Below are 72,089 nucleotides of genomic sequence, written 5' to 3'. Positions count from 1 at the left end.
ACATAATATAGAATTATTATTAAGCATTGCTGAAGCCTGTTTCTTATATTTTATTCAATATTTTGCATTGATATTTAGAAGGAACATTGATCTATATATTTTTTTCTGCTTTGACTCTCCTTGACTTAGGTATCAAAACTATATTTGAATTTTAGAAGGAATTTACTAAGATCCTTTATTTTTCTACTTTTATAAGTAGTTTATATAATTGTGGAATTTATTATTCTTAGAAAATTTGTTAGAATTAATTTATAAGTATGTCTGGACTTGACTTTTTTTTCCTTTGGAAGTTCACTTGGGTTTACACAAATTTCTGTCCCTGAGATTTGACTCTTTAAGTGTTCTAAACTTAATTCTCTTTATCTAGTTATTTTATATTTTTGCAAATATTCATCCATTTCACTTGCTACTAGCTTTATTGACATATAATTAAGCAAAATAATTACTAATAATGCTCCTTTTTCATTTCTTCTTAATTTCTTTTCATTTTTACATTTCTATTTTCTTTCCTCTCTTTGTAAATATCAGGTTAAATTTTAATAGCTTTTTTCCTAATTTTACTGGTTGATTGAATGGATTTTTGCTTCCAAATTTGCTAATCATTGCCTTTTATAATTTTGCATATAATTTGTAAATAATTTCAGTTTTATGTCTAATTTGTTAATCAATTCTCTCTCTTTTGTTTGGAGTTAAAAATTTCTCCTGGATGACTACTTGAGCTTCATTCCATAAATATTGGCATATTGTCTCATTATTGTCATTTTCTTTGAAAAATTTATCTATTCTTTCTGTGCTTTGTTCACTGTCCAACTAGGTCTATAGAATTAACTTAGTTTTCTCTTAATTTCGAAAAATTTCATCAAATATCCTTTATGGTTTAGAGTTTTTATTTCATTTTGACAAGTAAAATATATGTTTAAGGTTTCTTTTCAGCATTTATTTTTTAAGGTTTTTATGCCGAGCACATAATTAATTTCTGTAAACATTCCAAGCACAGCTAAGAAATATATCTATGCCTTTCTATTGCCATTCCATAATCAACGTAAAAATCATTTCTAAAATTTCTAAAACTCCATCTAAGTTCTAAATTTCTTTTTCTTTCTTTTTGTTAGAATTACCTGGATTTGAAGGAGGGGTAAGTTGATATTCCCAACCATTATAGTTTGGTATATTACAGTGAATATGCCTTTCATGTGTAGGTTTGACTATAAGTTGACTAGATGACTATTGAGGCCCTTTCTATCTCTCAAATTCTGTGCTTCTATGATTCTAGAGTGTTTGCATAATGTCCTCAAAGTTAACTAGCAGGGGTGTAGTTGCTTAATGTGGCCTAGGAACTGGACACTTTCTTCATCAGTATTGGTATCAGTATTAGACCAAGAATGCTATTTTGTTACATTCATTGAGAATATTCATCCACATAGAGATTCAGCTGAGAAGAGAACCTAAAGATGTCATTGGAACAGATGGAAAAGATCTCATGGACTCTCAGTGAGCTGATAAATACTCTCTCTCCCCAAAATGTCCAGCTGGGCTTATAACTAGGCCTTCTCTCTGACTGTGGTGCCCCCAAAGGTCACATTTTCATTTATTACTTACCCCAGCTCCTACTTAAGCAGGCTTGGGTTTGACAGTGAGTGTTAACCAAGAGGTTAGATCTCCTGTCACTAGAGCTAAGGGAGTTACTTGGAACACTGTAAGGCAGCATTTTTTCTTTGGGTGATGGGGCCTGGGTTGAGACCAGCTATAGGCTAGAATTGAGGGTCTTAGCCAAAACTGGGAAAGAAAGGATGAAGTAAGAAGCTTCCTGAATGAGAAGGGAATCGAAGCTTTGGACTGGTTATGTGGACCTGGAGTAGGTTGCATGGAAAATTCAGTACAGATCCAAGCTCATAGGGGGAGAAGGGATTTCTGAATCAGAACCCAACCATTAAAATCTGGGGAGCTCATGGGTTCAATACTAGGATAAGAGAAAGAATCTCATTTTCAATTTGAGGTCACAAATTGTGTAGCTCTCAGTTTCTTTGAGTGTATTGAATATTTTTATTCTTGGTCACATGAGGATAGCTCTGATGTCCAGCTTCCTCAAAATTAGCTACAGCTGGTAAGGAAATGGACATCTCTAAACCACATCAGAGAAAAGAGACTGGCAAAGTTTACTAGATAGAATCTAAAGTCACTTCCAAGTTTAAGATTCTATGATCCTAAATTGTGCAATAAAGCTACTATTTAGGCCTTTTATACTGGCTAACTTAGTCACAGGTAGTGAAATATCAGTAATATTTCCAGCTGATTTTGGCAATTGGCTTTTGTTTTTAGACTCAACTTGTGATAGTACAGCAAAGCTCTGGTTTTCTGGGCCTAGCTTTTCTTGCAGATGTCTGTCTCTGCTGGAAATATGTCACCCTATCCTTGCCTGGTAGCCTACTTCTGAATTTTTCTGGCAGTTTCCCATTCCTGAAATACTCAACCTCCTCAATTCTACCTACTGACCTCCCTGCCTTCCTTTACGTTCCAGCTAAAATCCCACCTTCTACAGAAAGCTTTTCCCAATACCCCTTAATTCTGGTGCCTTCCCTCTTAATTATTTTCTACTTATCTTGTATATATCTTGTTTGGATATATTTGTTTGCCTGTGGTCTCCCCCATTAGCCTATGCATTCTTGAGGGTAGAGACTGTCTTTTGCATTCTTTCGGCTCCTCAGAGCTTAGTGCAGTGCTGTCTTTTATTGTACTGTATCGTATTATAAATGTATTGTCTTACATTTTACTGATTGATTGATTTCTTCCTCTGTTCTCCAGAACAAATCACCTTACCACCCATTTCAATTCTGGAATCTTCCTTGCTGAAAAATTCCAGCTTCTTGGTTTATTAGTGATTGTCTGTAATTTTCTGCAGCATAAGAAATGGGAAAACATTCAGATATACCTGAAGGAGACTTTGCCCCTCACTATAAAGTATCTTTTACTCTTTTACATGGATAATAACTTGCTTTTATTGGGCATATCAGCCCACACTGAACTGTGAGGAGAGGCCGACAGTAGTCTCCCTTACCTAAATGCTAGGTTAACAGGGTTGCCTTCCTCTTCCTGCCATGATTTGAAGATAGTCTCCTGTCAGTCCTGAATTCTTCCTATATCTTGAAATGTCTTCCCCTCCACTTCCACACTCATCCTCAAATCATGAGGTTATATATGTGCCTAGCCCTCTGGATCACCAGTGCGACTGGAATCATAACATTTCCTTTCTGTCCCTCTTCCTTTGCCCTTGTCTTCATCAGTTTCCCAAGTGAAGTGCTTTTCCTTCTTTGAAGTGCCTAAGAAAGAAACTAGCTCTAGTAGATCATTGTACCAGAAAGTACAACTATAGGACCATTGTTTTAAAGCTGTAAAGGATATTTCAGATCATCTTGTCCAATCTCCTCATTTTACAGATGAGAAAATGAAGACCAAAGGAGGGGGAGATACTTTCTCAAACTTACAGGGTAGGATTTGGAGGAGCCAGGATTCCAAATCCAGTTCTCTTCCTATTGTCCCCTATTTCCTCAGTTCTACTGGTATAATAACAAGCACTTACATAGTACCTTAAAGCTTATAAAGTGCTTTACATATGTAATTTCACTTAATTGCCAAGAATGCTATCAAATTTTGCTGATAAATATCCATATGACAACTTCGTCATAGAGAAGTTTCTATCATGGGTAGATGGAATTCACTGAAATAAGAGTCTCCCCACACCAATGAAATCGCACATCTTTTCTTACCTTCCAAATCAATGGCCATCACTTAAATAAATAGCTAGATGACAGAAATATTATAAATAAAATATACACTAAACAATTTTGACTTGTCCTGAAGATGATGATAACGATAGTAAACATTCCTTGTCAAGAATTTTATGTCATTAAAGCCAGAAAATGAAGGAAGAATGGCAAAGAATATAGAAAAACTAGAATCTCTATAGATCCTCTTTGTCTGGGGGGGAAAAGGAGTTAGAGCAATAATGCTTTGTAAAAGGGTCATGGGGTACTGGCAAAGAATTTGTGGGACACCGCAGTAAGCTTTTATTTTACTAACTGGATCAGTCTAATATTCTTTGAATTTATTAAGCCTACTGAAGTTTGCATTAAGTAATGTCTTCATGGTGGTTTGAATGGAAGGATAGTTGCTAGGCATTCAACTTTTCTTGGGTCAGTATGGTATGACTCTTTCCACTTTTCAGGGAGCTAATATCACAACCATCTCTTAGTGAAAATGATCAAAAAGAGGTTTGTCTTGTGACTCTTTGACTCCTCCTTATATTCTCCCACCCTTTCCCTCCTGCCAGATTCTGAGACTGGGTTATTTAATTGCATACTGTTGTCTGCAGAGTAATTATAGCCTAATTTGACTTGTTGGACAGCAGGATGACAAGAGCCCTGGCTGTCAGGAAGGGTCAAAGATCAGCCATTACCCCATGGAGTGCAGACTGCAGCCTCATAACTTATTCTGTTGAAGGCTCTTCTGAGTCACAGAACAGGGTCTGCAGCTGTCGACGCTTCTTTTCAGATGACTCTTCGGATGAAAACATGAACTGTTTTCAAGACACAAAATCCCAGCATGCAGTTTGGCTTCTTGTTTTCTTATCAAAGGGATGACAATCATTCTGAAAGGAATGGAGATACTTTCTGCTCTTGTTATGTGAGTTTTCAAATGGGATTTACACAGAACACTCACAGCTATAACATTTCATCCAATTTCTCTTTAAAGGTGGGAGCTTAAAGTAATGTTTTAAAAGATTATTTTGGCATTTGGAATGCTATGTCACTTGAATGGAAAAAAATATGTGTTTTATGATGAATGTATTAGATGGAAAGAATTAAGGACCCTCACAATTTCACATAAATTTAATTCTATTATTCCTTCATATACAGAATGCATAGGATTTAAAGAAAGAAAAGATCTCTTTAAGTCAAAGAGATCCTTTAGGAGAAGTAGCATAGTATAGTGGTTAGAGAGCCAGCTTTGGAGTCAAGAAGACATGAATTCAAGTCCTATCTCTGATATTTACTGGCTCTAGAACCCTGTACAAGCCATTAACATCTCAGTGTACTCTCAAGAAGCTCTGTAAGACTGCTTGTCCTGTAAATTTCAGGATTGTAGTTCATATGCATGGTAGAAGGATGCTTCCTCGCTAGGAGCTCCCTATATTATGGAAATTAAAGGTCAGGAAAAATTATATCCTTTGAATAATATCATAGAAGCATCAAATTGTAGGTTTAAAACTGCAATATCATCTTCTCAACCCCTCCTTCCCCATTTTACAGATGAGGAAACAGAGACCCCCCCAAAAATTAACTTTCCCCAATGTAGCACAGGAAGGAATTGGAAGAACTAGAATCACATTTTTTTCTTAATCAAAACTATTTAATTGTACTTTGTTTAATCTAATTTTGCATATCTCTTACAATAAAGAAGGTCCTTATTTGGGGAGAATTTTATGGCCGAAAAGGTGCTTGATTTTTGAAAATTCCCTCACCCTCATTTAAAAATATATGAAATATTTAACATAATTGCTCATCACCAAAATGTAGAAAGTCATATTCATCTATCTCATAGTGATTTCTATGAATAAAGCTAATAAAGAACATAATTGAGAATTTGCTCATCAAATTTGCAGATGATACTAAACTAAGTGGGAGAGAGAATTCTCTAGAAGACAAGAATAAAATTCAGTCTGACCTTGACTGAGTTGGTCAGTGGCTTAACTAAAAGGGGTGAAATTTAGCAGGGACTGGTAAAAAGTGGTACTTTCAGTAATACAAAGTCAACAACTGAGAAGCACAATGGTTGGTACATACGCAGTAGGAAAAGCCAAAAAGAGTCAGCCTCTTATTAAAAAGTCCCAACTGGCCACTGGGACACATCAAAAACTTCATGAGTCATCAAAGAATGTGGAAGTTGCCTTCCACTTCAGTTTATGATCTTAAGAAGATAACCACATTCACTTCTGGTGGTTACATCGAAAGAAGAAACTTGGGACCTGATGAGTAGCTATGGAATAGTTAATAAGATCTGGGACATCGTCCAACACCGAGAATGCCTAACCACATCACCAAGGAAAGGGAATAGCCAGAGGTCAGGTTCAGATTATTAGACTGAGGTCAGAAACACAAATCAGGATATGAGGGACACTGGGAGTAGCAAACAGGAAGTGAGATGCAAGAGAGGTTGCTAAGGCAAGATCAAGGACAGAGGAAATTGGACTCATACTAATTTTAGTAGATCTTAGCATTATAGCATTAAAAAAAATCAAGTGTCACAGTTCAAGTTCACAGGCAATATTAGAAGATAGAGCTAGAAGGCAAATTATCATGAGGGTGAAAAGTGTATGAAGGCCTTGGCTGTACCTATTGATGTCTCCTTGTCTACCTGTCCCTTGCTAACAGAAAAACTTCCACATATCCACTCTGGCAACTTTCTTTCCAGGTTCAGACAATTATATGCCGAAAAAGGGGGAGAAAAAAAAATTCATTCAGCCAAGATGGGCAAAAATAAGTAAAGGACTAGGAAGGAAAATGATCCTTTTAATGAAAGGTTAAATATATTGGGATTGTTCATTTAAAAGAGAAGACATTTGACTGCTATATTAACTAATGATGAAGGGTTTTGATAAAAAAAAATTCAGAGCAGGTTTTCCATGTCTATAAGTATGATACTAACTGCAGAATGCACAACTGAAAATCTGTTCTTTATAAAGAGGTCCCATTTACAACTTCGCAGTAGGGATCATGGAAGAGGCCCATCAAAGATGAAGAAAGGACATACTAGCTTTTATTTTAAGCAGGGCCCATCTATCCCTTTGTAACACGTGAGCTACTTAGAAATCTTATGCCAGGTTTCAAGGTATTCTGTGAATCATCCTCATCCACTCAAAACTGAGACTCCCAAGTCTCTATTGATGTATTTACTTTTACTGGTTAGATAAAGGTCCCAATCAGTTCAAATAAAAGATATTTAGTGGAATATTATGGAAAAAAATTGGCAGTAGGATATTTCCCCATAGAGCTGGGGCACTCGCTCTCCCACAGATAGGCACACAATTGGTGGCAAAAGTGGACACGCATGAAACCTATGTTGGATGGTGGGTGAGGCACACAAAGGGGGCCAGACTTGTGACAAGCACATATGTATGAAGGGATGGATGGCATAAATGAGTAACTATCTGTAATTAAATTAAGGTAACTGGTGGCACAGTGGATAGAGCAGTGAGCCAATAGTCAGGAAAAACTAAGTTCAAATCTGACTTCAGACTCTTATTACGTGAGCCTGGGCAAGTCACTTAACCTTTGTTTGTTTCAGTTTCCTCCAACTGTAGAACAGAGATAATAATAGCACCCACCTCCCATGGTTGTTTCTAAGATCAAATTCTCTTTGGTTAGCATTTATTAAAAAACATTTAGCATGGTTCATGGCATGCAGTAGGTGCTGTATAAATGCTTATTCCTTGCTCTTCCCCTGCATCATTAGGAGTTTCCATAGCATTATAAACATTGATTCCTTGAAATAAATTCCCATATTTAGTTCAATGATCATTTATTCAAAACCACTGGAATCATTGATTCAAAAATGTGCAAGGTCCTAGCCTACAAGTTGGGAATAAATATGAAGCATCTACCTCTGTAATAAATGCAATGAAATTAAGGAAAAAAGGAGAAGAAGGGAAAGGATATGCTCACAATTAAGTATGGTTAAAAATAAGTATGCGTAAGAGTAACTAGGTGGTGAAACCGTGAGCCTGTTGCACCTGGAATCAGAAAGAACTGAGCTCAAACACAGCTTTAGGCGTTTTCTAGCTGTTCCACCCTGGGCAATTCATTCATCTGCTTCAGCTTCCTCAACTGTGAAAATGGGATCATAATAGCACCTACCTCACAGGGTTGTTGTGAGAATGAAATGAAAAGAAATAATATTTGTAAAGTATTAGCATAGTGCCTGACACACAGTAAATGCTTAATAAATGCTGGTTTCCCTCCTATATGTATTTTAAATGCGGTGATTCAGTTTTGTTTTTTTTTTTTGAGACATCGCCATAGTCATTATCCTTGTGAAGAATCAGAAAGATGATCTCTGTTTGTAATTCAGGGCCAAGCCATGCGATATAAGCTGGCTTCTTCTGCATTCTTCCATCTGAATCTCTGTTTTTGTCAGTGAAGTTTTGCCTGGGTCACTTTTTTTTTTTTTTAAGCTGTTTAGAAATCTCCAGGATTACTTATTTTAAATATATAAACTATTTGAACTAAAACCAGAACAAAGGCAGTACTTCAAATAAAAGCAAGTCATTTTGAAATGAAAATAATCTATGCACTTGAACTTTGTGTTGCAATGAAATCGAATACCTTAATAAATATTTCTCCTGGCTTTCTCTAGCAAAGACGGTCATAGGCTTTTCTGTGCTAGAGTAATCCCTGCACAGAAACTGGAAGGAACACTTTCTGTTCTGTTCTATTGGCTGATGCATTTTTTATGGAATAATATTGCCCAGTTAGAAACTCCAAAGGGCTGGCATGCCAAGCTGAGGCACTGGGATACAGTTTAAAGGAGTTGTCCTTTTGTTTTTTTTTTTAAATCTTTTCTCAGTCACGTCCAGTGCTTTGTGACCCCATTTGGAGTTTTCTTGGCCGAGATACTAGACTGGTTTGCCATTTCCTTCTCCAGCTCATTTTTACAGATGAGGAACTGAGATAAATAGGATTAAGTGACTTGCCCAGGGTCAAACAGGTAGTAAAGTTCTAGGCTGGATTTAAACTCAGGTAGATAAGGCTTTCTGACTCCAGGTCCAGCATTCTATCCACTGAATCACCTAACTGGCCAATTCATCTCAAAATTTTATTGCTTTCCTAATGTAATATAGTTTGCCCCTAAATACAACATTTATGTTGTATTAGGAAAGTAATAAAATTACGTTTCTAGGTGTATGAAATGTAGATTAAAAAAAAAATTAAACCTGTTTAGTCTAATTCAAGGTAGGCTCATTACTAACCGTAGCCATTGCTAGGATTTTCCCTTTTTCAGCTCTATCAGAAAGAGTAATGTACCTTGAGAATATGCTTTTTGGATGACTAAGCAGTATTAGAGCTTCCCTTTTCATTCCCACAATGTACTCACTCTGACTTACCTACAATTGAATAAAGAACAGGGATTGTTGACAGCCTTGGATGATTTGAATAACCTCTTGGATATCAAATGATTTGAGTACAAATCCTGGCTATTCTCCTTACTACATATGTGACCTTGGGCATCTCAAATCTACAATGAGAAAATAGGGCTAGATGATCTCTGAGATCCTTTCCAACCCTAAATCTATGGTACTTTGAATTCAAAATATATGGTCACCATATTTGAATCTTGATTTGGTAGTAGGAACACTCTTGAAGGTAGAAAGTAGGAGTGGTCTACTTCCCAATCAAGCTTTTGTGAAGACAGATGTCATCAGGCATGGTGGCAAAGCAGGATAGGTTAAATGAGAGGAATTCACTATACCCAAAGACAGAATGTTTTGTCCTCAGTGAGTTTGGTCTTGCCAAACAGAAAGACAATGGTCCCTTTAATAAACTGGAAAAAAAAGGCTTGTGATGGGATGAAGGACAATGGTTGATATGTATGTATGTATGATATACATGGGACTTACCTCCGAGGGCTGTCTTGAGACTTAAATGGGATAATGCATGCAAAGCTTTTGGTAGACATTAAAGTGCTATATTAATGTTTATTGTTATTATCATTATTATAGAGATGTCCCAAAATGGGATAAGCTGCCCTGCAGGGTAATATTCTCCATCACAAAATATGTTCAAGGTTGTATGATTACTTTTGAAGGTGTATGGTAGAGAATTTCCAAATAATAATAAAATGATAGCTAGCATTTATATAATGTTTTAAGAGTTTTATTTAAGCTCACAACAACTTTGGGTGGCACATGTGACGATTATCCCAATTTTATTGATGAGGATAAGTAAGATAGAGGTTTAGTGACTTGCCCAGGTTCACATAGCAAGTGGATAGCTGAGGTTGAATTTGAGCTCAGGTCTTGCTGACTCCCAGAACAGGTCCATGCCCCCTGTACAATCTATTCACTGAATGGGCATTACCTCACTCTAAGTGAATACCTGAAAATGCCTTAACCTAAAAGGCCAAGGTCTCCCATTGCATCCTGGGTCATCTCCAGTCATCCTGATGAATATCTGGTCACTGAATCCAGATGGCTCAGGAGGGGAAAGTGAGGCTGGTGACCCTGCACAGCCCTCCCTCACACAAAATGAAGTCAAGTGCAAGTCACGTCATCATTTCTCTGATGCCATGGTCCTCTTCCAAAATGAAGGATGAACACAACAACAAACTATCTCCTATTAAACAAAGAAATAGAACAAATTCTCTCTAAAGTCCATTGCACCAGGGTCTCTCTTGGTAATAAGGTTATCATTTGTTTTAAAATTTCTGGTTCCCTTGCAACTGAAAACTGAACCAAGGGAAGGGATTATGTTTGAATTTATTACTTTTTCAGCTTTTGGTCAGCAACTGAACTCTGATGTACCTATGTCTAAAAGTATTTAATTCAGGCTGTGAGATATGAGATATTTCATAGACAGAAACAGACAGCCAGTCTATGGAACTATTTGAAAGTTATCATCTATATAGTGTACGAGTAACTGCTTACCTCTCCTCATCAATCCAGAGTGAGCAGTAGGTAGTTTACGCATTATTTGAGAACCGCAGATCATGTATTGACAGAAGAAGATAGGCTGTGATTTATTTTTTCTTTCTTCTCCCTTCAGAATTATTACCATTCTCTCTGTGACTACCATTTTTTATATAATAACAGCTATAGTGTATTAACAGCCTAAAACTATCAGTCCTTGTCAAGTGCTCCATAATCAGCCTTGGAAGAGGGGTGCTGTTCTTTCTGTAACAGAGGAGAAAGGTCAATGATTTATCATGTGGTATAGAATTTTCCCTTAAGCAGTCCTCCACTCAGAACTGGGCACATAATGTGGATGCTTTTGTCTGGCCAGATAGTTAGTTGACTTTATAACAAGCTCTTAATGGTAAGGCCCTTCTGTTCAATGTAAGGTCAAAACCAGAACTCAAGTAGGGGTACTATGTCCAACATCTGGTAGGAAGAAGAATATATTTCAGATGGACTTGGAAAAAAATTTAATTTTTGTCTTTCTAAAGGGCAAAAACTAATTTTAACAATTGTTTAACTTATTAAAAATTAATTAGATGACTTGTAAATTATGCATGTGGGAAAAGAAATTCTGTCAATGACTGATTTGAGGAAATCAAAAAGGCTGTTAAGGTTCTGAACAAAAGCTATTTTGTGCAGCAGGTCACGTTCAGGGTGGGCTCTGACTCTTTCTTTGTGTCTCAAAATGGGAATACAGAATTGTACTTGTGTAACTCTTTGGGTAAAATGGGGAGGGCTCTGTCAATTTTCATAGAGTAGATGCTATGTATTTGCCTTGGGTTTGGAAGCATGGCAGACAGCTGATCTAATTTTAATAAGGAAAATCTGAGAATTGAAAGGCCAAAAGAGCTGGAATGACTGAATACTGAATCCATATGCTTAGCAACAGGATCAAACCTCTGAGTGTTCTTCAAAAAATGTCTTGAGAACATGGTAAAAGCAATAACCATGGAAGTCAAAATCCCAAATGAGACTCCAGCATAAACATAGTTTTGTTTGTTTGCTAAATGGAACCCCAGAACATTTAGGAAAACTGTGGATTTTAATAGTGTTCTAAGTAGTATCCAAATAAAAGTTATTATTATTTAAGCTTTATAATAGGAGTTCTTAACATTTTAGTATGTCATGAACCCATCTGGGTGCCTAGTAAAACCTATGGCTACCTAAGAATAATGTTTTAAAATGCACAACACAAAATACTTGTGAAAGAAACCAACTATTTGCTAATATGGTTTTCAAAATGTTTTTTAAAAAATTTATGGATTCTAGTTTAAGGCTATTATTTTATAAAGTATCTGAGAATTTTCATTTTATTTTTTGAGATAGGGTGATAAAAGAAGCAAGAATTCATTCTAGATTTAGAGGATGTGAGCTCAAATCTTTTAATGTTTAATCCTTCTTTCTTTTAAGGTTTGGTCCTTACGGAACCCTGTTCTCATTAGTAGTATATGCTACTATTCCACATTTACGTGACAAATATGAGAAACAGCACATTATAATAGACAGAGAATGATTTTTGGGGTCAGAAAGACTTGAGTTCAATATCGACTCTGACATATATTGCCTGCGTGAACCCGGGAAAATTACATAACCTCTCAGGGTTCTAGACAGCTCTGTAATTCAAGTATTAGGATCTGCATTAGTAGAGGGAGTTTCTTTGCTGGAAGTTCTCTACAACAAAGGAATCCCAGGTTCAGCAAGAAAAAATGTATATAATACTCATCTCTTGCTCTCTTATAAATGTCAAACAAAGAAATAAGAAACTCCAGGGCAGTAGATAATAAATGTATTGCATTGTTACTTTTCTAGCTATATTTATCACTATTTTCTTTTTCCTTCCTTGATTTGAAAATTTGGAGTCCAGAGAACTAATTATTCTTTGTCTCCAGATGGAACTATAGAACATTTTTAAAAAATCTGTGAAAAGTGCAAATTTGTGATATTATCTGAGCTTACACAGCTGCTTCCTTCTTAGCCTTTTCCTTAATCTGGTTTGAGAAAAGATAAACAAACCATTTTCTGTATGTAAAGAAACTAACAAGGTCTGGCACAGTAGAACAAATACATATCAGATATCAGCTAATGAAGAGTTAAGGAAAGTAGTGGGTGTGATCTGAATAGAATTTTAAACAGTTCTAGAAGCAGAATACAATTATACCACATAAAGCTAATATAGAATGAAGACAAAAATCAAACAAGATATATTTATATGTATCATCAAGGAAGTCTTTACAATTCCAGAATCTTTCACCTTTTGGAATTGACAAAAGGCACAACAAAGCAAAACACTGAAGGGTATGATATGACAACTTGTCCATGGCACTTCTAAGTGATCTTCCTAGAAGTTTAGAAGCACAATATATAGTTTGGAAGTCCTGAATCTTATTTAAAGGTAAGACTGTGCACAATGATTCTTTCCTAAAAATACCAGTATCATAAGGAATGACCCAGGTAAAATCATGAAGTAGAGTTTTCAGGCGGCATCTCTAATTTCACTTTTCACTGGTTTCTTTTGTTCTTCCTTCCTTCTATTGATCTCTGAATTAAAACACATGCACACACACACACACACACACACCATGCACGTCTCACATTTCTAGTCACAGTAATACCAGGTTAGGCTATTGTTACCTCAAGAAGCTGAATTTTAATTGAATCAACAATATCATGCTACTATATGAGATGACATATTCAATCACAGGTCACTTGGTGGCCTCCAAAAATAATAAGTAACATTGATATGTTATTTTAATATTTTACATGATATTTTACATATATTATTTCATTTAACACTCATAAGAACACTGTAAGGTATGAACATTTGCAACATTTACAACAAGGAAACTGAGGCAAGATTCAAGCTCAGGTATTCCTGACAAGTCCAGTACACTATCCACTCTGAGTTCAGGGATTGTTGATTTCTGCTTGTATTTGTATTACTAGTACTTAGACCAGTACCCAGCACATAGTAAGTGCTTAATAAAATGCTTGTTGAGACATTGCAAAACCAAGATGGCAGATGACAGGCAACCACCAAGGTGAAGTGTCTTAATGCTCCCCTCTAAACAACCTAAAATAATGCCTCATATAAAATTTTGGATTGGCAGAATTGACAAAAGGTTGGTGTAGGGTGACTTAGAAATGTAGTAGCAAGCTAGAAGGTTGGCAGAAGTCTGTGACCCTGGGGTGGAGGCCTATCTGGAGCTCACAACATGCCTCAGTGGCAACAGTGATGGTAGCAGCAGCAGAAACAGTATCTTAGGAAGTTCTCAGCCTAGAGATGATAAGGGGGGGGAGTAAGAAAACTGTTTAGAAAGAGATTACAGAGAACTTTTTGCTGGTACTGAGTGTGGCTGGAGCTGATTAGCAATTCTATTAACCATATGCAGTCTTTGGTCACAATTCCAAGATAGAGAAGAGCTGGTGGTTAGTCACAAGGGAGCAGAAGCCCTGATCACAGTTCCAATTCAAAGAGTAACACTAGTACTTGCAACTGCAGGGGACCAGGACCTTCTCTGGATAAAGACCAGGAATAGACCAGAAGAGCAGTGACCACATCTCTTCTAGGATCACAAAGAACTAAAAACTTGCAGACCCCCAGAACTAATTCCAAAAGAAAAAACAATACAAAAAAGCCCAAAACTTGAGATAGTATGTCTCCACCCTTGATTGACCAAAGCCAAACTTTAACATAAAATTCAAAGTCAAGAAATAGGTTAGAAAATGAACAAACAATAACAAAGAATTAATTTGAAAAAATTAAAATAAAAAGCTACAATAGTGGCAAGGAAGACAAAGACATAAACCCAGAACAGGGCAACAATTATAAAAATAGCTGCGAAAAAATAAAAGCCTCAAAGAAAAATGCTAGTTGGACACAAATCAAACAAGAATTCCTGGAAGAGTTAAACAAAGAGATAAGAGTAGTAGGAAAAAATGGGGAAATGAAAAGAGAGGGATTCAAAAAACTTATAAAAAGAGAATTAACAACTCAGTAAAAGAGGCACAAAAAATGCTGAAGAGAATAACACCTTAAAAATAGTATTGGCCAAATAGTAAAAGAAGCATGAAACTTCACTAAAGAGAACTCCATAAAAAGTGGAATTAGCCAAATGGAAAAGGAAGTACAAAAATTCACTGAAAAAATGAACTCTTTAAAAAGTAGGGTTGGGCAAGTAGAATCTAATGATTCTAAGAGACATCAAGAAACAATAAAACAAATTCAAAAGAATGAAAAAAATAGAAGAAAATGTAAAATGCCTCAATAGAAGAAAATGACCTGGAACTCGATTGGAGAGATAATTTAAGAATTATTGGATTACCTGAAAGCCATGATGAAAGGAAGAGCCTAGATATCATATTTGAAGAAATTATCAAGGAAAACTGCCCTAATAGCTTAAATTCAGAGGGCAAAACAGAAATTGAAAGAATCCACCAATCATCTCCTGAAAGAGATCCCAAAATGAAAGTTCCTAAGAGTATTATAGCCAAATTCTAGAACTCCAAATTCAAAGAGAAATTATTTCAAGCAGCCAGAAAGAAACAATTCAAATGTCATGTAGCCATGGTCAGGATCACATAAGATTTAGCAGATTTCACATTAAAGGAGCTTGGAGTATGATATTCCAGAAGGCAAAGGAACTAAGATTACAACCAAGAATAACCTATCCAGCAAAACTGAGTATAAACCTTCTGGAAAAAGTGGATATTTAAATAAATAGAGGACTCTCAAGCATATATTGTGATGGAGTACGATTGTGTTCTAAAAATGATGAGGGGAGTAGTTTTAGAAAAAAACATGACAAGATCTATGTTAATTGGTGCAAAGTAAAATGAAAAGAAGAGATCATTGTGCACAGTAATAGCAATGTCAACTCTCATTAGTACAGTAATCTAATTCTAAGGACTCATGATGAAAAAGTGTTATTTATCTCCAGAGAGAAAATCAATGAACTCTGATTACAAATCAAAGTATAATTTTCTGATTTTATTTTTCTTGCTTTAAAAAATATGGCTAAGAATTATGTTTTACATGATTTCCCATGTATAATTGATAACATATTGCTTGCCTTCTCGGTGGGCGCGGGAGGGGTGGAAAGAAGAGAGCAAATTTGGAACTCAGAATTTAAAAGGAAAGTTGAAAATAAAGAAATTGTAAATTAAAATATTTTAAAAATGAATGTTTATTGACTTAGCTGCCTTGTATATTATGCAGAATGTTAATTTAAGGAGAAGATCTTGAACGGGTGGTCTTGACCATTTTTAGGTGAGACACTCTGTAACTAGGATGAACTACAGCCTATGACGGGAACAAGACAGAGGTTGGATACTAGGTTTTTCCCTAAAATAAACTCATATAATGTAGAAAGTATGATTTGTCATTTTCCTTATTGCAATCCTGTCATTTCAGAGGGAAGTGTATAGTGTGAAAAATACTAGTCTTAGAGTTAGGCAACCTATGTCACAGCACTTATACTTTCTGTCTGCATGACCATAAGCAAGTCATACCTATTCTTTCAGAACATCAGTTTCCTCATCTGTATAATTGCCTTAATCAGATTTTTACTACTTACCTCATAAAGTTATGTGCTTTGAAGAATCTTAAAAGAATTTTATGAATGTGAATCACTTTAAGTGCACTTCAAATGTTCCTATTGCTAAATCATGTTGTCAGTTTCACAAGTATTCTAGCTAAGCTAATGGAAGTTAGACAGTTAGACCTATTCCCTGAAACTATGGGTATCCATGTTGCCATATTCCAGAAACTAGCAGAAAAAAACCACATTTGGGAAAAAATCATAGCCTTTGATTTTAAGGAACTTAATAGTTCCAATGGATATTTTAGGATTATTTCTACCACTAACCAATTTCTCTTTCTAACTTCCCTATTTCACTGATGACGCCTCCATCCTCCTCATCAAGTCCACAAGTCAAGTTACCAAGCATTTATTAACATTTACTATTTCCCAGGTTCTGTTGTAAATACTGGAAATACAAATACAAACAGAAAGAAACACAGTTGCTACAGTTACTATTCTAGTGGGAGGAGACAATACACAAAAGGGAGATGAAAAACGGGGGTAGAGGGAAGAGATGATAAACCTAGCATTATAGACAAATTCCCCACTGTTAAGACTTGGGTTATCCAGAGAGGACTGAAGACTTCTGTCTTCCTCATCATCCAGGCTCTAAACCTTGGAGTCATTTGAACTCTTCCCTTTCCTTTGACTCTCTCCCAAGTGTTCAATCCATTGACAAGCCTTATGGGTTCTACCCTTACAATTTCTTTCATATGTTTTATCTCTGCATGCATCATATTCTTCCTAGTGGAATATAAGCCCCTTGAGGACCGGGGTACTAACATTTTTATTTTTGCATATCCAGTGTCTAGCAGAGTAGGTGCTTAATGTTTCTTGCATTGATTTTACAACTTGGCATTGTTTGAAGCATTCACCAAGAGGAAAGTATATTTTCATATTCAGAATAATGATTCTCTGTAAGCTGTTCTGATGAGCTGTTAACTAAGCTTTTCTCTTGACCTCACAGATCTGAAATACTGCAGACAGTATGTTTTGTAGCATCTCCAATTAATTTCTGACCTTGATGAAGCTTGGGCACAATTAGGCAATGAAAGGGTGGAGATCAGGTTTAATTTTGAATTTCCGGGCTGTTGCTGGTTTGGATCACAACTTGAATATTACTTAGACGTGTTATTTTTGGTCAATGACTTTTTGTGGAGCACCCTGGTTAAATATAATTAAGCATAGTAAGTTTTGTTCTCAGAGGTCCTCCGGGTTCTCACGTGGGAACTCAGAGTACCAACAGGAAGCACCTGTATTATACTAACACATCAAGCGCTCACAGCTCCCATATGTAATATTTTTCCTGAGGTTCTGAAGCTCTCCTGCAAAAAGACACACCCAGCTAGAGCTGAAGGCTGTAGTCTGAATTATGAGTGAAAATATTGTCCATGATTTACTATCCTCAGGGAAACAATTGAATCCTGGAGTAACGGCTCATTATGATGTGGGTTTGGATGGAACATGGTTTAAGCCATACCCTCTGAAGTATAATAGCTATGTTTTTAATCTGTACAGTGTAAGTCCTGTCTCCAAAAAATGTGAATAAGGAAAATGCTCTTATTTTTGAAACAAGACCAATGAGCTTTAATTATTCCTTCTCACAAAGTTCAAGTATAAACAGCATTTTCCTTGAAAAGTTCATAACATAGCTAAGAAAGGAATGATTTCTAGGCAGGTTCCTAAGCTACTACACGGCGTAGTAGATGGAGAACTTACCCAGAGTGAGGAAACATGGGCTCAAATTTGATGTCAGGCTCTACTAGCTGTATGACCCTAGACAAGTTACTTAACCTCTATCTGTGTCTTCATCTGTAAAATGGGAATAACACCTTCCTTCCAGGGTTGTCATGAGGATTAAATGAGATAATAATGTAAAACATCTTAGAAGCCTTGAACTGTTACATAAATGCTAGCTATTATTACTAACGTGCTATATAAATGATAGCTATTATTATTAAAGACAAATATAGAAGCACTTTGAAAAGAATTTTGGTTAAATGAGTAAGTTAGTTAACTAGGTTCTGTCCTCTGTTAAGGATAAAATGAACTTTGTATAAAATAAAAGGAGATTAACTCTTTCATAAATCTATTTTGGCTATGGCACCCCTCCTTCCCATCCCCTGATTTCTCTTGGTTCAGAGATATACACAGATATACACAGATACACATAGGGAAATATGTCCAGGAATACCAGATCTCTGGAACTATAATGTATCATCATAAAGATGTCTCACTGGACTCATCATCCTTCCAAGTTAATCTATAAATGCTGGATAATGAACTAGACTGTAACATCAACCCAGGGGAACTACTTCTCTCTGCTTCTATCTGCTGTTTGTACATAGATTTGAAGTGGGAAAAAGGCTGGTAAAGTTCTTTAGGTCCACAACTGTTGCTTGCCACTCCCACAACTCAGCAGTGGTGACAAGGATATCTTTGGAGGAATGTATCATCAGACAAAAGCAGATGGGCTGGTCATGTAGAAATTAGTGAAGGACAATCAAAGCATAGCTCATATGCTACACTGGGTCCATGCAAGGTCAAGAGAATGTAAAAAAGGCTTTCAGCATATCGAATGGATTTCCTGTAGCAGATTTATGGGAGGATATGTACAAGAGTAAAGCAGGATAGACAGCCGTAGATGAGTTGAGATATTCATTGGAGGGATCACCCATACTGATGTTATCATAGATTCCCTACAGTACTAAAGTATAATAAAAAAAGAGACAACTTCCCGATGACTGGAATAGTTCCAAATTAAAATAGGCTACCCCAGAAACTACTGAATTTCCCCATCCCTGGAGGTCCTTAAGTTGATTCTGGATGACCACCATCAGAAATGTTATGGATAAATTCATGCCTTAGCTCAGGATTGGACTAGATGACCTCTGGAATTTCTTCAAATCTTGTAATCCAATGCTTTGATTTTATAAATTAAGGATATTGACACAGGAATCTACTTACTTAATATTTCTTAACAAATATAGAGCAAAACTAAGCTAAGGGAAAGTTATACATGGAAAAGTTATATGTATATATATATATGTCAAGAGGAAGCTTGAAATGTTTATAAAGATAAGTCTGGCAAAAGTATCCCCATTAATTTCCATTTAGATGTCATCAAAGTGGTTTTTGATTGAGTTACTTAGAAAATGATTATAAATTATTTTCAGTTTTCTTTCTTTCATAATTTTGGAATAACCAAATTAAGTTCATTTAAATAAGAGACTCTCAACCTCTTTTGTGTCTTAGATTCCTTAGGCAGTCTGGTGAAACCTATGGACCCTTTCTCAGAATAATTTATTTAAATAATTGAAGGAAATTGAAACTAAATTTCAGTTAAAGGCTAGTGAAAACAAAGATTAAGTGCCCCTAATTTAAATTAAAAGTCCACTCAGCTTTAAAGACAATAGCTCTATAAGAACTGAAAATATCACTAACTTTCAGGATGGAAGTGCTGATACAATAGCCTTAGAAGAATGACTGTTTATCTAAGCTAAGCTATGATTAGCTTTTCTTGTGTAAACTCTCCTGGAAAATTTTTATCTTGTTCTCTACTTGTGGTTACCTTCCTCTTCAGTGAAGAATATTTTAATCTTTACCTTTAACAGCTGTCATCTACAAATATAAACATTTTTCTTCTTTCTTTCCTCCAAGGCAAGTCAATTAAACTTTCTGAAATTGTACCTATAAGATGGAGAAAATAATAGCACCTACTTCAAAATGTTGTAGTAAGAATCAAATAAAATAGCATATGTGTTTTGAAAGCCTTTCAGTATTATATAAATACAAACCATTATTGTTAAAACTATGTTACCGATAACTAGACCAACAGGTTCATGATAGACTGAGATACTAGAGTCAGGTGGTAATTGCTCAATTGATTCTATGACACAGTTCCTTATTGATATTAAGTTGCAGTCTATACATACCTCCACTGCTCTTTGGGCGAACTTCAAGTTTAATTTCTCAGAGCCACTGGTATCCCATAATTCAGAGCCATATAGTATCACTAGAAAAATCCACATATAAAAGAGAGGAACTTGGGATAACTAAACACAGTTCCCTGTTTCCTCAAAACAATTTAGTCTTCAAAGCTTCTCTTGCTCAATCCTTGGCCAATCTCATTGTTCATCTTCTGACAGATATATTTACAAGCTCTTTCCATTGGTAATCCAACCACATATGATAGTCTAGACAATAGGCTATAACTTGTTTTTCTGTATGGATAGCAAGGCTAAACTTTTATGAATGATTATGGATTTCATTTAGCAGTCTCTAGGACTTACAAGTAGCACAATGTCATGCACAGAAAAAGACCATTTGAAAGACCACCATCTATAAGGAATCCCTTTCCATTTGGACTCTATTGGACATCCTATATGATAATGGCAAAGTACCTTTGGTGAGCCAATTTTATATCTTACTTGATATTAATGATCAGAAATTGATCAAATAACATTTTCTTTTAAGGAATTTGTTGCATCTTTTAAAGAATCTTGCATGATTTTGCCATCTCTATATAAGATACTTTGAGATATATAGATGTCCCAAATATAAGTGACCAACTTCAACATGTATGTATATGGATAGTCTCTAATTTACACGTGGTAACCTGGTTATTCCAATGGTCACAGTAACTTCCTTTCCTAGCTTTGCTGTATATGTTTGGAATTTCACTTGCTTTCTCTCTCCCACTTCCTCAGCCAGCTGTTGAGAACCTTTCATGAGCACTTTGTCAATGCTTTTTACTTCATGATCAGTTCAAAGTGGAGTTTTTAGTGACAGAACTTGGGAGTATGTCAAGGAGGAAGAAAAGGAGGAGAAAAATAAATGGGACTTGATATCATTTCTCCTTCCACTGCTCTAGTTACTACATCTAGGACCCAATTAGTGTGAATAAGTGTCACATAATTCAAATTTAGCACTGCATTTTCCATTGGGCTAGAACCAATCACTTTACTTTAGCTTCAAATAATGCAAATTTGAATAATGCAACAGCTTCCAGGATTCATTATTTTCCCTAATTGGGACCTAAGTGTATAACTCCCTATGGACTGTCAACATTTTTTTTGACCTTGTTCCATTTGCTTAATACTTCATTGAGTTAATCCCAAAGTTCCCTCCCCTGTCCTGGCTTTCAAGAATACATATGATAAGTACGTTGATTGTGGTTGTTCCTGAAATGTAGTTCCATTTTACCCTACTTGTTCATGTACCATTAATGCCCATAGGAGATACAATATGAGACAGTAGAAAAATCACAGAATTTGGAGTCAGAGGACCTGAGTTTGAAATGTATTTTTGTTACCTTGTGTGACTTTGGTTTAATAGCTCTTAAGCATATAAAGTCTTTAAAACTTTAATCCTCAGTTTTTATAAATAATCCTGAGCAAAAATTTTTATTGTACCATCAGAAATTAATTTGTTTCTGTTAGATTTCTTGAAGTCAAAGACTTGGTGGGGTTTAAGTCCCTGCACATAAACATACAGTCTTTTGAGTAGGCTTTAAAGACTCCTTGACAGGACCACTATGTTGATGACTGGAGTAGAGAACCACCTAGGGGGGTTTTCAAACTACACTCCTTTTCTGACTAATGATAAAATGATACCTTCTCTTTTCTAAAAGAGGCAACCAGGTGATGCTGGGACTGGAGTCAGAAAGACCTGAGTTCAAATCTGACCTCAGATACTTACTGGCTGTGTTATCCTGGGCAAGACACTGAACCTCTGCCTACCTCAGTTTCTTTCATTGTCAAATGAGGATGATAATTAGCACCTACCAAAAGGGCTGTGGTGATGATCAAATGAGATAATGTTTCTAAAATGCTTAGCAGAGTCCCGGGCAAAGAGTAGGTGCTTAATAAATACTTGTTACCTTTCCTTCTCTGACAATACTATGAAAGGCAGGCTGCAAGCTGCTTATAGAGGTTGCTATTATTGCAATAGCTCATGTCGCCATGGATATCAAAAGCACATATGCAGACTGTAACAAAGACAATGTAATCCATAAAGTACTAAGCAAGTACGTATTCTTTTTATTGCCTATTATTATCATACCAAATATTAAGATTTTAATTTAGCCTATTATTTGTGTAGTTTACATCAATCAATATTGTAGTATTACCAGACTTTAACACTCATGGATAAATATCAATTCTAGGGCAACAAAACCTTCTGTAAACATACTTCATGGATTACTGTGTGCTCCCCTCCTCACCCCCAAACCATTACCTGGTGGCCAGCTTTCTAGTGCCTCTGTCAACATACTTAGTTATGTGAATCTTAAGCTTACTAATATAGTTCATCAGTATGGTTACATTTAAAGTCTTTCTACCCTGGGGAGACCTTACTGAACTTATTCTCCGCTGCTATAGCCTCTAACCCTCTAAGAACTCAGGCTCACCTTCATTCTATAGTGAGACATTGAAAGGGCACCCTTGAGAAAGCACCTTGCTTGTACAGCTAGACACTTTAAATAAATCAATGGGGATTTTAAACTTTTTTTAAGCACAATGTAGACTTCTTATTGATAGAGAGATGAAAAGAAAGGGCAACAGACTGGTCATGTTGCAAGACTAGGGGCTCACCGGTATATTTCATTGCCATCCATGCAAACATTAAGAGATTTGGAGGAGAGCCCCAAGCATGTTGAATGGATGCTCTGTGTAGGATTTCCTGGAAGATAGGGAAGGGTAGACTAAGTTAAGAAGGTGTGGATGAGTTGTGTAAAGGAAGTGTCTGTATCAATGAGATCACAGGGCTCTGGAAATATTCAGACTTTAGCCAGGTTCTCCAATATGCCCATTATTTTTCTATGTATCAGGTAGAGTCATTCTTTCTGGAATATATAATTTTCATTTCTATCACTGTTTGAACTCTGGTGCCAAATGAAGACCTATAAGACCTTTAAAAACCAATGACATGGAAGGTGATATGGGTCTTAAAGAAATTTTTTTAGGGAATGTGATGAAAATGAATTGTACTGAGGATTCTTCATAAATAAATACATGTTGATTGAAGGAGTGAATGATTAATGATTCCTTTCTCCCGTTGCTTCAGTTTGCTTTACTATAAAATATCTAAACGAACTTTTTTCTGCTAATCCTAATATCCATAAGGATTCTTATTTAGAGAAAGAACTTTTGTGGCCTTTGGGAAAAAAGTGAAAGGGAGTCATCACTTCTAGACAATATAAATAAGATAGTTGCATGAATTATTTAAACATCTGGATGTATGGGCTCCTTGAACAAAATGGATCTAGTTGTCATCAGAAATCATATTTCTGAATTTTAACAATCTTGCACTTCATTTCATATATTAGGAGCTTATAATTGAATAAGTAATTGCCTCTGGGGACATCAACCCCCTGAATTATCACTCAAGGAACAGAGTAGAGATGGTTCCCAATGTCTTTTTGCTTCTTTGTCATAAACGGAATTAAACGAGTGGTCTTTTTTTAATTTAGGTCTTTTTCCTTTCTTTCTTCCTTGAAAAGCTATATGTGAACTACACCTTTATCAAAGTTACTGCGCCATTTCAAGTGAACTTGTCTGCACAGGAATTTTAAATCTCATGGAGTTATAGATAAATATGACCTCATGAACTCTTTCCTAGGCCCCACCTTTGGATGTTTTACACAGTATTTATTTCTCAAGGAGATGGGGAAGAGGATGTGGGAGGGACTCTGGGAGGGTGATTTAACAACAAAAACTCTCACTGTCATCAGAAAATGACTGATTCTGGAAGTCAGTCCCAGCAATATAAAGACATAAAGGCTGGTTCATCTCAATGTCCCATAGTCAGAGGGATAGTACAGACACACAGGAAAAACTAGGATGCAAAGTGAGACATTATCATATCAACATTTCTCCTATTGTTGCATGAGAAACAGGTTCTTGGAAATAGTCCATGTCCAAATTTAAAGGATTCTACACATCCCTTTAAGCCAATGAAAGGTTGCTGAGGTCTCAATAATGTTAGAAACAAACCATTTTTACCCAGATCAGTTGCATATGGACTGTTGAACAACATCCCATTTTTCTCCTGTTGGCAGTTAACATTTTGCCTAGCTTGTAAATGAACTTTTCTTTAAACACACATTGAACTTATGAATCAGCTGTGGGTTGTTAAGGACAATACTGCATTTAGTGACAAATAAATGGAAAGAAGTAATCCACAAAGATTAAAAAAATTAGACATAACAAACTATGAGTGATTGTTTAAGTTAAATGAGCTTCCTTCAAGTTAATGTGCTAATACACTGGCTTTTGTAAGCAATGGTGGAAGGAAAGAGAGAACATCTAGAAAAATCAGCAAAAGAACTCATCTCACAATCTTAAAAATGAGGCAGACTTAGTCCTGATGGTTAAGAGAGTCCAATACAAATCAGAGTATACTTGATAAGTTTAGTTTTACAATATAAACATGTACATATAAACATTTGAAAGAGATGGGTCTGCAAACTTTACCCTGTCTTCTTGCACGCTTCCTCTCTCCAGCTTCAGCCATCCAGAATTATATGACTGCAAAAAGAATCCTTTTCAAATTCCTACATTTAAATATACAGTTATCCCTTCCACATCTCAGGGATTAGGTGCCGGGTGCCCTTGCAATCTGGAAAATCCGCATAATTTTTTTTTGGCCCTCCCTTTGTACCAGAAAAGAAGTTTGAATTATTGTAGTATTAAAAGATAAAATATGTTGATGTCCTATAATACTTTACATAGAGTTTATGCATTTCTGAGTTTCTAAACTTTTCTGTGCCGTCTCCTGGCCTTTGTGTGCCATCTGTGACTTCTGCAAAACTCCCCCCAAATTCCTGTTTAATTTCTTATGCCAACACATGATATTTTGAAATCTCAATGGGGACAGTTGTGTTGTAGAAGGGATAAGGGTATTTCCTTCAAGTTCAAGTTCCTTGGGAAGAAAAAATCTTCAATATTCTGAGTCTGGGGGTGAGGGGGGTCTGTAATACACACTAGCATGAATTTAAATAGAAGTTACTCATCATTTTTGTCCACAAATATTTATCTAATATCCACTCTCTGTAAAAGGTGCTGTAGAGTGTCTGGTGCAGCTGTTTATAGCACTAAGAGGACACATATTTTTGCCCCTGGGGAATTAGTCAATGAGTTGAGCTTGGGCAAACAAATATGTAAAGTGTGGGCAGTATATACCAATTAAACATAGATACACACAGAAGAGCATGGAAACCCAAGTTTGTTTGGTTGGAAAAGAGGATGTTGGTTGGGGATCGTAGTAACATGTTCATCTTTCTTCCTAGATATTTGCGAGAAGGTTTTTAAAAGGTTAGTTGGGTAATTGGAATAAGCTTTGGGGGTTACTAGTGAATTAATTTCAAGTGATCCCCATTAGTACATAAGATGGAGAATCTATTATTTACTTTCTGTATTCAATGAGATTGTGACGGTCTTCTTTGAAAATGAAGGATGAACACAGATGCAGAGAGACAGATTAATAAATTCTCTGACCTTTGACTATACATGAGAGGAAAACTTCTTTAACTATTCAAAAATAAAATTTAAAAATAACAAAAAAACCCAGTATATATTTAAAAAATCTTTCTTTTGAAAAACTTCATTTCTAGTAGGAATTATTTCCTTTATCTGAGGGATACTTTTTTACAGAATTGATCTGCAGTCAGGTCACATATGTGAAAGTGTGATTTCACTGTTGTAGCTTCATAAGATATGTGTGCGTGTGTGTGTGTGTGTGTGTATGACAGAGAGAGAGAGACAGAAACAGACAAAGAGGTGTTTTAGCAAATAATGCCCTACTCATTATCAAGTTGATATTTTGTTTTTATTATTGTTAATAGTGAAAGAGGATGCCCCTCTCAAGTAGATTTTAAGAACAACGACTGTGTTATATACATCCTTATCTCATTGGATATGCAGGGTAAATAATTCCACTCAGAATGGGTTATAAAGGTGAGGGACTTCTATTCGAACAAGGTGAAAGAGGTGAGCTGAGAAGTACTCCACCTGACTCGTTTAATTTTGTTCCTCATTATCTTGTGCCCATTAAAAAAAGTCAACTTGATACTTGCTCAGGGTCAGCCAATGGCTCTGAAAATGACCTGGCTAGACAGTCTGGGGCCTGGAGGACTGCTCCAGAGCAGCAGAGTCAGGACTGCCAAGGGGTAATGCAGTGTCAGGCCAAATTAGCTAGGAAAGCCAAGCCAGGGGCTGTAACCTCTTATCTTGTTTTTGTTTCCAATTACAAAACAAAAGGTACCAAAATCCAAGGACAATGGACATTGAAGCTTAGGTCTGTAGTGTAATTAGCAGGCTCAGAATCTGGATTTGAAGAAGGACTATGGCTAAGGTCAGAGGCCATCATCTTAAAAGGAGGTCCAGCAACTATCGCATTTACATTGTTTAGAATGAGATAAGAATAAAGCCCATTTATTCAGCCACTTGAATTTTGCAAGTGCTTTACCTACAGTGTCATATTTGGGCCTTTAGAGCAACCCTGTGGCTCTCATTAACCCCATTTTAGAGGTGAGGAAACTGAGGTTCAAAAGAAATTAAGTGATGTTCTAGTCACACAGACAGTACAGATACAGGATTTGAGCCCTGGTTGCCCTGATTCCATGTTCCACACCCATCTTGCAATATAGTAGGTTGAGTCTAGGCTACTTTTGTCACTGGTCCATTGGAATTGACTAATGTACTACTTCAAACTGAAAGAATAAAATGCATGGGAGTATTTCCCAAGAGGAAAATACTGCTCATGGATATTGGAAAAGACATTTGAAATCTGATTCGGGAATTTTTGTGCCTTTTGGATGGGAATATGATGTTAGAGGGAGAGGTACAGGTTTGACTTTTGCAGGTAAAACGTTCTTTCCCCCTTCTCCAAAAACACACTAATCAAATAAAGTTAGAAAGGTGGCAGCGTTTTAGCTATCTATTTTGCCCCCTCCCAATTATAGTAAATAGATTTGGCCACTGAGCAATAGAGTATATTTTGTTGATTGGTGTACTTTTTGAAAATCAAAGATAAATCCAATCAAATATGTCTAGGAGGAAATGTAATTTTCCAGTAAGAGCTCTTAGTATCTCTCTATCCCTTCCCCTCAACCCTTATCCAAAATATAGAAGTTCTTAGTATGGTTTTTTTAAAAGCCTAATGCTCTCTGCACTGTGACCAATATTCCACTGGATCTTCCACTGGAGGATTCGAAAGAAGGTTACCTTTCTCCCATGCTTCTATATTAGCTCACCTTGACAGTGTCCTTTCCAGTGATGTACACAGAGATGGTGAGGTTGATGCACATGGTACAGAACTAGCTCAGTGTTTCAGAGTCTCTGAGGCAAAGTGTGGGAGAAAAGAGATATCAGACAGCCTACCAAACTGAAGGTCTACAGAGTCATTGTGCTGATCTCATTTGTATATGCCTGTGGAACCAGAATACCAGCACCATGCCAGGAAACTGAATTGCTTCTATTTAAAATGTCTTAGGACAATTCTCAAAATCCCCAGGCGAATTAAGTTATTGGACACTGAGGCCCTTCCTTGAACTGAACTGCCAAGCATTCAAACTCTAGCGAGCACAACACTGATGGACTGGCCATGTTGTTCAAATTACAAATGTTTGCCTAAAAGACTATTTTATAGAGAACTCACACAGGGCAAGTGCTCACATGGAGGTCAGAAGAACTTTGAGTCATTTGTGAAACATGGGAGACATTGGCACAGGACTGGTGTGACCACATCAAAGATGGCGCTGTGTTTCCATGTGTTTCTATGAACAAAGAGGAATTTCAGTAGCTCAAAAGAAGCATGAAATACACAGATTTAGAGGCATCTGCATTCCAAATGTTCACATGGACTATTTGAGTCTGGCCTGTGGTACAGCCTTCTGAGCTCATTTTGGTCTGATCAGCCAGTTGGACACATTGTACCTTCACTCTAACATAATGACATTGTTTTGTTCCTCTGAGAAGAAAGGACAACAACCAGTCAAATTATAGGATAAATAAATCCTGGGGACTCGCCTAAATGAAAGCTAAATGGTTTGCTTAGAGTCTCAAAGGCAGAGAGTGTCAGAGGCAGAATTTGAACCCAGATTCCTTCATGGCTCCAAGTTTGGTACTTTATGCTCTATGTCATGTTGCCTCCTTACCTTAATAAATAAGCTGCCTGAACTGGGTACCAAAAAAATCATAGTCACATGGGTATCCACTATGTAAATGATCAATTTCTTTTAGAATACTGGAAAAACATGAAGATTGCTCATCTTCCTAATTAGTCTTTGAACAAAACATCTTAGAGGCTGCCTCATCTTTATGATATTGTAGAAGAAAAGCTGGCCTAAATCATAAGTTTTGAGCTCGAGTTCCTCTCCCAACCTCAAGCATTTTCTCTGCCTCCCATGTCTGGAATACTCTTTCTCTTCTTAAGTTTCCTTTAAGTCTCAGTTAAAATCCCACCTTCTACAAAAAAGTCTTTCCTGATTGTTCTTCTTTCCAGTGCCTTTCTTCTATTGATTATATCCAAATTATCCTACATATAACTTTTTTGTTCATAATTGTTTGCATATTATCTCCCTCACTAACCTATGGGTACCTTGAGGGCTGGGGTTTTTTGTCTTTCTTTGTATCCTTAGCACTTAGCACAGTGCCTGCCTGGTACATAGTTGGTACTTAGTAAATGCCAGTCATCTAACCTTAGAACTTCCTCACCTGATGACTTTTTGTGTGTCATTTTAAACCTCTCTTTCCTCATCTGTAAAAATGGAACCTAATGTTACCATAGAGTTAAAATCTTTGACTCTTTGAGCTGGAAGGTACCTCAGAGGTTATTTTTTGTTGTTCAGTCATGTCTGATTCTTTGTGATTCTGCCGACAGTAAATGCTGTCTGTGGGATTTTCTTAGCAAAGATACTGGAGTGGATTTACCACTTCCTTCTCTGGTGGATTAAGGCCCTGTCTATCTCTTAAACAGCTCTATTCAATGAATGGGTGTTGTCTCACCCTAAGTGAGTACTTGCGAAGACCTTGGCCTAAAGGGCCCAAGGCCTCCCACTGCATCCTGGGTCATCTCCAATCATCCTGAGGAATATCAGGTCACTGGATTCAGATGGCTCTGGAGGAGAAGTGAGGCTGGTGACCTGCACAGCCCTTCCTCACTCAAAACAAAGTCAAGTACCAGTCATGTCATCTTTTCGCTGATGGCATGCTCTTCTTCAGCAGCGAAGGACAAACACAAAAGTAAGAAGACAAGCAGAGGTCAAGCAATCTGCCTGATGTCACACAGTTAGTGTCTATGGTTGGATTTGAATTTCAGGTCTTCCAGCCTCCATGCCCAGCACTTTATCCCCTGAGCAGCTAGCTGCCTCTAAAGAGGTTATCTAGTCCAACCTATATCTTCAACTTGAATCCCTTCTATAATAGATCTACATCTAGCTTCCACTGGAAATCATGCAGTGAATAAGCAAAACCATTTATTTGTGAGTCAGCTATTTTGTTGGACATGTCTAATTGTTACGATGTATTTCCTTGTTGACTTGCTATCTGCCACCATCACTTCTTATCATTAGTCTTACCTCTTTCTTTCAACATCTTCTACATGATAGACCTTCAAATACTTGACAATGACAACAACAACAACAAAATAAAGGTTTTTAAGGTATTTTTTCCTGTCCTAGGCTAAACAACCTCAGGTCTTTCACTGGATTCTCATATGCCAGGGGTTTGAATCCTTGATGGCACGCCTGTGAATGCACACCAACTTGTCCATGTTCTTTCTAAAATAAGCACCTAGAACAGACAACAATACTACAGACGTGATCTGAAGAAAGGTAAAGTATAGAATGACTGTTACTTCCCTCATCCTGAACTCTATTGTTATGAATAGAGTCTATGACCGTACTAATTTTGTGGCTTTTATGTCACATCATTGGCTCATATCAGTGCCCAGTGCCCTAAAAACATAAGGTAATTTTTTTCTCTCATACAACGTATTGTCTAGCCACACAGAGTCTCCATCCTGTAGCTGTGCAGTGGAGTCATCAAATACAACACCTATATGCAGTATGTACCAAGGAGTGTTCTGGAACTGGCTTAAACCAACTTATGATAGCTGATTTATTTTATCAGTGTGAACATTTATCTCAATAACTGGAAAATTCTATAAATCAGGGCTTGATTTATTGTTTTGTTGATTCTCTGGACTTAAGAAAATGAGACAGAAAATGTTAATAATGTAAATTAAACTTAGTATTGTTTTGCATACTTTTTATTCTCTAAGAGACTTAGTTGCTAAACATTGACTACCATAATATGAGGGTGAAGGAATATCATTGTGATACATAAGAAATGAGCAACAGGATGATTTCAGAAAAATCTGGAAAGACTTATATGAACTGATGCAAAGTGAAGTGAGCAGAATCAGGAAAACATTGTGCACAGTAACAGCAATATTGTACAACATCAACTATGAATGACTTAACTATTCTTAGCAATACAATGATCTAACACAATCCCAAAGGACTCATGATGTTACATGCTATCTTCCATCCCCCAAGAAAGAACTGATGTCTGAATTTTTGGTTGACATCTTCTTATGCAAAATGAATAATATAGAAATTTTTTTACATGATTATACATGTATATTCTATATCAGATTGCTTGCTCATTCACAGAGGGGGAGAGGAGAGATGGAGGGCTAGAATTTGGAACTCAAAACTTTAAAAAAAGACAAAAGTTAGTTGTTTTAACATGTAATTGGGAAAAAATAAAATATTATTTAAAAATATTTACCACTTCACTCCTTCAAGGACCCCTTCTACAACATTCCAAGGGAGGTCATTTTGCTTCACAGAAGATTCCACTGACAAGACATTTATTACCTTCCAAAACAACCCATTCTATTGCAGCAATGTCTACTTCACAAGCTTGCTCAGAGAATCAAATAAGATAATATGCATAAGAGCATATTAAAAATGATCAAGAGCTATATGAACAGGAGAGTATTTCAATCACCCAGTGGGTGCTTTGCACAAGGACCTCACTGTTTTCAGTGATGAACATCCAGATGCTGTCAATACTATTCTCAGTTTGGCAGTTGTGCATTCCACCAAATAGCCTAGAAATACTTGGGGAGAATCCTAATTTCTAGTTCTTTGTAAAGAGCTATCCCCCCACCCTCAGCTCCACCCTTTTATGGGTGGCAAACTACTTACCCCATTTGTGTAGAAGGTAAGTGTGAACTTATACCATATAATCTTGACTCAAGCCTCCACCCACTGGGAAAAGTTCATTTTTACTTTTTGGCTTTCATATTGGGATTCAATAGACAGTAACTACATGAGTATAGCAACTACCACAGGCATGGCTCCTCCCAGACCTAAGCGGCTCTTAGTATAGAGATGCCCCCAGATCCACTAGTTCCTGAATACATTTAAATTATTTTAACTTGGCCTATCAGCTGCTCCCATCGGAAATGAGGAAATGTTCCTCAGTGCTGTTGTACTCACAGTTTAGTGCAGGATCAATGTCTAGTCATTGAGAAAATGTGTGACCCAGGATGACTTGGCTGGTCTTGAGGCTCCATCTTAAGGGCAAGTACCTGCTATTTTCCTTTGGATATCTATTCCTCCTATAGATGCTTTCCTTACTGCCAGCCTCCCCACCTTCATGCGTCTTATGGTCATGTTCCTGTTCAGATGTACAGTTTCACCATCACAGTTTCATCACGGAAAAAAAAAATATGACTCAGGTCCTCAGGCTTTCTTCATGTCAATAGCATCATGCCTTTGTTTTGCCTGTTCATATTCTCCAATGGTTCATGTGCTGAAAACCCATGTGTCATTCACACTTCAGTACTTTTGTAATTTCTACCTTCTCACGCATTCATATTAGTGAGCTTATCTGCCTTTGGAATGTTTAAGGGCATGACTAACCTAAAAACATGGGTCCCAATGCTTATCCAATGACATATAGGTATAACTCCTATTTCATATTTTCATTTTTTTTTTTATTGTCAAGATCAATTTGGGTGACCTGGCTAAGCATATTTCTCTTTTCCCCTTAATTGTTCAAGTGTGTTCCACCTAAAGCTGCTAAGAAGATGGCTTTCTCTGAAGACATACACCAATACTCAACCAAGCTGAGAATTCCTTTTAAAACATCTAGTTCAAGTTAGAATGTGTTTCTCAAGGGAGATACTTGGTGTTAAGATTTGGGATGTGACTTGGTGACATGGTGACTTCAGCACAGAGGTGGAAATTTCCTGATATAAACCAACAAATAAACTGTAGGAACTGGGACTCAAGAGAGGAGAATAGAAAATTTAAAAACAGAGAAAAAGAAAACAGAAAACTGGATACCTGCCATGAATGCTTTGGAAAAAAATACCAGGTAACTATGGAGATAATGAGATATTTCTTATTAGATATATTATCTTCTAAAAAAAAAAATCTTCACTTTCATTATTAGTCAGTAGTTTGATGCCTACTACCCTAAGGTCATCGGGAGATTAATGATAAGATACACAGTGCAGCAGAGTTCATAACACAGCAGATTTGGAAAGAATGCTCATGTTAAGTGCATAACCCAAAGAGAGGACTGTTTATTTCAGTCAGTAACAAACATGACAAATGATGTGACACTCTAATATCACTGCTACTAGAGACTGGAAATGCTGGGCTGAACATCTGCCCAGAGTCAAGTTCCCACACGTTGGCTGCCAAAACTAGCTGAATAAGTCCAGACCAGTTTAGAAAATTTTCCCCCTGCAAAATAACTTATGTCTCTTATTTTGCAATACTGATGCACTTCAGAGCTTTTGAGGTGAGCTTTCATTTTCAATGTATTGAAACAATTTTACTTCCAGCTGTATTATTCACTGCTTTTCACTGCTTGATGTTTTTCTTTTATGCTGACACTGAAGCCCAGCCCATTTACAATTTCTTAAATATACTGCCCAAGCATAGTCATTGATATTCTCTGCCATTACAATTTGACAGATGGAAAGAGAGGGCTCTCAAAGATTTACAAAATCTCCAACCTAAAAGAGAACTCACTTATTATCTACTTAATCACTAACTATGAGAGTGAATTTTGTCCCTACTTCTGGAGTAAGGACTTAATGGATTGTTAATGGGTAGCTGAACTGTGAAATCTAAAGGGGGAAAACAAACAAACCACTAGCCAAGTGTTTCTTCCATTGTGTCTATTGAAGTGAGTAGAACTGCTAATCTGAGTCACAGGGGAAAAAAGTAGAGGTTCATCAGTTGGGAAATTACAAAACAAGTTGTGGTACATGGATGGCATGGAATATTATTATTGAAATGATGGATATAGAGGAGCATTAGATGACGTATAAACCAGTGCAAAGTGAAGTAAGCATATAATATATGCTTACATATAACATATAATATGCAATAACATATAATATGCAATAACTATAGCAATGCAAATAGAACAAAAAAAGAATACTGTGGTGGCAATCAGCAAATATATAACGATAGTAACCAGCACTTATATAGTGTCTGCTATGTGCAAGCACTATGCTAAATGTTTTATGGATGCTAGCTCCTTTGATCCTTAGAACTACTCTGGAGAATAGGTGCTATCGTTATGTTCATCTTATAGGTGAGGAAACCGGCAAACAGAGTTGAAGAGTTATACAACTAGTAAGTTTTGGAAGGTGGATTTGAACTCAGGTCTTCCTGATTCCAGGTCTGGGGCTCTATCTGCTGCACCACCCAGCTGCCCCTTGGAAATTTAGGTAGCATTTTCAAAAATGTGCCAATTAAAAAAAAAATAAAGATCTAAGGCAGTGGATTATACAGAGAGATTCATGAGGTGAGAGTTCTAGGTGGTACTCAGGCAGGAAACAATTTACCTTCTTAAGGTATCTTTTTTAGCACTTTTTAAATCCCTACCTTACCATTTTACCAAACTATAGTATGAGTTTTATTGGGGTACCTGTATCGGTTATGTGAAATCCAGCCTTGCTAATTTTGGAGAGGCCCACCACTAGTTTGGTCACAGGGTAACGAATTTTTTGGTGACAACAATTTTTGAAGAACACCTAATGAATCAGAGAAGGGGTTATGACTTGGATGGGTAAAGGCAATACTCAGATCAAAAAATAAAAACATAAAATAACAGATCCTTGAGGTATTAATATACTATTAAGAAGAGGGACCTACAAGTGTCATCAGAATATAATTGTATAGCAAAACCTCATACACTAGTAAAATATGCAATCTTCATAAGGTAGGAAGTTCACACTTATCCTGGTCAGGTGAAAGGAGACTTGCTAGAGGAGAAGTTTTGTAGTTTCAGAGAGTCAGTTAGAAGGGACCTTAGAGGTCTTTTGGTCCCACTCCCTCATTTTACAGATGAGGATAAGCAGCTCATTGAAGGTCATAAATTTGGTTCAATTTGAATCTCGTTCTTCTGCCTCCAAACCTAACCCTCTTTCCCTCTGTAATACGTTGCTACCCTAAGGGATGAACATTCTCTTGTCAAGGAGGAGAGATAAAATGCCAGCCACCCTCTTGACCATAGAGATAAAACTGTTGTTTCTTCCTGCTACTTGGCATAGACTTAAAAAAAGTTAGAAAATAAAAGTTCAGTCAGGAAATCATGAAATATATCATTTTGATATTATGCTTTTTAATGAGTACAAACTATGCTCTTCATCTTGAATGGGATTTACATAAAGGGAACATGGTGATAGATATATTGGGTAACATAAATATTTACTGTTATTTATGCTATCTTGCCTCTCGCTTGCTATTAATGTGTCTGTTACAGTATCAATATTTCATGAGCTTTGATCTAACACATCACAGAGTGAAGTGACACTGTATCACACCAGACCAAGAAAATGTGCATCTTCAAATGTTGGTTGTGTTGGCAGTACTTTTTCCAGATGGGATTAGATCATCTAAGTTCCCAATTTGGTTCCTCGTGTCCATTGGCAAATTCCATTCTCTACTTTGCCTGAAGGGATCACTTGTTTAAGGTTTTGAGGCTGGTCAAGTTATAGCAATATTTTGTTTATCACCAGTTAGGTCAATTGGTCAAAGCACAGAATTTCCCCTGTTTTACAGCTGGGGAAATTGTGACATAGACAGGCTAAGGGTCTTGCCTTGGTTCACAAAACTAGGGAGTATTTGAGGCAGGATTTGAAATCAGGATGTCTTGACTAATAAGTACCTAGGTTGTTTAACTCTCCAAACTTTCCTCTTTCCCCTATACCACAATACATCTTTCCACACCAGATTACACCAAAGCACCATTGTCTTCTCTTTCATTTTTAAAGCACACCTATATTTGTAAAACACTTTTCTTATCCTAACTCTGTAATCTGGCTTGTACAAGTATTTTTATCCCCATTTTATAGTTGAGGACACTGAGGCTATCAGAGACAGCAAATGTGCAACAAGAAATGAATAAGGGATATCACTAAAACATGAAGTCAGTTCTGACTTTGATCCAGAAGCATATTCTTTACTCACAGCTATCTACTTGGACCACATAGCCTAACAAAATGACAATCTCAGAGTTGCCACAGGAAGTGGGGCTGAAGCAGTGTGACAGTAGAAAGAATTCTGGCTAAAGATTTAGGAGATCTGGGTTCAAACTCTAATTATGCCACTCAAAATACTCCTACCCTGAACTTGGAGGAACAAGGGGTTCCAGAGCTGAGAATCCTTCACATACAAGAGGAACCATATTATGTATTCACTATTTGGTATTATGAAAGAACAGAGTGTTGTGGTCATTATATTCTGTTCTGCCCTCATCAGACCATACTTACATTCATATTTGTGTCCAAAAAAAAGGTATGTGATAATCATGCTCTATTCTGCTCTCATGAGACCAACTTATAATAAATTCTGAATGCTATATTTTCTGAAAGTCTTTAGTAAGTACTTTTATGTTCAGTGAAAGGTGTCTAGGAACATGGTGGAGACTCAAATTTTGGCACAGTAGAATCAGGAACTAGGGACAGTCTAGTGAGAAAAAAAGCTTTTCAAATATTAGAAATTTACTCATGTTGAAGATTAAGACTTATTCTGATTAGTCCCAGAGGGCAGGATTGAAACCAAAAGATGGAGTCATTAGGAGATAAAGTTAGTTCAACATAAAGAAGAATTTTCATAATTGTCCCAAAATGGAACGGGATAGCTTAGGAGAAAGTGAGTTTCTATGCACTGAAAATCTCAAGCATAGTCAACTCCTTGTTAGCTGGAATTCCAACTTCAGAAAGGAAGAAGACTGGATTATATGATTCTATATATTAACCCAGCTAAGAAATCAGCAAGGGTTGGGACATAATACCTAGACAGAATACAGACATTCAACTGGAGAGGTCTTTAGGGGTGCATTGGCTCTTGCAAAGGGTAACCTGGTAGGAATGAAAGTACTGAAAAAGGGATAAAATTGTAGCAGCAGTGGAAGAGCTGTGGACATGGAGGTACCAGCTAAAGATTTCCTGAGTACTGTAGGAAATGGGAAGAGAGAAAGCTAGAGGAGCTAACCAGTAGAAGTGGCCTAGCTATGAATGAAGAGATGAGCCTGGATATTGGTTGGGAACTGAGGTTATGGCTATCTGGTAGTAAGAACTTATTCCAGTTCATCAAGGAAGATTTTCCTCATTTCTCTTCTTGGAAGGAAGAGGAAAAGGGGAAAGAGGAACAGAAAGGGGAAGGAAGAGAAACCATTTGCTGAAGTGTCCCTAAATTAAGAGTCATTCACTACAATGAGGAAGCCGACTCGCATTGTCTAATCAACCCTTATACCCTCAGAGGATTCCAACTGAAGTCTCACCTAGCAGTGAGGGAAAGAAAAAGGAAGTGGAAAGAACAATGAAAAATCACCTTAAGAAAAGGGAAAGGAGAGGGAAAGGAATCTGTTTGCTAGAGGGCCCCTGAATTAAGAATGATGCCCTTAAGTGAGGAAGCCAGTCATCACTGTCTAACCTATTCTTACGCCCCTGGAAGGTTCCAGCTGAGATCCCACATAGAGGGAAGAAGAAAATAGAAAGAATGGACAGAACAATGAAAAATCGCCCATAGAAAAGGGAAAAGGGCAGAACGAAAGAAGTGACCCAGCTTGGCTCTACTCATCACAACCAAGCACCCCCAAAAGTTTGTAGTGCTACATACAGAGGATTTTGCCTTGCCCAGAGTAAGCAATTAATGCATATTTATTATATTGCAATGTTTGTTGAATCAGATTAAGAACCATAGTGTTAACTTTTCCTTTGGATCTCTTCAGAAGGTCACACAATTTCTTAGCCATTCTGAAGTGGCTCTGTCTGGAAATAAAAGCGTCCTCTGTGATTCCTCAGCCTGCACAGCCTTTGAACCATTCTCTCTTCTGAGTGTCTCCCTGGAGTGACTTGCTTCTGATTGCAGATTTTTCCTCAGCTTAGCACACTCTCTTCCCCAACCTGGCTCTCTTCTGTCCCAGCTTTGTCCTTTTTGTCTCTGAGCTTCCCCTTTTAATATAACGGGCTTGTGGATCTGTCAGTCCCTCAGCGCCTTTCAGGCTGGCTGTTGAAAGGAAACTGGTGAATAATTCCTCAGCTTGGTTTGTCAAAGGAGCCCATGTCAGTATAGCAGGGAGAAGGGAGCCCTTTTGGTGGAAGGAAGACAGAAGAGGGCACAGCTGATAGCAAGCTGGCAGGGACTACTCAAGGGACACTCTCCCCCTCCACTATCATATACCTTTTATGGGGTTATTCTGCAAATGAAATGGCCTATTTTAATCAAGAGAAAGGGAAAGGGGAATGCAGACAGACAAAAATACAGAAAGAGACAGAAAGGCAGGGAAAGAGACAGAGATAAAGAAAAAGACAGAGATCAAAGACACAACAAAAAGACAGATCAAAAGAGACAAAAACAGATACAGAGACAGAAACAAGACAGACTTTATTTAGGAGGTTCAGGCAGCACCTCTTCCCCACTATGTGGTCATGAGCTCGGTGGATCGTAGACTTTCAGCTAGAAGGTACCTTAGCAGCGGTCTAATGCAGTGCTCCAATTTTACAGTTGAGGAAACTGAGACCTAGAATACTTGCAAAAGACACAGATCCATTGATTCTGAATCCAGCATTCCTTCCCTTACAAAGCCCACTGCCTCTATCAGGGAATAAAAATATTCATGGATGCCTAGATCATTTGAAGTTGTGGCTTATGGTGCTTAAGAGTCCACAAAGCCATGTGGCACATAGCTTTAAAGATCACATCTTTAAATTTGGTACTTCATAATTACTGGATAATCAACCTGGATAATTTTAAAAACTGTTCTAGGTTGAGCTCTATGAAGCCATATTTGTTGTTCAGTTGTGTCTGACTATCCATGACCTCATTTGGGGTTTTCTTGGCAAAGACACTGGAGCAGTTTGCCATCTCCTTTCGCAGCTCATTTTGAGGTGAAGAAATTGTGGTGTTTGGGGTTCATTGACTTGCCCAAGATCATACAGTTAGTAAGTATCTGAAGCCGGATTTAAACCTAAGTCTTCCTGACTCTAGGCCTAGCGCAACCTCGGTACCCATACTTGTCTATCTTCAATTGCTCTGATACTGGTTGTGATAAAGATACAAGTTAGGGTATCAAAGTCAGGCAATGAACTTTTATTGGTTTTACTTGTAAAGTGATTTGAAAGTAGCATCAGAATCAGGGCCTGGTGTCAAACTTGTCCCAGGAACTCTACTTTCTAAGCTTTTTGGGGTAGGGGGAATGACAGTGGAAGACCTTACAGAAATTCTTGAATAAAACATACCAGCCTATCTTCAAAGGTGTCTCCAACAGGTAAATATTTGTGCTTTTGTTGGAGACAAAGTTTGTGAAGGAGGGTCATTGTGTCTTGGGAGATATCTAGCAGCTTCAAGTCTCTCCTTGGCCACCCACACTCTCAAATAACCTCCACCTTTAGGGTCCTCTGAACCTCTCTGCACCTCCCCACAAACAAGACCAAATACAATCACTCAGGTTCACCTTTATCTAATTAAAAGTGAACAGTGGACCGCCTATATTTACTTATCAGTAAATAAGCCATTATTTGCTCTTGCTATTGTTTCCTTGGAAGTTTTTACAGATGCTCTTATCTTCTTAATATGGCCAAGAAGCCTCCCAGTCTTCTGAGGTGGGGTCTACAACCTTCTCACATTGTCCTCCTAATTAGCTGAGAAGGAAATGAGTGGGGGGGGAGGGGAGAAGTCCAGACTTCTAGTGAGAACCAGGGTTGAATAATGGTTAAAAGTGGGTTAGTGTGCTTTAAATTACATAGGACTGATATATACTCCTAATATTTAATTATTTGAAGTAAATTCTTGAAGGTGAGGGTTGGCTCTCTGAAAGGAAGCTGTTCTCCTATTGAAAGGCAAACCTCAGTATAATGACTATGATAACTCTGATAACCCATGAAACAAAATTGAACATCTTCCTTGTATAACCCATTTAATTATAATAATATTTTTAAAAAATATTTCTGGAGCCAGAGATGGTGTGCACACTTATAATCCTTGCTACCTGGGACAGCTGCCCCTACTGGATCATTTGAGCTGGGGACTTTTGAGCTGGAATAGGGTTAAAGCCAAGTGGTTGTCCATATTGATTCTGGCACCGGTAGGGTAAGCCCCCAGCAGTAGAAAATCATCAGATTGCCTAAAGAGGGGTGAACCAGTCCAGGTGGGAAATAGAGCACAACAAAGCTTCCTGCCAATCATCAGTGGGTGGGTAGCCTCTGCATCTCCAGGCTGGATGAAATAGTCTAAAAAAAGAAAAGATGTCTCCATCCCAAATATTTATAATCTCCAAACTACATGGAAAGAAAAGTTTTCAAATATATAGTAACCTAGAAAAAGAAATTTAAACTATGTGAGATCAGGTACATGTCGATTCATATTGTGTCTGCTGTTCTCTCCACTACTGGCGTTGTCCTGAAAACACTTTCACTGAGTCTACAGAAGTTGAACTTATACTCCAATACTCTTATTGCCTTACAAAAAGAGTCAGGTTCTCCCCTGTGCAACAGTCCATGCACAGATTGTTCATGCTTGGCACTGGACATTCATTAAATATAAAAAAGGAATAGTAGGTTAAAGTCTTGTCCTTGGGCACTTTCCATCTTAAGACCTTCAAGAAAGAGGAGAACAAGGTGGATAGCTTCTCCATCATTGTCATCGTTAGTAGCAACAGTAGCTGTAGCCAACAAACAACATTGGAGCAACACCATAGTCAAAACCATTGCCTAAAATTTCCTAGACATAATAGCGAGCTATAAAAATTTAATATTAATGTTTTTGGGTGTGCCTTATTGTATTTTAATTTATTTTGTTAGATAGTTTTCATTGGTGCAGCACCATAATCAAAACCATTGCCTGAAATTTCCTAGACATAATAGTGAGTCATAAAAAATTTAAGATTAGTTTTTGTGTGTTTTATTGTATTTTAATTTATTTTGCTAAATATTTTTCCTTCTTAATAATATTTAATTTTTTTCCAATTACATGTAAAGATAATTTTCAATATTCATTTTTGTAAAATTTTGAGTTCCACATATTTCTCCCTCCCTCCTTTTCCTTTTTTCTCCCAATGATTTTTAATGCATGTTACCATATGAAATACAATTTTAAGGCTATTTTGGATAAAAAGCTTTCAAAATATTTGTTGTTGGTTAGTAGTTTCCAATTCTTTGTGGCCTCATTTAGTGTTTTCTTGGAAAAGATACTAGAGTGGTTTGCCATTTCCTTCTCCAACTCATAGTACAAATGAGAAAACTGAGGCAAATAGGATTAAATTACCTACCGAGGGTTACAGAGCAAGTAAGCACATGAGGCCATATTTGGACTCACATGGATGAGTCTTTCTGACTCCAGGCCCAGCATTCTATCCACTACGCCATCTAGCTGTCCTTTCAAAATATAGGAAAGGAGAAATCAAAGTCCTATGGGAGCAGAATGAGGTCCATATCCTCCTTGTCTTGTCTGCTGCTGGAATGACACTGAAGATACTGTCACTGATCTTGCAGAAGATTTATAGCTCAATAATTTTATTCAATGACAAAAACAGTCATTTTGTCCATCTAGGCAATGGTATGCAGAATATTCAATACAAACGACTAATAGCAGGATAGAGATTTGTCATAAGTAGGACTGTTTCTATTTGAACTCCCTTGGAAAATGTGAGAAGAATGAGGTAAAGGATAATAATATTTTGAGAATATCAGAGGAGACCTTTACATAGCCTTCTAGTTATGATATGGCTAGGTAGCATTACTGCAATCCAGACTGGCAGTATTTCCACAGGAAACTTAGGGTGGAGTGAGCCATAAAAGTTACACTCAGCTGTGCCCTTAGCTGTCTATCTCTTTAGGTCACATTTTGCTTCCTCCACTCCCTTTTACCCCAGAAACTTGAGACTGTCATAGTACTCCCTTGGATTGCATTATTTTCTCTTTATACTCTCAGTTCTAAATTTGTGCTAGGCTTTGAGGACATGCTGATCACCCGGTTTAGTATCATTCACGTCCAATGCATTCACTAAAGATGGGAAAACAGCTTTCAGGAGTGAGAAAAGCAAAATATTTGGAGCCAGACCTGCACTCAAATCCTTACTCCATTACTTAGTAGCCATATGGTCAAAGGCAAATCACTGAATCTCTCTAAACCTCAATTCCCTTTTCTATAAGAGGGGAAATAATACAACTTACATTATCTGTCTCATTGTTAGTTAAGGAAAGATGTTTTGTAAACTCTAAGGCTTCATACAAATGCAAGCTAAATAAGTTCCATTCTCTGATTTAGAGAACTTTGCAATGGAATAGAACAATCTCATTAATTACTTAAATTCAGAGTCTACATATAGAACCTGATGCTAGATAATTATTATTGGGTATATACTCATGAGCCACTGGAATGAAAGAGCCAGAAAGTACTGCTGTCTTAATCTAGGAGGGTTTTTTCACTATGTGGAAGAGAGTTGTTTTTGCCTGAACTTTTCTCTTCTGTTTGTTTTTTGATGGCGTCTGAGAGGCATTAATGCCTCAGTTACCAGGGCACTGTCTGTCTAAATCATAACATTAAGGACTAATAGTTACCAGAGGAACACCACATACATTCTAGTACATGATGTTTCATCATAGTTTTCTCTGGCCTTTTTCTTCAAAGAGAAATAATAAATTAACTTAAAAATCATACACACTAAGAAATGTTCTATCTCTTGTGTGGCTATATTTAACAATAGGCCTTCTTACCTTTCTATATTTCCCCTGTGGTCCACTCTCATGTAACACTCTCTAGAATATCTCATATCCCATCAATTACATTCTCACCCAGTCACAGGGCTCAAAATCTAGATTCCACAAATCTCCCTTCTGCCCATCTTCTTCATCACAATGGGTAGTGTCACAACAGGAACAATCTTATCAATTATGAAGTCAGGATTATTATTTGAGAAGTCATTCGGTACCACAAGAATGAATAAATCAGAATGTGCAGGTAGCCTTCCAACTAAGGTGGTTTTTCCTCTAATCCTTGTCACTTGGCATGTTCATATATTTCCATCTACTTAAACCTAATTCCATATCCATGTCTCCTACTCCCTGACCCCCCTCACCCCCCCAAAAAAGAGGCTGTGTGGTCTAGCAGAGAGAGCACTGTCATCAAAGCCGAAGATCTAGACTTGAATCTTGATCCTATCACTTGGTACATGTAGCAGTGCTCAAATAATTTCATTTCATTGGGCCTCAGTACCTGGCACATAGTATGTGCTTATTATCAATTATTAATTAATATTAATTATTATTGATAAATTCTATTTCCTTCATTCCAGTTTCTGCATTTGTAGAATGGTAATGATAATGTTTATACTACCCTCCAAGGGCAGTTGTAAGGGAACCCCCTTACAAACTATAAAGCATTGTATAAATGTGAGTTACTATTATTTATAACATTTCTTTTTTAAAATTTTAATTAATTTAATTTAATATAATCACCTTAAAATTGTTCATTATTATCTTTCTTAGAACTTGGGTATTATCTATTTACTTTATAGTGTGATCAATGCTATGGCTCTTTTTCTTTATTCCAGATCTGTGATTTTTTTCAACTGGGGAAATGCATATCAATCCATCAAAAGGCATTTGTTTAGCATTTACCATATGTCAGACTCTGTATTTAGCACTTGGGGGACAAAGAAATAGTTCCTTTCTCAAGGGGCTTACACTCTTTCAGAAGAAACAAGATGTGTATATTATGTGTGTGAGAGTATATGTAAATAGATATCCATTAAAGCAACCATATCCACTAAATAAATAATAGGATTTCTTTTTTTCCTGTGGGTGGGAAGGGGAGAATCAGAAAAGATATCACATAGAAGTTGAGATTTAAGTTAAAATTTGAAATAGACTAGAGATTTCAAATGACAGTAGTCAGGAGGCAAAGGGCATTCTAGGAGCAAGGAGATCAGCATCAAGGATCAAATGTCATACACAAGGAACAGCCAAAAAGTTTGGTTGGACAGCAGATTTGGGGAAGGATAGCAATGTATAACAAAGCTGGAAAGATAGATTGCAGTCAGATTGTGAAGGGTTTAAATGCCACACAAATGTGAAAACTCCCCCTACAGATCCAGTTCAACACTCATTTGCTATTAAGGGCTGCCCAGGGTCAGTGGCAGGCTAAGTGACATGCCCCTGCTCATACAACTGGTATGTATTGGAGCAAACATTTGAACAGAAACCTTCCTGACTCAAGCTTGCAAATCTCTTGTGAGACAATAAGTAAGTAGAACTCTGGCTCCATCGTGGAAATTCAAAAACAGGTTCTTTTCAATATTGCACTTAAGCTAGACACAAGGGAAGATGAATAATCACTGATTTCCTAGTTGGGACAAAGCATCTCTGGGACCATTGCCTCCCATATCCAAAGGACAGTATCACCTGTGGGGCTACTTGACTGGTACATTAGTGGGGGAGAGATGTCAGGTGCTAAACTCAGAGGAATGTAGAGGATAGAAGGATGGAGGATGGAAGAGGAAGATGTATCTACATCTCTCTCTCTCTCTCTCTCTCTCTCTCTCTCTCTCTCTCTCTCTCTGTGTGTGTGTGTACTGAGGAAACAGCAGTGGGAGTTCCATATATGATGTTCTATAAGTGGCTTCATTTATATTGATTTCTGGGCAAAGGATTGTTCACCAACAGGCATCTCTGTGGGTTCTAAGATGGGTTCAATTTATTATCACTGTGATGTTGCTCAGTTGTGTCTAACTCTTCATGACCCCATTTGGGGTTTTCTTGGCCAAGATACTAAAATAATTTGGCATTTCCTTCACCAGTTCATTTTACAGATGAGGAAGCTGAAACCAACAGGGTTAATTGACTTATCCAAGGTCACACAGTTAGTAAGTGTATGAAGTCAGATTTGAACTCAGGTGCTCCTGACTCTAAGGCTGGCACTCTATCCACTGCACCACATAGTTGCCTTTCTGTTTATTATCACTGAACTATAAATAAACTCCTTTATTCTTTGAGCCTTGTAAAACGAATACTTGTAAGGGAAATAGTGATCATACATATGTCAGTATCAGACAGAAACTCCTCAGGTTACTCAGTTGGGGACAACAAGCTAGAGAACTGAAAAGTCCTTTAAGTGGACCTAAGTCCTTCAGTCATTGATATAATTTATTATATTTTCCACTTACCAACCTATTTCTGTGTTGTTAAAGCCAAGAGATATAAATCTTCTAGGGTTGACAATAAAGGGTAGCGCCTTGTCCTGAAGAATGAACCCATTCGACACCTCCTCTGGACTTCAAATTTCTTATCTGTAAAATGAAGGAGTTAGATTATATTATTTTGCAGCTGTGACATTCTTCAGAGCTATCACAGATGCTCATCATAAACATAGATGCAGTTATTGAGTTATGACAGCATGAATTCAAAACTCTTCTCCCAGATTCCACCTTAAGGATAAAATCTCTTGGAGCATAAAGTAATTTCCAGCAGCAATATCTTGTCCTTTACCTACCTTTGAGTCTTTTTTAAAAAGATTGTTTATTCATTACTTTCTATCAATTAATCAATAAGTATTTATCAAGTATTTGCAATGTGCCAGGAACTATGTTAAGTGCTGAGCATACAAAAAGAAGCAGAAAAAGAAATAGTCTATGCTATGGAGATAAAGATGTGATTTTGTTGGTATAAGGAACTCCTCCCAATGCAAATCTGTCCTTTTTTCTTCAATTTAGAGTTTTAGAGAACTACAAAGGACATATGAAGGAAGATGCTATTTGTATCCAGAAAAAGAACTGATAAATAGAAGTGTATGTAAGATGGTTCCACACACAGATATACATACACACATGTGTATATATATATATATATGTGTATGCATATGTGTATATATGTATATATACATGTGTGTATACCCTGCTTGTGTGTATATATATATGTTTGTATCTAATGGTCATTATCTCTAGAGCAGAGGGGGAGGAAGAAAATAAAAGAAAATTATATGATAAAATATGTTTTAAAAGAATAGCAAATTGTACATAACAGATTTGCAATGATTTTTTTCCTATTCTGCTGTGTTACGGAAATACTTGTTCTATTTCTTAAGTTCAGGATAAAATAAATATATTTTTTAAAAAGATGCAATGTGCCTGTGTGAGGGGTGAAGTTGGAGAACGTTTTGGAGAGGAGAGATCCTACCTCTTCTAATTTCCAACTTTGAAAGAAGATGAGCTGTTTCAGACTCTGTCCAGTGCTGATGCTCACGTAAGCTCAGAACACTGATTAATCATTTCTTACAGATGAAGAGAGTCTTATGCAAAGAGGCTTGAGCATTGGGTGACATTTAATTTGGCCAAATTGGGACTCAAGCAGGACTTGAAATTCAGAAGTCAATGGTACAAGTACTGGATCTGACATATTTTATGAGACACTGGGCAAGTCACTAAATTACCCAGCAACCCAGGTAACTATCTACAAGTGTAAATTTCAAAACAATTTCTATTTGCACAGCTGGAGAGAGAATACCCTGCACCTGTTAAGCCATGGTCTAAACTGTGAGTCAGATATGCTCTAAGTGGGATATTTCTCATCCTAGCTCCCTTTTTTGTGTTTCAGATACCATAACTAGAAAATAAAGAAAATTTTACTCATTTACTTTTTGTTTAAGGAATAAACAAAAATAGTTTAAAAGACTTTGTCAAAAAATTTAGTGTTATAATAACACAGTTATTAGCATTTCCTGCATAGGACAGGGTCCACATAAATCCCATTATTTGATTTTATTTAAATAAAAATATATGGTACATATACACAAAGAGTTGTGAAATTTTCATTCTCTGCTCAGATGAAATTCATGAATAATAAATAGTTATTTTGATAGCTGGATAAGTGATGATTTATAAGTAACAAGGATAAAGTAATCAGGAGGAAATGTGATAAACTGTAAAGAGGACAATAGAAAACTCAATTGAAGGTACCAGATTTTCTCTTCATAAAGCTAATGAGAATATTTATTATATTACATCATAACTGAGTTTTTGTAAAGTGGAGCATCCTTCTAACAATGCTCTCTAATTTCTGTCAAAAATCGATGGAAGTTGAAGACACATATGTGCACATAGAATAATTTTTATTGGGAAATAACATACACACATGTCTGTACATATGCATGATATATGTATACACATGTGTGTTATACATGTGCGTGTATATGTATATATGAATATCTATGTGTGTGATGTATGTATTATACATTATTTTCAAAGTTTTTGTGACCCCAGATAATGTGAAAATGTCCTTCAGAATGTGTAAGACAAATTTCTTAGTTTGAAATACCTTGTCAGAGACAAAATCCAAAATGACTTTGAACCTATTTTTTATTTGCTCAAGTAAAGCAAAGTTGAGAAAAGAGAACCCTGATCAAATGAAATGTATATCTATGTGTATATATCTGTCTATCTATCTATCTATCTATCTATCTATCTATCTATCTATCTATCTATCTATCTATCTATCTATCATTCTATCTATCTGTCCGTCTGTCTGTCTGTCTATCTGTCTATCCATATAGATAGATACACACAGATAGAAAGAGGACATCTTTAGACAACACACACACATACACACACATATATGTCTGCAAACTTTAAAGTTGTATATAAATGTGTTTAGCTGCACATATAAATAAAATGTATCCCACTTATAGGATTGTTATTAAGATAATGTGAAAAGAAAATTTTGGTTTTTAAAAATTAATGTAGTACTCAGTTTCCTTTTTATTTCAAATAATTTTAACTTTAGATTGTGAGCTCCTTGAGGGCAGGGGTTGTCTTTTGCGTCTTTTGATATCCCTAGCCTTTAGAACAGTCCCTGGCACATAGTAAGTAGGTGTTTGATAAATGTTTATTGACTTACTGACTAATACTGGACTCAATTCCCATTGGGCAGTAGTTTATTCTTCTTGTCTGGATTTCTGGGTAAGAGTCCTACTGATTTTGAATGGCCAAAGCTATAACGTCTGGTTTTCCATACGTACTTATTTTGGCTCACTATATGAAATTAGCTTCAGCTTCCTTTTCTTTTCCCTTGAAATGCAAAATCAGACAAGATGTAGCCAGCTTAAAAAAAAGAATAAAATTAAAACTGTAATCAACAAAGGTCTCTCCACTTGACCCCAAATCTGTTCATTTTTGATGAAAACAATGTAAGCAAAAATTTATAAATAATTTTGAAAATATTGAAGTGCTAGCTAAAATTTTAAAAATGGATCATGTTGATATAACAGTTTTAGATTTTGCATGCAGGGTACTTAATGAAGTAAAGGGAAATTAGTATATTATAATCAAAACCACAAGCTGATTTTCCCTTCCTGAAGTTCTCCAGACTTGTGCAGTGTACTGTCTAAAGTGAGCCAAAGTTCAGTTTGTCATCAGCTATAAATTCAATGAAAGAAAGAATGTGCCTTGCTGTTTTCTGTAACTGTGGAATATACACAGAAATTTAAAATACAAAAATTTAAAATACATATTTTTCTCACCACTTTTAATTGCACTTTTTTGGCAAAAGTACTATTGAAAAGGTTCAAAATCTTTGCATTTGCATTTTAACACTAACGTAGTTTAATGAGAAACTACACTATGAACAAAGGAGATAAGTTCTTAGAAGATATATTCTCTCTCATATAAAGGACTTATTATAACATGAACAGATTCCATATTGTAAGAAATCATATGTGGAAGTATCTGAAAAGACCCATTAGGTCATCTTGTCTATCTTTTTACTGAGGGAAGCATTGTTCTGGGTAATATATTCTGCAGTGTTTTGTCATTTAGCTCAGACAAAAATCTTTAGTAATTCTAGTATTAAAAATCCAATCAAAGGGATAGCCTACATGACTTTCCAAAGTCCTAAGTATCCCTTGGAGTCTACGCCTCTATGAAGCAGTCACTGAGAAAAACAAGGAATGGATTAGGGAGCACAGAATACTCACACAACAAAGGACTGAACTGGGGGAAAGCAATGTTTGTTTGATACACTATCAAGAGATAGCTGAAGATTAAAACGGAGTCCAGCAATTAGAACTGGATAAACTGGCTGCTTTAATGGACAGTTAGTTGTGTGAGCTGGAAATAAAAATCATTTTAGCTTTCATGTTGATACTTTGAGTGATCTGTGATTTCTTTGGTGTGAGTTTTCCCTGCACCAAGCATTTGTTTACTTATTTAATTAGCATTTATTGAATGTTTTCTATGTACTAGGAACAGGGGATACACAGAAAAAAAAGGAAATAATTTCTGCCCTCCAGTATCTTGCATTCTTTCAATCTTTCATGTCCTCTTAGTCTGTATGATTGTGTCCATGATTTACAGTAAATCCTCCAAACAGAGCATATCCATCCCTCTGGGGACCCGGTTCTTATTTATATTGAATCTTGAAAATTGTTGCTGTTGTCATCGCCATCCTTGTCATCTTTTTCCTCCTCCTCCTCATCACTGGTATTTTTATCAAGAGTCAGATTTAGTAGCTTAAAACTGCACAGACCTTTGAGGTATTCTGTATACTATATTAAAGTTTGGAAAGCACTTTTTACATTCTCTCTTTTGAGCATCACAGTAGCCCCCTGAGATGGATAACAAAGGCATTGCTATTCTCATTTTACAGATGAGTAATTAAGGCTTAACAAGGCTGTGTCTCGTCCAAGGTTATACAGGTCGTATTGTGGTAGAATTCAAACCTAGGCACTCTGGATTCTACGACCAGCATTCTAATCACTTTAGCACTTCAGAAATAGAAATCTGTTGTTGTTGTTCATCCTTCATTCTTAGATGAGGGTCATGACATCAGGAAAATAGTACCATGACTTGCAAGTGAATTGGATTTAAGTGAGGAAGGGCTATGCAAAGTCACCAGCCTCACTTTCTTCTCTAGAGCCATCTTGGTACAGTAGATAAAGCACTGGACTTAGAGTCAGAAAGATTTTCCTCACAAGTTCAGATCTAGCCTTAGGTACTTACTAACTGTGAGAATTTTCTAGTACTATCAATAAGAAGGACTGTGAGTATGTAAATTATTTGTGAGAGACATAGCTTTCATGATAGAAGGATATTTGAGTGTTTATGAGGTTAGTTGTATTGCTATACACTGTTTTTATTTTGTTGAATTGAATAAACCTTCCATTATATTTGAGGTATTTTTTTACAACCTATCTGTAAAAGAGCTGAAGGCTGTTCCCTTTTTGTAGAGATCTAGACATGACATGAATTCTGATGACCCCAAGGAGAAATACCAGGTGGAAACACACGTCAAAGAGGAATAGCTTGAAGAAACTCTAATATTGAACACAGTCTATATAATGGCAGAGTTTAGCTATGTGTCATAGAGAAAACATATATGCATATATATGTGTGTATATACACATGCATCTATAAGTATGTATGTATTTAAATATATGCACATATACAAATATGTATGCATATCTATATATGTGTGTTTTTCCACAGCAGGGTATTTAATTTAAATTAGAAATGATTTCCTATTAGAACTTAGTTTTCTGCTTAATGAAACCTGACTTATATAATAGTTTTACAAGTTTTACAAAATTTGGTACGTATGAAAATCTCATGTGATTCTCATGAGATATGTACTAAAGTAATTATTGCCATTTAATAGAGGAGAAAACTAAGGCTCAGAGATGTTAAATTATGTTAAATTACTTGCCCATGATTCAAGAGGTAGTGATGGTTTGAGGCAAAATTTGAAAACCTAGGTGTCTTCTGACACCAAACTCTATACTCTCTTCACATGTTCTTTGTGTATCACATAACACAGTGCCATACCTAATAAATGCATAGAGTTGGGTTTTTTTACTTAAGAAGGCTGAAGGGAGATTCTCTCTGTAGGCTAAGGTGTTTTGTAAACATTTAGGCTGCTGTGACTCAATAACTGTGCTTATTCCTTATACATACCTTTCTGTTTTATTCTATTAGATTCCTCATGGTTTTGCATTATATTACCATGCTAGACTTGGGTTTTTGGTCAAAATAGTTTTGTTGCAATGAAGTTTGAACGTTGTGAAGGCTTGCTGGTCTCTTGAGGTTTTAGCGATGCAGAGGAAATATAGAATGGAAGGAATCTTAGAGAGAGTTAAATCTTACCTTCCCTATTGCAGGTGAGGGAAGCAAAACTGCAAACAGAAGCGAAGAATTGAGGTAATTTCCCAATAATCTTACATGAAAATAACATTTTGCCTAGAAAAAGTCAAATAATCAAAGTCAAACAGGTTTGAATTTACTTGAAGTCTTTATATAATTATCTAGTTTTTTTCTTCCTTTGTATAATAGAGATCTAATATAAGACTGAAATATCCATTAAGAAAATCTAGGCAAGCGTATTTTTATAAACATTTAAATAATGTGGATAATTTCCTAGGTTATCTATTTTCTTGTTTGTCATAAATCTGGCCTTAGTAGGTCTCTTTGCTCAGTTAGATGCTTAGGTCAGTCATTCGATCAGTCAATTCATTTACTTTGTGCAAGGCACGGAGCTGTCCTTAGGATACAAAGAAAGGCAAAGATACAAAGCAACAACCATCCCTGCTCTCTAGGAACTCACAGTCTAAGATGGGGAGACAATATGCAAATAAGTAAACTTTATACAAGCGTAATATATACAGGACAAATTAGGGTTCGTTTCAAAGGAAAGTCACTGAGATTAAGAAGGACAGGAAAAGACTTCATGCAGAAGGTGAAACTTTTGCTGAGACTTGAAGGAAGCCAGGGAAGGTAAGAGGTTAAGATGAGAAGGGAGAATGCTTGAGACATGAAGGGCAGCTAGGAAAAATACTCAGGAGATAAGAGTGTTGAGTTGGAGGAAGAGAAAGGAGACCAATGTCGCTGGATGGCAGGATAACATAGTGGGAAGTAAGATGTAAGAAAACTCAAAAGGCAAAAAGTAGCCGGGTTATAAAGGACTTTAAAGGTCAAATTTTAAAGAAAAGCACTTATTTGAGAGAAAATTCTCTCTTTCTGATTGTATAAGGTTATTTAAAATGCTAGATGGACCATAGTTTAAAAAATACTTTGAATAATTAAGCTGCATCAGTGGGTGTAGTACCAGAGACAACAGGATGAGATTTTTAATTTCAAAGTAAAATTATGTTATCTGCTTGTAATTTTGTTGTGCTTAAACTGCATTTACACACATAGGAGAAAATATGGTAAATTATGAAATTACAAAAAAATTAAAATATGCTTGTCTGTCAATTGACATATTCCATTCTTTTAAAATTCTTCTATTTTTAATTTATGCAATAAAACAAGCATTTCCATAACATGGTATAATTTTAAAAAAGATGATTGCACACAAAAGGCAAATCTATTATTTATTGCTTTCTATCCCTTTAAGGATATTAGGTAAATTTCTTTTCTTCACTTTTTTCATTCCTCCGTCTTCCACCCTAGATGTAGCAACCACTAAATACAAATGTGTATGTGTATGTGTGTAAAGTCATTCTTTACTTACTTATATTTATCACTTTTTTTCTCTGAATGCAGAAAGTACATTTATAATAGTCAAAACTACTTATTTGGTCAAAGTTGCTCTTAAAACAATAGTGGTTTTCATTCTCTTGCTTCTGCTTATTTTACTCTTCATTATTTCATGCAAATCTATCTAAGATATTTTTCTAAGATCATCAAATTCATTGTTTCTTATAGCATGTTAGTACTCTTTCTTAAAAATCGTTCTCTTTTCTTTAATGTTATTTGAAAATATACAAAGAAATAATGAAGCTGTCCCCATTAGAAGTATTTGGTAAGAAAGGCCTCAATTAAATGGCACCATGTATCCTCACAGAGAAGGAGTTAAGAGAATGAGTTCCAAATATGGTACCAGGGAACCTTATTTTGATGAAACCCCTGCAGGTAGATGCAAGCTACATCTAAAGGGAAATATCTAAATATCTATATCTAAAGGAAAATATAGCTTAGCTATCTCCAAGCCAGATGTATGGCAGCCGTGAGAGCTCAGGATTCGTTAAGCCTTTGCATGGTGAAAACGAATTCAATCTCTAAGAACAGAACCCTCAGTACTTATTCTATACACATGCAGTCAGACTGAGAGCTATGAGAAAATTATGGGGCAGCTGATCAAGTTACAGAAGGTAAATATCTTTCTTCCTCACAGAGAAAGCCCAGGAGTTAGTTGGTTTAGTATATTGACCAACACACAAACAGACAAAAGCCCAGTGCATTTCTAACCATTTATGTTCTCTACTTTACTCTAGTCTATTTGACATGTTGTTTAGAAGCAGAAATTAAGAAATAATGAATGCATATGGAATAGGGACTGTTTCTTTTTTCCTTCACTGTGCCAACAGCCATGTTGCCAAGGTTTTCCCTTAAGTCAAGAGCAATTCAGAGGAATTAGAATAATCTCACCCAATCCCATCCAGGGAGAATCGTGGAAGTTTGGAAAACAGCTGGGAGGAAATTGGATTGTTTCTTTTTGTTGTTGTTGGGCTCTAAACATTGACCTGACCATCACTACAGATGAATCTTAGGAAAGTCTTAAGTCCACCTTGTGTCCCCAGCTAGAAACTAGACACATAATAAATCTTTGTCTGCCTACATCTTCAGCAATCCTAGACTGCCAGTCCAATATTCTTTCTACTACATTATACTGCATCCAGAAAGTGCTAAGAGGCTAAGTGACTAACCCAGGGTCATATGGCCAGTGTGCACAAGACATGAGATTTGAACTGAATTCAAAGCTAGCTCAGTATCTAATACATCATGCAAGTTCATATTCATACACATACATACTCACATACTTATACACATATGTGCATGGACACCTACATAAAACATGCACATGTGTACATGTATGGATAGGAATGGATGAGAGCTATATATATTTGAACTCAGGAAGAGAAGTCTTTGTGGTTCCAAGTCCAGTGCTCAATTTGGGGATGGAGGTGGAATTACACTTCTTTATATGGTAATTGCTTATAAAAGGATTTTAAGTAGAGATGTGAAGTGATTATTTATATCCTAAAGTCAAGTAACCTAGATACTGAGTATAATAACAAAAGGAACAGCGAACTTGGAAGTAGAAGACCTAATTCACTGTCATTTGGGTTGTCACTTTCTGCATTTGGGTGCCAGCTTGTCGTTAAAGTGAAAGCATTGGAGGTCCCTTCCAGTCTATTGCCCTGTCATTTCTTCTCCCTTCTCAACCCTTCCCCTTCTCCCATTCAACACATGTAGATAAAGCCTGACAGCACTTTGTCAACTCTAATCCACTAGTTTATATAACTCCACTAATGTATATGAATCTATCTGTGCTCATTCCATAGCTAATCTCTCTCCCCCAGCTGCTTTTCCTAAGGTAGATTTATTCCTTTTTGGGAAAATGTATTTTCCCCTCTCCAAATATTTAGCACAGTGAAGTAATTTCTGGAATCCAGGAGCCTGGAACCTTTGAGATCTGACAGATATGAGATGACCCCTTTCAAGTCCGTTGCTTAAATGCTATAAATTACCCAAATTATAAAGGAATTAAAATACAGCCTTCAAGTTTAAGTTTCTTTCAAGGGTCCTAAGACTATTTTAAAGTAACAACCTACTTTTAAAGTGATCATTAAAATCCTGTGGTGTCTAATTACACAGGTTTATGACTAATAGCCAAATATATGCCTGCCTTTAAAGTGGTACACAGGGTGGAGCTAGGTGGTGTAGTAGAATAGTGCACTGGCCCTGGTGTCAGCAGGACCTGAGTTCAAATCCATCCTCAGATACTTACCACCCGTGTAACCCTGGACAAGTCACTTAACCTTCATTGCATCAGAAAAACAAAATAAAATAGATTGGTATGTAAAGAAGTATGGTGGAATAGAAAAAAACAGAGAACTTGAAGTCAAAAGACCTTGGAGCTCAGCCTGTCCTTTTCTATGTAATGGCTGGGGTAGTTCAGTTCCCTTCTTCATTAAATCAAGGAGTTAAGCTAGATGACCTCTAAGATTCATTCCATCTTTACGCCTATGATCCCATAATAAAGCTTCTACCATTTGTCTTTTCTGAGTTTGTTTCTTCATCTACAAAATGGGTATAGTAGCACATGCCTTCCATACAGAATCATTGTAAAGCTCAAATAAAATAATATTTTAAACTGTTCTGTCATGTAAAGTGTTATACTTATGCAAGCTATGTTTATAGTCATATATGTGTATATTTTCATAAAAATGCCTTTGCACCCATGAGAAGGAAACATAGTTCACTTGCATATCATTCAAAAAACACATTGACATTTAAATAAACTGTAACGGATAGTTGTCAGGACCAGAGTTCACAAAGTTAATTGTTTTCTTCTTCTGATCCTCAGAGGAAGAAGATGAGGCAATAAATAGCTTGTGAATGGTATATTGGGATTGGGGTGATTTCAGTCACTAGAAAAAAGCAGGCTACTTTCCAAAATAAAAAATGTGACTCCTAGGCCAGTCCCCTTTGCATGCACACCACTTTACACATTACCCAGGTCACAAAACTTCTTGGACAAAGAGGGAGTGGAATCCCTCCTTCCTACCTCAACTGCCTCTCTTTAGAAGCCTCCTTGCAATGCTTCTTAAGTTACATAAAGAAACCACTTAGGAAGGTGCGAAACCTAGAACTGCAAGGAACTCCAGAATCCTGCTGGTCCAACTCCCTTATTTTATTATTATTATTATTGTGTGTGTGGGGGGGAGGGGAAGCAATTGGGGTTAAGTGACTTGCCCAGGGTCACACAGCTTGTAAGCGTCTGTGGCCAAATTTGAACTCAGGTCTTCCTGACTCCAGGGCCAGTGCTGTATACATTGTGCTGCCTAGCTGCTTCTTAGACCCCTTATTCTATAGAATAAGAAATCGAGGCCCAGGCATGTTAAGAAACATGCCCAGAGCTATGCACATGATCAGGATCAGAGTCAGGCTTGAATCTAGTTGTCCCCTTTTGAGTGAGATTTCTTCCTACTGTATCACTCTGCCTCCCAACTATGTAAAGACCTATAAGGCAAATCCCCATGTTGGGTAATGGAGACCTAAGCTGGTATAGAGACCTGAGACAGGACCACCATCCCAAGTAGTCTAAAGTGAGCCAGAGTAAAACAGCAAAGCATATATCAGTCAGAGCAAAGATGTTGGCTAGAAATGTTGACTCTAGGGACCATCCCATGCAATCTCATTCAGTGACTCTACACTGAGCCCCTAATTTGATCATTAGAGGAATTCTGGCATGATGAATCATATTCTAGATCTGGAGTCAAATCTGGGCAATACTTAAGCTCTAAATACCTCAAGAACCTCCCTAGATTTATTTACTAAATGAAGGATAACATGCCATCTAAGTGCTTCAAGGGAGGTTTTATAATTGGAGTTCCCTAAATAGAGAAAATCAGAAATCCTTTTACTATATGCTATAAAATTTTAAAAATTATATTGCCCATACCTTTAAGGAATTTACAATTTAATGGGGTAGGGAAAGATGGGGAGATATACACAAATAAAGAATATTCATCTGGATATTGTAGGACATACACGAATATAGTATTATGCTATTATAGACAGATATACACAAAATTGTAGATCTACACAAATATAGGCTATTAGTCAGGAAGTTTCCTGACTAATAGTGAGACTATAGGGTACTGAACCTTTGTTTGAGACTTTTGAGTATATCTTCTCCTGGAATGTATTGACACTTGCTTTGGTATCTCATGTAGGCTGGTCTTAGTGATTTGGGGATGAATTGGATGGCTAATCCCATTAATGGTATGGACAGATGTGGAAAAAGCCATCCTTTGCATTGTACCTTAAAACAACCAAATACAATTTAATATTTAAATTAAATTTAAAATCAAGCCTTATTTGGAATTTTTCTCTTTCCCTTTTCAGAGCTCAGATTGTTTGAAGTAAAAGTCTGTTTTGAAAAGTTGAGGAATTATCACTCTCTTAAAACTCTGTATATAACCCACAGTGGATAGGATCTGAATCTTAAGTTTTCTTCCCCCATTACCTGTGCTCCACCCTCCTACCTCCACCTCATTCTATCCAGCCAGTAAAGGATAACTATCCTTAACCTGCTGACTTGTGACTCTGTTATTAACATATCATCTTGGTGTGTTCTGAGGCTGGCATGACTGAATCTCATCAACTTTCCCAGTAAAAAGGAACTTCTGTGGGTTCTCTCTCTCCCTCTCCTTTCAGGAAGAAAGAGATGGGGCTGACCAACTGCTCTGGGACAATTTGTTAGCTTATACTCTCAGAGTCAGGAATGTTCTAGAATAGGTCAATGGTCCCATTTCTCTAACTTTCCCTGGATCACAATCTGTTAGAAGGTCCCTTTCTCTTGTGCTAGCTAACTTTTTGGGTTCTCGTAAGCCCCATGAAATTGGCTTCTCTATAACACTATCACATCACTCTTAAACTTTTCATGATAGTCTAGAAATGTTCATGAAAGAAGCAATGGATTTGAAATTAGAAGGCTTGAGTAAGAATCCTTGTTCTCTTTCCTCTCAGTGTGACCTCAAGCAAGCCTTTTTGAGGCTCATGAAAACCTAGAAGTCTAGTCTAAGTGAGGCTTTTTTTCCCTCTATGCAATTTTCCAGTACTGAAAGAATTTTAGTGTCTCTTTGAGAGGAAAGAATTGCTTTTTTTCCCTTTAAATACATTAAAGGACATACTAGTAAATATGCATAAGAAGGGTCATTTAAATGTGTTATTTATTAGTATTTGTTTTTAAATAACTAGTTCCAAATGGCTCTTTTTTTGCCACTTGATGTAGCAGGAAGAGTTCTGGATTTGGTGTTCAAGTTTGAACTCTCCATCTAAAAATCTGTGTATCCATGAATCAGTCATTAAAGTTCTCTGTATATTCTCACCTGTAAAATGGAAATAAACATATTTGTGGGAACAGTTAGGTGGCACAGTGGATAGAAAGCCAGGCCTGGAGTCAGGAAGACTTATCTTTCTGAGTTTAAATCCAGCCTCAGACACTTACTAGCTATGCAAGTCACTTAACCCTGTTTGCCTCAGTTTGCTTATCCGTAAAATGTGTTGGAGAAGAAAATAGAAAACCAGTCCAATATCTTTTCAAAAAACAATCCAAAATGCAGTCACAAAGAGTCAGACATGACTGAAATGACTGAACAAACCAATCAAACATATTTGTACTTTCTACCTCATAGAGTTTTCATGAAGAAAGAATGTTGTCAACCTCAATGCACCAACTAAAGTGAACTGTTATTCTCATATTAGGCTGCCATTCTATTTTATTTGGGAGTATAAGCATATTTTAATAGACCAGTGAGTCTTTGATAATATTGATTATAACTTATTTGTACCAACTCATCCTATGAAATTCTTGTCCATGCCCTCCCACAAATTTACCACAAGAGATCAATTGTTTGTAGACTCTTTTTGTCTCATAACTTTTTAATGAAATTGTTATAATCAGTGTCAGTGTTCTTTCCTGCATCCATTTCTAATTAACAGTGTCAATAACTTACTTAAACATGTCCATTTGGAATCATATTAATATTACAGCAATAATTTTGTGATTTCCCTTGAAATACATATTAATTTTTATCTTTTTCCTAACAAGCCAGTCATTGGACACTACACAGAAAGTTTATTCAGGAATGACTCCAACATCAGTAATGAGGTTTTTTTTGCTTACAGCTGATTAAATATAATAGATTTCATTTTTGTGTTATTATTTGTTGTTTGCTTATCTAATGATGTCTCTTGCTTTTTTCTTTTCCTAGAAGATAGTATTCTTGTCATGTATCCATTAGGCTTCAGTCTATCATTCTTTGGTCCTGAGTTTTTTCCATATGCTTATTTACCGTCCTCACCTACACCTAGTTTTACATCGATGTTAGAGAATTAAAATATAATTTATTTTGGAGGCTATCAAAATCTTCATAGAATTTCTGTTCTTCATCCTCTGCAGTTAGTCAGTCAACTAAAATCTATTAAATGCCCATGATGTGCCAAGAATTATTCCAAGCACTATTCATACAAAAAAGACAAAAATAAATACAGTAGTCCCTTCACTCAGGGAGCTCATAGTCTAATGAGTGAGACAATAGACCAGCAACTGTGTACAAACAAGATACCTACAGGATAAATTGGGAGTAGTCAGTCTCAGCTGGAAGGCACTGAGATTAAAGAGATCTCAAAAAGGCTGAAGAAGGTAAGACTTTAGCTAAGATGTAAAGGAAGCCAGGGAAACTAGAAGACTGAGATATAAAGAGGGTGAGAATTCTATGCATCAGAGATCACCAGTGAAAACACTCTTAGTTAGAAGATGGAGTATTATGCTCAAGGTACATCAGGGAGGACAGTGGTACTGGGTGACAGAGTATGCAGAGGGGAGCGAGATGTAAAATTGAAAAGGGAGGAAAAGGACAGGTGATGAAAAGTCAAACAGAATTTTATACTGGATCCTGGAAGTAATAGGGAATTTGTGAGCATTATGCATTTGTTGAGTAAGATGGGTAACATGGTCAGACACATACTTTAGGAAGATCAGTTTGATAGCAGAATGGGGAACAGATTGGAGTGGGGTGAGCCATGAGGCAGAGAGACCAAGCAACAGCCTATTGAAATAGTCTAGGCATGAGATAATGAGGGCCTGTTGCTGAGTGGTAATAATGGCAGAGGAGGGAAAGGGGATGTATAGGAGAAATGCTATGAAGATAAAATGACAGGATCTGACAACTGATTGGATAAGGTAATGATAAGAGAGAATAGAGAGTGGAGGATGACATCTAGGTCATTGTCTGGGTGACTAGGAGAATGGTGGTACCCTCAAAAATAATAAGAAAGTTAAGAAGAGGAGAAGTTATTGGGGAAAAGATAATGAGTACAGTTTTGGACATGTTGAGATTAAGATTTCTTTGGGATATCTAGTTAGAGATGTCCAAAAGGTAGAGATACAATTATTTTCATGGCACTATTTTTTTCCCAAAAAATTTCTTGTGGAGCACTGTAAATGAAAAGACAAAATGTCCCATGCAATTATGGTTTTTACTGCCTTTGGGTGTACAATAAAACCAACTAGAACAACTGTTTTATTTGTCTCTCCAAGGAGAACCCATGAACCTTGTTTCTATTTAATTGCAATTTCCTCTTGTCTTCTGGTTTCATTTGTAGTAAAAATGTCAAAATTAATATGATTTAATTCCTCTGGCATCTGTCCACTTGGAAAAGTCTCTGAGACTCAGTTCGTCAATAGGAAAATGAGAGTGATAATACTTATATGACCTACTTAACAGTGTTATTGTAAACAAAGAGCTTTATAATAACAAAGTGTCATATAAACGTCAATTATCATTCTCACACTAGGTGAGATCCACAATACTCAATAGTCACTGTACAAGGATTTCACATTTAGAGTATCAATAGTTATGGTGAATAGTCTAAATATTATATGATTCTAAGGATCCCTCTGTTTCCTCTCATACCGCTTTGCAGCCATCAGTGCAAAAACAAAAGAAGCCTACTTAGAACTGGGGCCCTTTTTGTAAATATTTAAGTATATTTTAAATTATTGAAACTATTGTCCCTGTTGTCCCCCAAGGGCAGTGGGATGAGCATTAATTCTAAGGGAACTGCAGTGAACTTTATCTGAAGAAATTAATCCATCCCCTTACATGTATAATTTATGCTTGCGATGTGACTTAGCCCCTCAGAATAAATCTGTTTTTGTATTTTCTTGATAACATTTGCTAAATGATTACATTCCATGGCATGAGCTCACTAAATGCAGAAATAGGGAAGACACTCTTGAACAGAGTGAAACAGATTCTCTTTAGCTTGATGCTTATCTTGCCATCTATTTTAAGGACAGGACTAAGAAGAAAAGTGTATTTTCCCCAAGACAAAATGCGTAAGGTTGCGGCTGACTTATTAGAAGGTAGAGGTATGAGTATTCAGTATATCTGAGAGCTATCTGGTAAGTCATTCAGAGAGTAATTGAAAAATAAAGCTTCTAGCTGATTCGGTAATTCTTTCTCTTTAATGCCAAACAATTGATTTGAGTGATTTTCTTTTTTTTAGTTAATTAACATTTTTCAATATTCACTTTTGTAAGATTTTGAGTTCTAAATTTTTACTTTTCCACTCCCCCTTCCCCAAGATGGCCATGCAATCTGATATAGGTATGATCATATTAAACATTTCCACATTAGTCATTTTGTAAAGACTAATCAGAACCAAAGGGAAAACCATGAGAAAGAAAATACAAAAAGCAACAACAAAAAAGGGAAAATAGTGTGATTTGATCTATGTTCAGACTCCATAGTTCTTTCTCTGGATGTGGATAGCATTTTCCATTATGAGTCTTTTGGAATTTTCTTATACTATTACATTTTTCGGAAGAGTTAAGTCTATCAAAATTGGTCATCACACAGTGTTGCTGTTACTGTGTACAGTGTACTCTTGGTTTTTCTCACTTCACTCAGCATCGGTTCATGGAAGTCTTTTCAGATTTTTCTGAAGTCTGCCTGTTCACCATTTCTCATGGAACAATAGTTTTCCATTACATCCATATACCACAGCTTGTTCAGCAATTCCCCAATTGTTGGGCATCCCTTCAATTTCTGATTCTTGGCCACCACAAATACTCCTAGCAGTTCTTTCTGTGATGGCAAAGAATGGGAAATTAAGTGATTTTCTTAAATCAATTGACGATTATTTCCCTGAAATTCAATAAACTGCCTCAGTTATTTAAACTTCAGGCAGACAAAGCCTGCCCACCTTCAGAAGCTTCTGGTCATTTGCAGAACATAATTAGGTTATTGTGGAATTCTAAGGTCACATGGAACTATAGAGAAGTCCTATGGACATTTAATAAAATTAGCTTCAGAACATTGTATTATTAAAAATACCATTTAAAGAATGTTTTTTTTAATCTCTCTCATTCCTAAAGTATTCCAGATGTTATTTCCCTAATATTAGATAGTGATGATGCTGAGACATGATGTGGTATATAATAAGAAGCCTGAAATTGGAGTCAGGAAGACTCGTATATGTGACCCTGGGTGAATCATAGTCCGTCAAAGCTCTCGGGCAATTTTCTAGTGTTTTGAGTTACTGATCTGGATCAATGAAGAGAGGTCCCTCATAGTGATAGAACTAGGAATTCCTCACAATGATATTTCATTCCTAGACTCCCAACCACACTACCACCTCAAGTGATTTTATCATCTTTTGATCATATCTAGTATATTTATCTCTGTTTTATTCATTTTTCACAATTGTATCCAATAAACTCCTTGGAGATAAGACTGTTTGCAATAAAATACTGTATGCCAGAGCCTTTCTTAAGTCAGATCCACTACACTGTTGCTCTGTTAACCTCAGCCTGAGTGCCATAAATTCAAAGATGCTCATTTTACTTTACAGATAAATCAGCCTCATCAGCTTTGTTAACAAGGCTGCTCTGCATAGGAAGGCTCTTCCCTCAACTTAAGCGTTTTATACAATTTCAGAAGGAAAGGCACAAGGGCCTTTTTTTCAAAGCCAGGGTGATGATAGCAGTAAAATTGTGAACCTGGGAGCTAAAGTAAGAGTTAAAGAGAGATAAAGCAAGGCTTGGTGGACTAAGAAGGTTTAAAAGTCAGTGTTGGCTAAATAGTCTGGAATCTAAGGGAGATGGATTCCTCCAGAAAACCGGAATCAGATTCTATCAGAAATTAGAAACTCAAGTTAGGAGACTAGAACTAGAAAAGTTGTGGACTCAGGCCAGATGACCGACCAGCACAGAAGATGAGGCCAAATCAGGGTGTCATCATTATACAACTGTACTTTTCATCTTTATTGTCTCTTCTCACCTTTACTCAAGCCATTCCTTATACTTGTGTAAGATGTATGTATTACCTATGTAGGTTAATTGTATGTATTACACATGGGTTTGCTTAAATGTTGCTCATAGGGAAGTAAGGGGAGATATCTCTGGAGTCTCCTCTATCCCCTTGCTAAGGGAAACTTTGGTTCTTGCCTAGAGGAGAGCAGAAGATTGAAACCAAAAGACTGACCAACTCTACACTCCTCAGACTAGAATATTATCTATCTGTTAAATATTGCTAGCATAGACTCAATAATTTTGAATTTCAAGTCACTTTTCTTGGTTGGTATCCTTTAATCAGGAAAGAGTTTCCCAAGCTTTATCCAAAGGTTTGACTGTTACCAACAAATGCTAGTTATACAAATACTATCATACATATGGAATAGCAAATGAATCAATTTTTTCAAACTGATATCACACTGAAATGGAAATTATGTAGGTCAAAATATACCAGACAATACATGGAGTCAATGAACTCTCCCACTTGGAGCTATATATCTCAGTTCTACTAAGGACTAAGAGTCCTCTGTCTTACCTAAGGGGAACTTTCTTGCAATCTGTGTGGTGGCAACCTTGAAAGGAGGACATGCTTGAAGTGCCAGCTTCTCTAACTCCTTTGGACATCTTTCTTTCTCCCTGGATCTCTCCCTGAAGAGACCCTGGAACCCTAATTTTCCTTCCTCAAAATCAGAAGAAATTCTTTCTTTGTAGGTTTTTGCCAATTCTGACCCCTGTGACAAACAGAGCTATGAGCAATGATTCTCTCCTCCAATGAGGAAAAATATTATGCAAATACTTAGTTTTTAATCCTGGGTCATACATGGAAATCTGCCAACCCCACCCAGAGGACACATCTCATGCTTCTATCTCTGTCTATTAAAATCATACCCATCCTTCAAAACCCAGCTCCAATCCAAATAGGAAGTTATATTTGAAATGGTCCATTGAGAATTCTCCAAGTGCAAAACACATAAGGATTGACTCCTCCATTTTCCTATGGCAGTTTTTTCCTGAATTACTCACATAAAGCTTATTGTTTTTGTTTCCCCTTGTATCACAATTAAATTTCAGGTTTTGGAGCACAAGAATAAAATTTTATACATGTAGGTCTCTGTCAAAGCACCTAGCACAGTACTGTACCTGAAGGAAGTACTCCATTGTACTTGTTGAGTAAATAAGTTAAGGACATGAAAAAAGGTAGTAAGGTGACAGCAGATGGAAACTCAGGCAAAAATACTAGGCAACAAGTCAGAGTCCAAGAAAAATGGTGCCTATTGAAGGGAAGGGCTTAACACTGAGCTGAAGAGAATTCTCAAATTCAGAACTTTTATGTGGTTGCTATGGAAATTGGAGCCAATTCCAGTATTGTCAGCCCAGACTGAGTAGGTAGAAGGAAGTAGGTACATCTGGCTGGAAAGGAGAGTGTGTGGGGGTAGTCAATACACCCAACTCTAATGTCTGTCACCCTCAAAAACAGCCTTAAAGTCTGACATCATGAATATTTTGCCATATGGTATTGTGAGGTAGTTCATTTCTACCTCCCTTTCTTCTTTAGGGCCAAGATTGTTCTTGTATTTAAATACAGATGCTAATCTATGCAGCATCCCTAAAGATAGGATGGGGGATTCTCTTTTCATGTCTAATGGTATACAGTGACATGTGTGGTGATACATCACTAGTCACTATTAGATATTTCAAGCCCTCATATGAAGAAAAGAGACTTTTCTATTCTCAAGCCTTTTCTAAGGACCTCAAAAAGCAGGTCATTCCACAACATTATAGAATGCTAGCTGGTATCTGATGCGCCTTTCTTGGTCATATCATGGTCATTCATGTACATTTTATGATTCTTTCTAGGATCTTGCTGAAAAGGCAGATGCGACTTCCCTGAGCTAAACAGAGGTCAGTTATGAATCATAATTTTTATGTTCTGGTTACTAAGTAATGGAAATTAGCATTAAGACTATCAACTTAAAAGATATTATAACATGCACAGATGTGATTTAGTGCATATAATAATTTAACATTCTTGGATCAAAATTTTATTTTAATTTTATCATAGACTTTTAGGAAAGTAGACATCTAGGTTATTCAGATATCTGTATTATCTATCTATCTATCAATGTGTATGCATGTATATATATACATACACATATACATATAAATCATGTCAAGCAGCAATGAAAATAATAACTAACATTTATATGTACTTTAAAGTTTGCAAAGATCTTAACATACCTTGTCATTTGAGCCTCACAATAACTTTGAGATAGGTAAATAAATATTTTTATCCCCATTTTACAGAAAACTGGAACTTCTGCTAATAGTAAACACTTAACTGTGGCTATAGAACCAGCAAGTGTCAGAGATAGGATTTGAACCCGTGTCTTTTCATTTTAAATCCATCACTCTCTCTACTATATGCCCCTGTGCGTGTAAGACTATTTGAAGTCAGATAAACCAATCTAGATGATCATAATTAAAGGTCAATCCTTGATATTAAAGTGCATTAAACTAGTTCTTCATACAAATATCTGCTACATAAAAGTATGATAGACAACTCAACAAAATTCACAGAAACTTTTGTTTCTTCTAGATCTTTTTCAAAGGCATAATATTGTCTCAGAATATGATGTGCTTTTAAGAAACATTACAGGAAAAATGTGGTTCAATGTCCATTAGGACAAGTTACATTTCAGGCCAGGATCATCAGGGGTTATCTTCTTCCATTTGTTAAGATAATGTGGAAACTTCAGAGTAGGTGACATCTTTGGGGAATAGTAAAGTTCAATTCAGACTGTAGGAACCTCAGCAAGAGCAGTGAAAACAAAATTTAAATGATTTGGCATGGACAGAGACCTTTGGATAAGTACAAAATGTTTTTTTTTAAATCTTACCCTTTGCTGCTAGCTGAAGTTCTGGCTATAAATAACTGATTTGAACTAGGATTACCAGATAACATAACCAATCCACTCTCTCTTTTTTTATTTAATTTTTATGTTGTATTCTAAATTCTGTACTGTCTACCTCCCTCTTTTCGCACCCTGTTCATGTGTTTATGTGTGTGTGTGTGTGTGTGTGTGTGTGTATGTGTGTGTGTAAACCATACCATGCATACTATTTTCATTTATCAGGTCGTTCTCAGGAAGTGAACAACATCTTCCTTCATAGATCCTTTATAGTTGATTTGACTATTTATAATGCTCCAAATAAGCTAGTCATTCACAGTTATTCTTTAAACAGAATTGCTGTTACTATATACAATGTTCTCTTGGTTTCACTCATCTTGCTTTTCATTATTTCATACAAGTCTTTCCATGTTTTTCTAAAATCATCAAACTCATCATTTCTTTTAGTACAGTAGTATTCCATCACAATCCTATGCTACTACTTATTTAGCCACTGCCCAATTGATGGGCATCCCCTCAATTTCCATTTCATTGTCACCACAAAAAAAACTACTATAAATATTTTAGAATGTAAAGATTCTTTTCCATTTTCTCTGGGGAAACAGACCTAATAGTACTATAACTGAGTCAAAAGGCATATACAGTTTTATAACTCTCTGGGCAGAATTACAGATTGCTCTTCAAAATGACTGGGTCAATTCATAGTTCCACCAACAATGTATTAGTGTCCCAATTTTTCCACATCCCTTCCAATACTTGTCATTTCCAACTTCTATCATTTTAGCCAATCTGATAGATATAAGATGATATCTCAAAGTTGTTTTAATTTGCATTTCTCTTATCAATAGTGATTTAGAGCACTTTTTCATATGATTTTATATGGCTTTAATTTCTTGGACAAAAATATTGCCTGTTCGTATCCTTTAACTATTTATCTATTGGAGTATGACTAGCTTTTTTTGAGGTAATTGAGGTTAGGCAACTTGCCCACGGTCCCACCTCTGGTAATGTACCCTAGATTTTAGGAGATCAGATTTTAAAGGGTTCAGAAGATGAATAATACTGTAGACTAAAATTCTACAAAGAAAGTCAGCAGGAGAGGAGAAAATCTCAATAATGAAATTCTGAGGACACAAAGGGAAATAATTCTAATGAGTAGGAAATTGGGGATTTTTTTTTTAAAAAGACACTGATGGATGCACAGAAAACTCAATAATCAACTTTGTTTTGTTTTTTTTTTAATATTTTAACAGCTCATACAGAAATGGAACATGAGCAGATAAGAGAGCATGACATGTCATGGTGCCATAACATAATGGCAGTAATACCCAATAATACCAATAAAGCTAAGAATGAACTGAGTCTAGGGAAGAAAGCTAAAGATAACAAAAGGAAGTTTGGGGGATTTTAAAAGCTTTATTAGGGGAAAAGATGATCAAATTAAGAATAGAATCACTGTTAGGGTGGTAGCTAACAACAGAGAGTGGTAGAGAAGTTTAATTCTAATTTTGTTTCTGTTTTCTCTGCCAAAGAGAGTAACCTGTGGACCTGGAAGAAGAAGTCAAAAATGGCTAATAAGGAGGTACAACACCAATCATGGCAGCACACCTGAGAACTGCTCCTATGAATTATTTCAAGAGTCTAATCACATAGTATAATGAAATCACTATTTATTCATGTTATTGAATATGTTCAATGTTATTAAACATTGTTCAATAGAGTAAAGCATAACATTCACATCAACACCCTTAATCAATACCAAGTGTCCCAGAAAAGTACTCTTTCAAAATACCACACCAGCCACCTCTAGGTTGCAGTAAGAACAATCTTTTTAACCAATACTAAGTATCCAAGTTAAGTCCACTTTCATCTTAACCTGAGGTTGACTTCCAAGTCCCATGACTCTTCCTCTGTGGGCTGACCACTCCTGACTCTCACCTGGGTTCACATGTAGGCAACTCTTTGCTCTTGCTCCATGTCTCAGCTCAGGGGGACTGCTCCACTCTACAGCTTCTATCTCTGGGAAAACAAAACTCAACACACCAACAATCAGCACCATCATTTCAATTCACCTTCAAAGTCCAGAGTCTCCCTGATGATAGCTCAGTTCACTTTACCAGCTCTCAAAAGGGATGAAGCCTCCTTTTCATGGGTGTATTTCTGCCCTACAGCTCTATTCTCTTTCAAAGTTCGGAGGCTCCTTCGGGAAGTCTCTGCCCTGGAAAGTCTCCTCTCTCAACCCTCAGAGGTCTCCCTCAGCTCTTGGAGGTCTCCTCCCAGCTCTCAGTTCTCCTCTCAGCTCTCTTCTTCTCAACCCTGGCTCACCCTTTCAATACTGGCTCTTTTCACATCTGTTTTCTCAACACAGGCTCTTACTTTACATACAGTTCTACCCAGTATCTGATTGACTAGATCCCACATGTACATATCTGATTGGTTAAAACTCAATCCAGAAAAACAGCAAAGATCCTACTTTGGTTACTGTAACAGGAGTTGACCTCTAATGTAAACAAGATTATAAGAAAGCCCTTGGTTATCCTTGATGAATTCAAATGCCTGGACTTGAATCACTTGTTGAATTAATGTGAAATCATCCAGTATCTGAAAAGTTATGGAGAATGGGAGAAGGATGACAGGACTGTCTAGATTTCAACAAAGGGAAATTAAAATAGTCTATACTGTAGAAAAGTGAGCTTGGCTTTAATTCTTGGAGAAATTTGAGAATGTATCATTAAAGAGATACTTAGTGAATGTCTAGAGAAGGAAACGATGATCATAAAAAGCTTTACCAAGAGCAGGTCATGATAAATTAACCTTGTTTCCTGTTTTGACGTTGCTTAATTTACTAGGAAAATGCTGTAAATATGGGGTATACAGATCTTTATCAAAGTGTTTCATAAAATAATATGTTACACATTTCTCATAGATAACAATGGAGATATAGATTGGACAATAATACAATTAGATGGATTTTAATCTGATTAAATGATCATATTTAGAGAAATCATTAATAGTCCCTTATAAACTTGGAAGGTCTTCAGTGGTATGCTTTAGGGACTGTGCTTGTCTCTTTATATTTAACATTTTTATCAGTTACTTAGATAAAGAGTAGATGGTGTCATTGTCAAATTTACAAATATGTAAAAATAGGAGGAATAGCAAATACACCGGATCATGATCAAGATGCAGAAAGACCTTCATAGAACATTGGATTGAACTGAGCAAGTTGAAATTTAATAAACCTTAACTTAAATTTTTACAGTGGGATTAAAAAAAATCAGTGTCAAAAGTACAGAATGGAAGAAGCATAAGTAGAAATTTATTTGAAAAACATCTTGAGGATAAAGTGGACTGGAAGCTCAACCTCGATTAATAAAGCTATATGTCATGCTAAAAAAAGATAAAAACATCCTGGGCTGACCTGAGAGATATAGTCTGGGAATTAGGAGACATAGCTGTTTTGTAGTCTGCCCTGATCAAACCACATCAGGAGTTTTATGTTCAATTTTGGGCAACAGATTTTAGGAAAGATATTGATAAGCTAGAAGATATCCAGAGGAAGACAAGTAGTCAGGCAGACAAACAACAAACACTTATTAAGGGCTTACTATGTTGCACCAGGCACTGTTTATAAATACAAGTAAAATAAGGGAAGTCTCTACCCTTAAGGAGCTTACATTTTGCTGGAGAAAGGCAATTCCCAAAAGGGAGCTGAAGAGGGAGATTGAGTGGAGAGAAGTACTTGCAGTATTAGGGCAAGGTTGTTTATGTCCAAGGAGCCAGAAGTAGAGCTGGGAGCAGAATAAAGTACTGTGACCTGAAGATCTCTTAACGAACAAGATAGAACTTGATGTGGCAAATGATAGAACTCAAATGTTTGGTTGATATTTGGAGAGAAAAAAACTGATCATGAATCTTTACAATCACAGATGAAGGTCAAATCTGATAATCAATTTCATGAAAATTTATACCTCATAACTTTGGAACTTTGTATTTATTTTCCAAGAAAAAAGAAATATTGAAGAGCAATAATGTGATTAAGAAAGAGTTCAGGGCAAAATGAAAATCCAAGGAGATACTCAATAATGGGAGAAAGAAGCAAGGTAGAGTAAGGCGCCAGGATGAGAAAGCCTTGGGAAAACTACTTTACTGAAGGCAGCTGAGACATGATCAGCCTAGTTGCCTTGCTGCAATGGAAACCCCTGGAGGGATTCATCAATGAGAGCAGAAAGACATCATGGGAGAAGGATGTTCCAGAGCGAGAAGGCTTCAGTTGGAACTGTGAGGGATGTTTCATCTGAAGAAAGGAAGACTTTAAAGGGATGTATTTGCTGCATTCAAATATTTAAAAGAGTCATATGAAAGAGGAATTTTATTTGCTTAGTTTAATCTTCAGGACAGAAGTAGGAGCAATGGGAAGAAATGAAAAAAAGACAAATTACACTTGATATCAATAAAAGCTTCCTAACATTTAGAAATATCCAAAAGTGAAATAAGTCAACTTGAGAGGTAGTGGTTTTTCCCTAATTAGAGATGTTCCAACAGAAGCTAGAATAGTGTTATAATTTGTTATAATTTGGAGTTTGGCTAAATAACTACCAAGATCCCTTTCAGTTCTAAAATTCTGTGATTTTGGGATTCCTTATTATTAATTTATGTGATATTTTTCAAAATCATTTTTGAATATTTTACTAACTTTTTTATGAGTTAATTTTACTAACTAATTCCTCATTTTTGTACTCTTTCTTTTTGTTTATTGCTATTGTTGGTATTTTTAGAGGTATTTGGGGTTGTGACTTGCCCAGGGTCACACAGCTAGTAAGTATCTCAGGTCGGGTTTGAACTCATGTTGTCCTGACTCCAGGTCTGGTATCATATCTGCTGTATCACCTAGCTGCTCCTGAGCTCTTTCTTAATCAACATGATTGCTCTTCAATATTTCCTTTTTCCTTGAAAAATAAATATAAGATTCCAAAATTATATGGTATTAAATTTACATGAAATTGATTATCAGAATTGACTGTCACTTGTGATTTTAAAGATTCATGATCATTTTTCAGTTTTTTTCCTCCAAATATTAACCAAACATTTGAGTTCTGTCATTTGCCATATCAAGATCTATTTTGAGTTGAGAGTTTAAGAGAAATTCAAGATGAAAAAATCTGCATCAGGAAATTCAGAAAAGAAAGGAAAAATGAGTAAGATATGCTTTAATTAAGTTGCTCTCTCTCTTTTTTAAATTTTTAAAAAATTTTCTCCCAATTACATGTAAAGACAATTTCAACATTCAGATTCTGTCATTTTTTCCTTGGAGCATTTTTCATTATGAATCTTTTGCAGTTATCTTGGATCATAGTTCCAAATTGCTTTAAAGAATGATTGAATTATACACTGCTCTCTCAAAAGTCATCAATGACCCCTTTTTTTCCTTACCATAGTCAATGACTTTTCTCTGTTCACAACCTTTGACCCTTCTGCTTCTTTTGGTGTGGCTGACCACGTGGTTCTTGGAGATTTTTCTCTGTTGGAAGGAGGAAAAGGAGAAGGAGGAGGAGAAAGTTTAAAAAACCCATGTGCTTTTATGTGCATTCAGACCCCATAAGTTCTTTCTTTTTAGATGTAGGGCATTTTTCATTGGAAGTCCTTCAGAATTGTCTTGGACCATTAGATTTTTTCTTTTGTGTGCGTGTGTGTGTGTGTGTGTGTGTGTGTTTGCTCCACTTAATAGTGGAGTTTTTCCCAATTACTTGTAAATATAGTTTTCAGCATTCACTTTGTAAGATGTTGAGTTCCAAATTTTTCTCTCCCTCCCTTCTCCTCTCCCCAAGATAGCAAGCAATGTGATATGTTATACATGTACAATCATATTTCAACATTAGTCATGTTGTGAAAGAAGAATCAGAACAAAAGGAAAAAATGATGAAAAAAAAATAATGAAAAGAATATGCCTTGGTCTACAGTCAGACTCCACAGTTCTTCTCTGGATGTGAATAGCATTTTCCATCACAAGTCTTGGAATTGTCTTAGATTATTTTATTGCTGAGAAAAGCTAAGTCTATCATAGTGCATCATCGCAAAATGTTGCTGTTATTGTGTACAATGTTCTCTTGGTTCTGTTCACATCACTCACCATCAGTTCATGTAAATATTTCCAGGTTTTTCTGAAATCCACCTGCTTATCATTTCTTATAGCACAATAGTATTCCATTACATTCATATACCACAACTTGTTCAGCCATTTCCCAATTAATGGGCATCTCCTCAATTTTCAAATCTTTGCTACCACAAAAAGAGCTGCTATAAATATCTTTATACATGTGGGTACTCTTCCTTTTTTATGATCTCTTTGGGATACAGACCCAGTAGTGGCATTGCTGAATCAAAGGGTAAACACAGCTTTATAGCCCTTTGGGCATAGTTCCAAATTGCTTTCCAAAGGACCATTGTATTTTTGAGAATAGCTAAGTCATTCATAGC

At 36.5% G+C, this 72,089-nt stretch overlaps 1 long non-coding RNA gene across 4 annotated transcripts; it reads left to right on the top strand.

Annotated features, from left to right (window-relative positions):
• Positions 1-12,947: 12,947 nt before the first annotated feature.
• Positions 12,948-69,463, top strand: LOC140512828 (uncharacterized). Of its 4 annotated transcripts, XR_011969947.1 has the most exons (6): positions 12,948-13,118; positions 29,987-30,139; positions 32,383-32,699; positions 37,304-37,490; positions 64,561-64,605; positions 67,145-69,463. It is a non-coding gene; the product is annotated as an uncharacterized lncRNA (long non-coding RNA). The 4 variants fall into 4 exon arrangements; XR_011969948.1 differs by lacking the exon at positions 29,987-30,139; XR_011969949.1 differs by lacking the exon at positions 37,304-37,490.
• The last annotated feature ends 2,626 nt before the right edge of the window (positions 69,464-72,089 follow it).

Source organism: Notamacropus eugenii, chromosome 6, assembly GCF_028372415.1.
Source record: "Notamacropus eugenii isolate mMacEug1 chromosome 6, mMacEug1.pri_v2, whole genome shotgun sequence".
NCBI classification, from domain to species: Eukaryota; Metazoa; Chordata; class Mammalia; order Diprotodontia; family Macropodidae; genus Notamacropus; species Notamacropus eugenii.
Note: the sequence above shows the minus strand (reverse complement) of the source record. Positions and strands in the feature narration are given on the sequence as shown.